The 72,089-nt window shown below is 44.2% G+C and overlaps 1 protein-coding gene across 2 annotated transcripts; it reads left to right on the forward strand.

The window, feature by feature from the left end:
* Positions 1 to 4,739: 4,739 nt before the first annotated feature.
* Positions 4,740 to 40,719, forward strand: Lonrf1 (LON peptidase N-terminal domain and ring finger 1). Of its 2 annotated transcripts, none has more exons than XM_057752611.1 (12): positions 4,740 to 5,500; positions 18,611 to 18,729; positions 20,524 to 20,646; positions 22,755 to 22,904; positions 23,397 to 23,637; positions 23,739 to 23,835; positions 25,422 to 25,536; positions 26,904 to 27,025; positions 29,470 to 29,628; positions 29,732 to 29,894; positions 37,158 to 37,310; positions 39,333 to 40,719. In XM_057752611.1, the coding sequence occupies exons 1-12, from the start codon at positions 4,819 to 4,821 to the stop codon at positions 39,489 to 39,491; spliced, it is 2,283 nt and encodes a 760-aa protein (XP_057608594.1). In that variant the 5' UTR covers positions 4,740 to 4,818; the 3' UTR covers positions 39,492 to 40,719. The 2 variants fall into 2 exon arrangements, with proteins under 2 accessions (XP_057608594.1, XP_057608595.1); XM_057752612.1 differs by having other exon boundaries at positions 23,397 to 23,634.
* The last annotated feature ends 31,370 nt before the right edge of the window (positions 40,720 to 72,089 follow it).

Raw genomic sequence — 72,089 nt, forward strand, 5'->3', positions numbered from 1 at the left:
CAACATTTAAACTCTCCATTAAAATTTTAGTCAGTCAATAAGACTTGTAGGCTAGTTAATGGAATTGTCCTTCTATCTCCAGCACTGGAGCAATAACAACAACAATAGTAATACTACCAGTTAACAATAGAAAGAGACCGAGCAAGCCCTTGGGCCACCTATAAAAGTTCTGTCACTTATGAAGGCTCTACTGTCACGTCCCAGTGACTTCCCAAACTCTCCACACCACCACACAGAAGGCTATACTCCACCTGAATTTTAAGAAGATGCTTTTGAGACACATCTGGAAGAAAGGGGAAAAATAGGTGTTCCAGTATGTTAGTGCCAAAAAATAGGTTCTTAGTGTTAACAGGGATGCAGACCAATAGATGACGTCACCCATTTGTGTGTGGGCTCGTTCAAAAGTTACCTATCAATGCCTTATGCATGCCAGAGACTCATCAGTGAAAAAAAGGGCAGAAATCCCAGATCCCAAGACACTTGTGTTCTTGGGGGCCGTGTGTGTGTGCATATGTGTCTGAGGGTGTGTGTTGTGTTCATATAATAGTAATAAGGAAGTGTGTGTGTGTGTGTGTGGGTGTGTGTTCAGATGATGATACTGAGGTGTGTGTGTGTTCAGGTGATAATGGTACTAAGGAGGCAGAGAATTACCCTGGGGACTCATGGGTAGTTAGTCCTTCGAATTTAACTAGCATATGAGGTTCATCACTGGGCTGATTTCTTTTTAAGAGCCCAACACACCCATTTGAATATAATGAAATAGAGTAGCGATTATATGCTCAGTGCTCCCGGAGTCTTTGCAAGAGTTAGGGCAAGTGGTCCTCGCAGGGATAGCAAGCATTTTAGTTTGTGTGGTAAAACGGCCCTCAGACAGTTGCCACCGCAAGTCACCGGGTTTAGACGTCTGCGCAGGATCACCTCTATTTAACCTGCTCAGGTTGTCCTCATTAGGGCTTTTGCTTAGAACATCATCGCAGCGATCATATACTGTATTTTTAGCATCTTATATAAACTTCCTTACAAATGCCTGTTACATAACAGGCCCCCCTCCCCCCCAGGCTTGTCTCCAGCCTCTCCCAGATTTATGGTGGGGACAAGCAGCTGTGTTGGGGTTAGGGGATCCCTGGCCAGTGACTGCATAACGCTCATGTCCCCGAGGCTCATCCCACCTGCTCTGAGCAGAGCTGAGGGTGCAGCAATAACGTACAGCTCTCAAAATACGGTCCCCTCTCTTCCAGCCATTCCCTTCTGTTCTGTTTGCATCAGGTGTCATGCTGCTGTGTTCCGGAGCTTGGGAAAACTGTTCCCCCTGCCGTTGCTTTCACATGAGCCTCTCCAGCAAGGCTCCAGGGGTAGAAGGCAACCCAGAGCCACTTTTAGTTTGTCCTCTGTGCAGATGGCAAATAGGCGGCCAGTGAAGCCAATGACCTCTTCCCACAACTTAGGGAACACAGTCAGCACTAAGGTGTCTGGATTCCCTTCCTTAGAGGACTTTGGTCAAGCCAGAGGTCTCTCCGTTCTGCTTACATATATAATGAATGAGATTTAGAAGAAGTTGGGTTTTGAATAGGTGCTTCACCTATAGAACCACTATGGGATATGGGCTGATTATATGAAACTTTATGACTGAGTTTTCAGTGAATTAGCTAGATTCTAACTGCTAGAATGTCATTAACCTGAACCAGGAGATGGACGTGTGTATGTGTGTGTATGAATGTATTTACGTATGTAGTTAGCGTAGGTATGTATATATGATGAACGTATATGTGTGTAAAATTGAACCCAGGACTGCCTTAGTATATATCCTACCTTTGTGTTATACGCCCCCCCCCAGCCCATGTTCTTTCAAGTTTAAACTCGACTGTCTTCCTTTTTTAACGACAATGTGAAAAACAAATGGTAAATTCATTGACTGTGCAAACAGGAGGTTCAAATGCCCTTCTGCTGAATTGTGTGCAAGAAAACCATTGTGTCAATGTTATTCTTAACATTCTAACTATATCAGGAAAAGTCTTGGGGTGCGGCAGTGGGCAGGAGGGATAAGTATGGAATGATGGTGATAAGCATTTTCCAAATTAGGAAACAGATACGCTTTTCTTCTGACTCTCTTACATAACTGGTCTATTTTAGAAGACAACACACACACAAAAAAAAACTGAAATGAAATACAAATCTCCTGACTTTACTACTTCGTTAGCAAAGAATGAGAAAAGTCAGTTGTGCTCAAGGGAAGAAAGGAACGAGCTCTCGAAGCCCTCAGACGCCTCCTGCCCAGATGCTGGCTTGCAGGGCTCCTTCCTCCTTTCTCATCACAGCCTGCTGGATGAGTCAGAGACCAAAGGCTAGGTTTTAGAAAATGAATGAAGCCACTAATTTCTCTCTCCTTCGAGTTTAAGAGGCAGTTGCCTCAAGGGGCATACCCCTTTTGGTGGTACAGAAAGATAGAAGAATGACCTATTACAAAACCAGTGGTTACTGTGTTCAGGCTTCCTGATTCACCGGGAAGCCGTGCTGCATACAAAGGCCACAGTGGAAGCACAGCCTCTTACATAAATAAGTTACATAAATGAGAGAGAACAGGTTATGTAAATGTATAAACCAGCAAACATGAATTATAACCATTCACAAATGCCACGGAGAACAGGATGTGGTTCCTCCTACGGTCCCCTCCCCCCAGCCTATCACAATTGTGCCTCTTCATGTCATGCCAGCATCAGGTGTATCTGTTGCATCCATTCGGGAAAGACGCTCCAAAGGACAGAGGGACTCTTCATCTTATTTTCCGAAGCACCCATTTTCCTTTTGAGAGAAAGGAAAACCTGATTTAAACTGTATCTGGAAAGAAATACGTGTTTATCAGTTTATCATACTTTGTCTAATCATGAATGCGCTTAACGAAATGTCTGCTGGGGCACATTTTGAAAACTACCGGGGACAAGAATGAAGCCTAAAAGTGAATTGTGTTTGTGTGTGTGTTTGCTATACTGGTTAGATTTTTAACTCTTAAGTGAATATCTAGGCATCTAACTAAAGTCATTGTTCTGCCTGGGCTGTGTGGTTCCATCCTTGGGGGCTTCCCTAGCAGGCAGGACGTCCTGGGCTCCATCCCAGAGCTACACAGATAAGGTAAACACAATTGTTCTGCAGGTTGTAACTTAGATTTAAGGCTTTGCTCATGAATGATTCCCCTGTGCTCCCACCACAGATAAGGACGAGCTCCTTGCCTGACTGCAGCTTTCTTCAGAGCAATAAGAAAGTCTTTGCATTAGGGAGAGAGCAGAAGCCTGAGACATCCTTAACCCTTCTTTCCCTGCTTCTTTCTTCCTGTCCCCGCTATCGTTTCTGAAGACAGAGTTTCTTTATTGTGGAGTAGGAAGACACTTGGAAACCTTCATTACTTGTTCTGTGTAAACTAGCGGCTATCCTTAATTGTTATCTAATTTCAGGCAGCATGATCATCAGCTTGCTTTATTTTGAAAATCGCAAGTAAAAATTGCCGAAGGGAGGCAACAGTTTATTAAACATTGTGTATGATACTAGTACAGCAAGAAGATCTTAAAATCTCTTTATAAATCTGACCGCGTGGGATTTTTGTACAAATGTTTCTCTTCCTGTTACCAAGTATCTGAAAGAGAACCAAAAGCCTCAAATCCCTTCCCTGTACCCTGTAATCAAATCTATAAATATTTCCATTGAGAGTATTAAACTCGCCGCTGTCACATTTAAAGGAACTAGAACCCATTATATAGGAGCCAAACCATCTTCTGTCGACAAAGCTGCTGACGGCTTACATTGTAGTGACCTGGTCTCTGTCATTGGGAAAGTATTTTTTTCCCCCGTTTTCTCATTAGAAAGAACTTTAAGCCACTGTGAATTAGTGTGTATATGTAGGATTTGGAACACACCTGAGGAACTTGTGGACTTTGACTTTCTAAGCGCATCTGTTGGTCGGTCTTACAGTTTAATGGGTTTGGGTGTATTGCACTTTTTAAATTTAAAGGTCGTACACCAAGGACCGGGCTTCATTTAGGACAGTTCACTTCTGTCGTTTGTATTCTTAAAGAACTTTTACCACAAGTCAGCACTAACCTAGCACCAGGAGAAACTCTGCCTGCTGGAAGGAAGCGGCCTCAGGACGTGGTGTGTATGTGTGTGTGTGTGTGTGTGTGTGTGTGTTAAGTTGGCCGATTTCAGATTTGAGTCTCAAAGTCATCACACCGTGCATTCGTTGTCGCTCTGCTTGTTCTTGCCACCTTTAACCCAGGGCACCCAGAGTCACCTAAGGCTTCTTACTACCGCCCGGAGGGGCCGAGGTCCCTACTCAGGTGCAGCAGGTTTGTGTCCACAGTACTGCGGGTGCGCAGACGCCCACCATAATAGGCCTGGGGACTGGCCGTGACTACAGGAGGTGTCAACCGGGCAGGCCGCCCGGCAAACTACGGGCTTTGTTCAGTCACGAGCCATGCCCTCCTTGTCAGAGAAGCCAATTAGATCCCCGCTGGGGATCATCTGATCTCTCGTCCCATTCCAGGAGGGGCTCAGAAAGGGCGGGACCGGTGGGCCCGCACCCGGGAACTGGGCGGCCAGCCGCGCGTCGGGAGGCCGGGCTCGGCAGCCAAGGCCCGCCCCGCTCGGCCTCGCCAGGCCCCGCCCCGCATGCCCAAACCCCGCCCCCCCGGGGGCTCCCCGGGCGCGCGCCGCCCCGCCATGTCCGCGCGCCACGCCCCCCTGCTCGCCAGCCGCGTGCGGAGCCGCGCGCCCCGGAGGTTCCCGGACCGTGGCGGCGGGCGGCGGTGGCGGAGCAGCCCTGCGCGGGCCATGTCTTCTCCGGCCGTGGCGAGGGCGTCCCCGGGCGGGAATCGGGAGGCGGCCGGAGGACCGCGGAGCCGGAACGGGCCGTGGGAAGTGGGCGGCGGCGAGCGGCTGGAGCGCGCGGGCGCGGAGCCGGGACGCTGGGAGCTGCTGCTCCGCCGGGGCGAGCTGCTGGCGCTGGGCGGCCACCTGAAGGGAGCGCTGGAGGCGTTCGCGGCCGCGCTCCGCCGCGGGGCCCCAGCCAGGCCCGAGCGCCTCGGGTCGCTAGTGGACTGCTTGGTGTTCAGCTACCGGCTCCGCCACGGGCTGCGCTGGAGCGCGACTCCCGCGGCGGGCGCGGCCGGGCTGCTCAGCTGCCTGGGCTGCCGAGGCTTCCTGAGCGAGCCGGTGACCGTGCCGTGCGGCCACAGCTACTGCCGCCGTTGCCTGCGAAGGGAACTGCGCGCCCGCTGCCGCCTGTGCCGGGACCGCCTGCCGCCCGCCGCCGCCGCCGAGGGGACCCCGCGGCCGCCGCCCCTGGCCGCCGCCATCGCCGACTTCCGAACCAGCGTCGTGCTCAACCACCTGGCGGAGAAGTGGTTCCCGGGCCAGCGCGAACGCGCGCGGGCGGCCGGCCGCCTTGGGGAGCTGCTCCATCAAGGGCGCTACCGAGAGGCCCTGGCCGCCGCCTGCGACGCCCTGCGAGCAGGTGACGCGGGGCTGCGGTGCGGGGCCGGGCGAGCGGGAATCGCGGGTGTGGGAGGGGGCGGCGCCCCGGGGTGCTTCGGTCACGGTGGGGATCGCCTGGGAGCCGCAAGTGACGCGGCGCGGGGAGGGGCGCGGACGCGAGTTTCTTTCGTGCGCGCGCGCCGAGTGGGGACCCGGGCCGCGGAGCCTGGGCGCGGGGTGGACGGGTGGGTGGGGGCCGCGGGCTTCCAGCTGCGCGGTGTCCGGGAACCCCAGCCGGGGTGGGGCAATCATCGCCCGGACGAGGCGGGGCTCGGGGGTACCGCGTTTACCTTGGTCTTACACTAAAGTCACTGGGGCTATTGGAAGCCGCGGGAGGGCAGAATTGCATAAGCTGGGTGGGGGGGCGTTGTGTAACGGGTGACGTTTGGTGGGCGTGGCAGGAGCTCGACGCGGGCACCGGCACCCAGAGGCCCAGAGGAGGCCGGGCTCGGAGTTGGTGGCCGGAGTTGGTGGCCGGCTGCCCCCGAGGTGGTCAGTTAACTCTTACCTGAACGCGCCTGCACGATCGCTTGCTCCTGGAACCGCCACCTGCCTATCTCAGATCCAGCTTCCATAGACTCTGGGTGTGCTCCCACGTACCCCTGGTGTTGGTGGAGAGGTAGCCTCCCATCAGGAGTTTGCCTTACTCACAAGTAGACCTGTGAAGGGAAGCTTTGTCAGTCTTTTGTTTATATTTTCGTCTCCAAGAAGCAGTAGCTTTGTCCTGTCTCCTGTTTAACGTTTTTCTTAAGATGTTTTTAGGCTGCGAAAAAGGGTCATGCAAACTTAGTAAAACCAAGAGTTCCCCTTTAGATATTTGAATTCGGTTATTCTCTACGGGACCGGGGTCGGGGGGTGGGGGTGGGGAGCGGTTTCGAAGACTTACCTCCTGGGTATTTTACATCAGGGGACCTTATCTAGAAAAGCACCCAGAGATAAACATCCAGAGTGGGCACCCCTTGTGGGGGTCGTGTCAGTACAGACATCTAGTAGCCCTTCCAAGGATGCTGTTAAACAGCTCCTATACTCACAGCCCCCTACATGAAAGACGATCAAGCCTAAATGTTAACAGTGTCATCGTTGGTCACCTGCTGTTGGGCATGCTTTGTGTCTGTTCCCCGATAGGAGAAATTACTTATGGGAATAGTCACCAGGAAATCAGTGACACTGGAAATAGGAACTGATTTTAGGTTTTAGGTAAGTTATAAACCTTGTAACAGAAAATATAATTTTGTGAGTCTTTTAGTCCTATGGAGCAGGTGACAGTAGCTTCAGTCATACCCCTGAAGCACAAATGGGGCACGGTTTCATTTTCTTCCAGTATCTTCATGAGGAGTAGGTGCTAATAAACTAGAATGATAAACCAAGAACAAAAGAAAGCTTTGAAAACTACAATTCTGGTGGGGATGACTAGCCAGCTGGGTGAATAAAGTCGAGTGGGGAAGCTGGTCTCACCTGTTCCAATCGCCAGTAACAGGCTGTGGTCTGACCTTAATGAGGAAGCAGAACTAGGACAGGTGACTTGTCCACAGTCACCTTGGTGGTGGGTCTGTGCAGCCTATACAAGCCACCACCCATCTATAGTTCCTCTAAAAGAAATTTTAATGTATATTTCCAGTGAAGGTTTTTTGTTATCTGTATGTAATTGAGAATGAAACTTGAAGCAGTATTTGCCTGTAGCATCTGAGGTAGTTATTTGATCTGATTTAAGTTAATTCAGGTCCTATTATGGGAGAATAGTAAGTACATTTCCTAAGTAGGGACTAACTTAACATCCTGTGCCCAGTATTGATTCTAGGGCTTAGACTAGGATGCTGTCTTTAATAGAAAAAGCTGTGAATGCCGAACTCTTGTTCCCAAATTTCACAGACTGCATGTAAGATTGCCCACAAGCTATGTAACCACACTTTTGCAGGACTAGAACTCAGGTCTCTTGCCTTTTGCTTTCTTAGCTTATTACCTTATTATTTTTTTCTTATTTGTAGGCTTGTCAAAAATCAGTAATTCTACACCGGCATATGTATCTCAATAGTACTAAGGAGAATAGTAACTTGTATCTTTTGAATTCTTTGTGTGAGATAAAGGGAAAACAGACAAAATGTATTATAGTTGGTAGATGGCAAATTTGTAGGTTTCATAATTTATGGGCATTAATAAGAGTAGGCGTATAGCTCGGGGTAGCTGCTTGCCTGGCATGTGGAATACGCTGCTGTGCATTCCTGGCCTGCAAAACAAACAGCCCACCACAGTTTGTCAGAGTTGACTTTTTTGGAGTTGGTTAGGTAGCTAAGTAAACATTTGAAGTGCATTTATAATTGTCCAACTGTAGTTATTAATGGTGCTGTCAACATTGATAATAAAAAATCCCTTGCTGTAATTTTTCATGTTTCTTAAAATGACACAAATACTATTAGGAAAAAAAAATCCAGTCTGCGGTTGGCCCACACACTACCAAACTTCTCCCCGTCGACAGAAAAAGAAAGCTTGGAAACCCTTGCCAAAATCAGAAGTCCCATTGAGATTACATAAGGTTCTGTTGCATTGAAATATATTTAGATAACATTTAATCCATTGATCTTTTGGTATTAACTCTCAGATGTTTCATAACTTTCTTCTTAGTATTCAGGGAGCTTATGTAAAAGTCTTTCCTGCACTGAATCTTTATACCCAAGTCTTTTGAACTGATCCCACTTGGAGCACTGCTGCCTTTTTATACTGGGTTTTTACACTGGCCTCCTCCCTGTCCTGTGTTCCCCACTCTCCAAATGAAAGTAACAGAGCAGTGTAATGGACGATTTGAACTGGCTTTTAAAAAAAGTGTGTGTATGTGTGTGCTCGCGCGCGCACGCTTTTATTTAGCTTGTTTAAGGAAAGGGGACTTTTTGAGCTTTTTGATGTTTTCATCCATTTACTTTATTACATGTGCACACATGGATGCCGTGGTGTGCATGTGGAAGTCAGAGGACAACTTGTGGGACTCGCCTCTCTTCTTCCATGCTGAACCTGGGACTGGCTGGCAGCAAGTGCCTTAACAAGATGAGCTGTCTCACCTGCCCAGACTTCTGTCTTTAGTATTAATTATATAGTTCCTGAGTGTCGGTAGCTTTATCTGCATAAGTGGGTCCTACAGAGAACCTTCCGAAGGACGGTGAGGCCTCTGAAGGTAAAGAAGTTTTATGGCTGGCGACCAAGTTCTGCATGCTGGAAGCAGGCTACCTGACAGAGTCCCCATACAGCCTCCACATACTGTGTGACCTGGGTGTGTGGCCTGACCTCTCTGTGCTCTGGTTTCCTTGTCTAAAGCATGAGCCGCTGTGAGAATTACCTGAGTGGAAACATGTGAAGAGCTTCAAAAAGTGCCGCAGACGAAATTCCCAGAAGGCCACAGACAGTTTGACAACATGACTGCTTTGTTATGGTTGGGTGAACCAGCTGAAACTGAAACCTAAGCCTGAGGTTTCAAGCTCAGTTCCAGTTTCTATATACATTATTACCAAGGAAAGGTTAGATCCTGATTGTAGATTGTATGTGTCAGTTAGTAGCAGCTGCGCTATCAGTTTGAGGGGAAGATACTACAGAGTTTCAGTTATAAAAAGATTGGTCAAATCAAATACATTCTGAGTATGTTTAAAGAGAATGTAAAGGGGTTTTGCAGTCTTGACAATTCAGCTAGTTTAAAATGTATTTATATCCTCACCGCACAAAGAACCTACTACAGTCAGATATGTGCATCTCATAACTCACAGAATATCTTCATTTCCATCATCGTAGCTGAACCCCACAAAATCCATGCCACTGGGAAGGCAAGCATCTAGCTAACGGGCTGGGGAACCAGAGCCCGAGTTTTAGATGACTTATAGTCAAGTAAGAACTGAACAGAAAGGAGGTGACTTGACTCTGAAAATGGAGTAGATTAAAGCATTGGCATATAAGGAATATTAACTCTTCCTGTTGTTCATTCAACAAGTGTTGACTGAGCGTCTTTGATGTGTCAGGAACATATACTATATGTTTTAGGTTCTGCAAATAAGGTAAAGAACAAAATAAAGCCCCTGTCATTATTGTTTTTTTTAATTGTAGCAAAATAATATGTATTCAAAATATTCAAAAAATTGAACTTATTAATTATTAAATTCTAATGAACTGATACTCCAGTAATTTAGTTAATGGAGGGCTTGAAAGGTCTTTACAGTGTAGTGTCACTAAAAAGCCTGATTATAGTAGCAGTCTTTTTGTTGAAGAAGATGGAAAAACCTGGTCCTATAAATATCTTTGGAGTGTCCTGTTTTAAATAGTACTTTCCATATTTTGCCTGTCTTTTATTCATGAAATAATGCAGAGTATACCAAAATGTTGTTGCCTTGGATTGATAGTTATTTGTACCGTAACTTTTTGTCAAAATTGTTTCTATTTCATTTAAAATAGCATTATTTTAGAGATTGGTTATTTTTTAAATTGTCTATGTGTGTTTGTGCACGCACACGGAGGCATGTATCTGTTATATGCATCGATGTGTACCAGTGCCTGCAGAAGAGATGTCAGGTGCTCTAGAACTGGAGCTACCGGCAATTATGAGCTGCCCGGTATGGGTGCTGGGACTCGAACCTGGATCCTCTGCAAAAGCAGCAAGTGCGCTTCTTAACTGCTGAGCCGTCTCTCCGTCCTCCTCAAGTAACGTTTCAGATAACATTGTATAACTCTATCCCATTTATTTTATTGCGAGGTATTTTCAGAATTGGAATTGAGTTGTCGCAGATTAATTCCCTCAGAGCACTCAAATATGCGAGCAGAGCATTCTTTAACTCGTCTTTTCCCCGACTCTCACGGGACAGCTGCAGGTTCAGTCTACATTACTGATCCCTAGAGACGTTTCTCATCTAGTCCAGGATTTATGTGGGTGAATGACAGGGTGGAACATCCTTTTCTAAAACACGCGTGGAGATTACTGCTTGAGTACTTGTGTGCCAGACCCATCTAGGATATTTTTCTTTCCTTCATATGTTATTTTATTCAGATTTTAAGATATGATTTGAGTTTTGGGGATTTTGTTTTGAGACAGGCTTTCTCTGTGTAACAGCCCCAGCTGTCCTCGAACTCACATTGTACACTATGCTGACCTTGAACTCCCAGAGATCCTCCTGCCTCTGCCTCCTGAGTGCTGCCCCCACCATGGCCTTCAGTGTAACTATTTTATAGAAAAGCACTTTCTAGGTGGGGAAACGCAGAATCCAACAGATAAGCTGTCTGAAGGCAATCTGACCCCTCATCTTGGGATCCACACATCAGTTGGGATCTTTCTCCTCTGACTACTCAAAGAGTGGTAGAAAAGTTTATATTTTTTGTTAATCATTGGCTATTTTGATAGTTTGATATATAAATAAGAAAGAGAAATATTAAGGCCATCAATGAGGACATGTTGTGCATACATAGAATGTAGAAACTTAATGGTGGGTGTCCTGTATCATATACGGGTGTGTCTTTAGCCTGTTTCATTGTATTTTGTGTACATGCCTAAGTGGAATAGCCTACACAGCTAGGTGATATTTAAATTCTGCTGGATCGCCATCAGAATGCAGATCTCTTTTTTATTAAAATGTCCAATTTAATGTGGCATAAGATGTTGAGGGTAGGGCATTATCTTCCCATTATATGACTTCATGAATCTTTACCTCAAAATAAATATGATTGGTAAAACTGACTCAGAGTTTTATCTGACTGTGCTTAACACTTTGTTCTCCTTGAAAAATAATCTCAACACTAGTTTAATCCACAGGTGAAAATGTATAGATAGGGATGGCCAGTGGGCCCAGCTGTGATTTATTGAAAAATTTCAGAAATCTTAGGACAAACTAGCATGCTTAGATTTTGAACTGTGTGTTTAATTAGAGTTTTAAAAATCATTGAAACCTTTTATAGACTATATACTTTGGAGGTAAATAGTTTGATCTATTTAGGGATAGATGTAACCAGTAAGTTTTCTCAAAATGCTAATAAAATGAATCACTGCTAAGCATATTTTCTGATTACCAGAATGTGCATAACCTTTCTAACTTGAATGTTTTCTCTCAAGCACTCCGAAATGATACATTCACAAGAGATTTCTGTCTGTATGATAGATAATATATTTAAAATACTTATTCCATAATACAGCTAATCTGTACAATTCACCCATCCCAAGCCATTTGAAATTGTTGAGAATTGTGGCACTTTCTATAAAACCCGCAGATGGGGCTGGGAAAATGAATCCATATGTACTGTGCTTGCTGCACAAGGATAGAGGCCTGAGTTCTGTGCCCGGCTCCCGTGGAGAAAGCTGAGCAGATTAGTTTATACCTGTAGTCCCAAGGCTGGGGAGGAAGAAGGAAACTCCTTAGTTTCCTTAGCCAGTCTAGCTGATTTGGTGAGCTCCAGGTTCAGTGAGAGATTGTTAAAACTCAGACATGTGGATGGATGGGTTGGTGGGGGCAAAGGGTGGATGGTTGGGTGGATGGATGGGTATATGAGTGGATGGTTGGTGGATGGTTGATGGATGGGTGGGTAGGTGGATGGATGGGTGGATGATGGGTGGATGGTTGATGGATGGGTGGATGGTTGATGGGTGGTTGGCTAGATGAACAGATGATGGGTGGATGGATGGATGGATGGATGGATGGATGGAGAGATTTCAGTATTGAGAGGTTATCGGTATAATCAAACTGGAACCACAGTTTTCATTTCTGTATGAAACTAGATGTGGGTTTTAAAATTTGTATAAAGAAACGTGGCAATTTGTAAAGCTATTCTTTATAGATTTTCAAAATAATTCAGACCAATTTAGTCACGGGGGCTGAAATGGCCATTTAATAACATTGCTGGTTTTGACACACACCCTGAGGTGGCAGGCACTCTCTGTCTTTACTAGTTTCTATATATGGTTTTCATCGTCATGACTCCTGTCTTCATTGAAGAAACCCTCTCTGCCTCCATATAGACTCATGCTTATTATAATACATGATCGGGTTACAGCTGACTTGCCTATCTCCTAGGAAGGGTGAGAATTCTCCCTGGCCGTGCTGCGACGGTGGTATATTTGGCAGTGCTGTGATGGAGGTATATTTGGCACCATGGGGAATTTGAAGACTGATTAACCTGAAAACCATGTGACTGAGCTGGTGGTGAGAATCCTGGCCGGTGCACAATTGGATTCCCAAATTCCTACCATGTGACTGCTTAGAATCCTTCATCCATTTCCTGGAGGAGAGAATAGCTGAGTTATGGGTGATGATGGAGACATGTGATCCTTAGCCCATCAGTGCTGCTGGAACAGCTGGATCAGGAGCTTGTCTGTCACTAGTTTCCTGGTTGCCCAGAGTACCACCTGTCCCCACTGCCGCCTCCACCCCAGCTTGCTCTCCTTTCTTGGGATGAAGGTTGCAGCAATGCACCTCAGTTTTGTTTTTTGATGGTTATTTAGAGGTGATGTGGAGTGAAATGATAGTGTGTGTGTGTTTTGAGGTAGTTTCTTTCTGTATCATGTAGGCTAACCTTGAACTCATTTAGTATAGGCTGACCTCAAGTTCCCCATCCTGCCTCAAGCTCCCCACATGCTGAAGTTAATAACATGCACTGCCCTTCCCAGCTTAATTCCTAATTTTCTTTATTTTTCAATTTCTCAGTATGCATTTTAGAACTTTTTCAGTATGGCAAAAAAAAAAAAAATCTTTAAGATGGGTTAAAGAAACAACTATAAGATTCCTGCTAATGTTGTGGGTCCCTGAAGACAGACACAACGATGTGGAACCATGGCTAGAGAACTCCTTCAGCCCATGTCATGCGTGGGCAGCTCGCTTAGTTTCTTTAGCTGTGCAGCAGAGTTTAGCTGTCTGATGACGACAGTACCAAGTGCAAGAGGAAATGAGAACTCGACCGAGGAGTTCAGATGGGTCGGGTTTTAATGTTTCCCGTAGAGCTGGATCCACAGAGTAAAAGTGATGGAGAGGGCACTTATCTCCAGATGGAGCCGCTTTCAAATGCTGTGCGCATACAGTGGAGGACCGCAAACAGTGTAGCACGCTACGTCTTCCACGCATCAGTCCTGTGCTAATTTCTCATTACTAGCAGCGTAGAGGTAAATGGCAAGATCGCTGGGTTGAGAATCTTGAGTCTGTCATTCCCAGCCTGGGCAAGCGGTATTACAAGTAGGGTCTCATGTGTGCTGGGTAAGTCCTACAGCACCAAGCTTTGCCCCCAGCCCTCTCCAATTTTACCAAGGCAGGCCTTGAATTTGAGATCCCTGTGGTTGTTTCCCTAGTAGCCGATATTACAGGCCTGAGACCCAGGTCCAGTCTCCTAAAAGTGCATTTCAGTGGTGGTGCGATGTCTCGCTAGGTGCAGTGCAAGCGTGAGGGCTTGAGTTGGAATCTCTAGTAGAAGACTCACGTAGAAATGGATGCAGCACCGTGTGTCTGTAATCCTAGCATTTCTATAGTGGGAACAAGAGAAACCCTCTCTTTAGGAAGAAGCTGAGAACTTGATGTTTGAGCTTGTCCTCTGACCTTCCCCTGGGTGCTGTGATACGTATACACCTGTTCTAATGCACACAATTTTCTTTTTAAGTTTTAAAAGCTCAGTCATAGGTAATGAAGTAAAGGATATTTGTCATTTGCCCCAGATGACAGCGAGTAGGGGCCAATCCTAATGGTATTCTGTAGCAAGGCAGACTCCAGTGGGAAGCATCGTGGGAGGAGGTTAGAGCTGAGTCATGTTGGATGGATAGGTCATTTGAAGAAGAGGGCTCCGTAAGGGATAGAATGATGAGGAAGGAAGACTGAGCAAAGGGAGGAGTCAGGACAGAATGTCATCCACAGAGCAGTCCTCGCTAGTTGGAAATTGAAATGGGGGAGGGGTGATAATAGGAAGAAAGGCCCCAAGAGGCAGGGCCCTGGGCAACACCTCTGTCTTGTGGGTGGTGAAGACAGGGTGAAGCCAGTGGCAGGAGAAAGCTGGCTTTTGTAGTAACCCTGAAGAGAGTCTAGAAGCCTAACTTAGGTCTACAGGCAGAACTGGAAGAGAGAAGAGAGACTTGGCAACGCTGAGGATAGCTTTGATTTGGGGAGTCGGCATCAGCTGTATCACTAATAGAACAGTGAGAGTACTTCTTGATGGTGAGCAAGCTGATTTGAGGATAGCTGTAGCAGGTGGACGGAAATAGGATTGTGAAGTTAGGCTGGGAATGTAAGACTGGGGGCACAGACCCTAGAGGTAGATAATGGCAAAGACTAGCTCCGCGCCTGGTCCTGGTGGCAGGAAGCAGCTAGGTTATGTCAGAGTTCAAGACCACCACACCTTTTTATTTATTTTTGGCCAGGTCTCACTATGTAGCCCTAGAATTTAGCAGGTAGACCAGGCTAGCCTCTAATTCAGGGTCTTCCAAACTCCCAAATGTTGAGGCGACAGGTGTGTGACACCACGCCAGGCTGTAAGAGCCACAGCAGTTGTCCACAGTGTGGTTAGCCTGAACTGTGCCATCCCAATGCCTCAGTGTTGAACACAGTGTATACATAGCATGCCAGGCATGTGCTCGGTGCCGTGGGCCCTGCAGTAGTGGACTAATGTGCCTCCGTGATGTCACAGGTGATAAAGCCCTTTGTTTACTCCAGTGTGTTCAAGCACAGAGAGCAGGTGCTTCATCATGGTTGACTTTCACACTTGGGTTGATGGCACAGCCAGTGAAGATTGCTATTTTTGGTTGGCTTTCTTGAAAGTTTATCTGGAGAGTGAAGATTCTGTGTGTTTGAGTATACAAAGGGCCTGAAGTGGTGTGCTTGGCTCCCTTGTAGAATTGAGTATGGGACGTAAGCAAGTGGGCTGGGTGGCTTCATGGTGGTGGCAAGCTAGGGCTGACTTCACTATATATGACTCCAACCAGAACCATGTCTGGCTGTAAAGAGGCTAGCTTATACCCCTCTACCCCACCGCCGTGTTCCAGTAGTATCTACCATTTGGACCCCATGTGCAAAAACCTTCACCAGCTTCCCCAAACTGCCAGCAGCTGGAGACCAAGTGCTCACAGGAGCAGGAGGAAGCCGCTTCACATTCCAGTCCTAGCAGGTGGATGGGAAGATCTGAGTGTGCACCATGTGCCAAGCATGTGATAACTTGCTGAAAACATGTGCAAGTAGAAGGAGCCCACCAAGGGGTCCAAAGACAGAGTAGGCTGTGCATCCGCTGTGAACCCCTCTACATAGGTCTCTGCCCACTGAGACAGCTGGAAGCCCCTGAGCTGTGATGAACACCCCACTTCCTGGATGCTGAGACTTTGCTACTCGCTCTCTGGCAGTGATGGCCACACAGTCTGTTACCCAGTTAGTGCTGCTGGTGAGCTTCCTCTTTAGGTTGTAAGGTGCCCAGAGGCAGGTGGAGTGTAACGGACGGAGCTTGAGCACTCACAGATTCAAACTGTGTGCTAGGACCTTTCTAGTTCTTGGTTGATTAATCACTGGGCTTGTTAAATTTCTGCACAATTTTGTTCAGAGATCTGTTTTAAGTTAATTGCTCTAAGAAGAAACATGGAATTTTTGTCATGTCTTTTTCAAAGTACTTTTCTCAGGTCTTTCAGAATTGCATGCCCTAAGTTTGGATCATAGTCGCCCTTTCTTCCAACTCCTCCCAGATTCCCTTCTCCTCCCTCTTTTGTGTCCTTTTTCCTTCTTCCACCCACCAAACGCCATTGTATGGCGCATGGAGTCATGGGTGTGTGACCTTACACTGGAACATGGTTGACCTACCCATTGGCAGCAGTCTTAAAGAAAATGGGCTCTTGTCTGCCAGCAGCCAGCAGTTGCCAAGCTCATCCTCTGCTGGGGAGGGACTTCATGGCCACCTCCTCTCTCCGTGCTGGCTTTGCTCTGTCTTGAAGATATGTGGGGCTTGTGCATGCTGTCACCACCACTGTGAGCTCATATGCGCAGCTACCATGTCTTATTATTTAGGAAGTATTTCTCATGAAATATTAATTCAAAGTGTTTCACTGATGTAGAATTGAGGGAACAATATCATTCCAGTTCTCAAGCCTGCTGCAGAAACTTAAAAGTGCCTAATTAGTTGTTAAAGTGGGGGCTATCTGTAGAAAACATTGACTTAAAAACTAGAGTAAACCAGGAGCAGGTTTTATTAAATGTATTTTTGGAGGCATTAAGAGACATTGTGTCCTTTTTGCAACAAATGATTTATTTTATTAACATAAGGTTTTGAAAGCTCAACATGAATAGGTTTTTTGTTTTTTTTTTTTTTGGTTTTTCGAGACAGGGTTTCTCTGTAGCTTTGGTGCCCGTCCCGGAACTAGCTCTTGTAGACCAGGCTGGCCTCGAAGTCCCAGAGATCTGCCTGCCTCTGCCTCCCGAGTGCTGGGATTAAAGGCGTGCGCCACCACCGCCCGGCCAACATGAATAGTTTTAAAAGAAGGCTCAGCTGAACCTCATCAATAATTTACTAAATTTTTGCTTAGATTTCAGCTGACAGTTTGTCTGCCTGTAGTACTTAATTACAGTGTTAGAAGAGGACAGCTAAGTGGCTGATTGGGTAAGTTTGGTTTCCGAGGCACACGCAAAGAGGACAGTGAAGGAAACGGGGGTGACTTCCAGGAGCTCTTGAAACTGGATGTGTGTATTTAGGTACGAGTCTTCTGTGGCTGGGAATGAAAGATTTGACCACAACATAATTCTTTCAGTCCATTCCCTTTAGAATCAGGACACTTACACCCTCATAAGGCAAACCTTGGTCACTTCCCCATGCCTGTGGAACTTTCGTCTGAAGTGTTTTGTTTGTTTGTTTTTATAAACAGTAATTTACAAATTAAAATTTCGGGGGTGAGGAATATAATTCTATTTTCATTTATAAAGTCTCAAAAAAGGCAAGTTTTCTAAACAGGCAAAACATGACTTGAAAATCTTTAGAGGGTCCTTTTTTGGGGGGAAAGTAGGTTTCTTTCTTTCCTTTTTGATTTTTCAAGACAAGATTTCCTTATGTAAAATCCCTGGCTATCTTGGATTCACTTTGTAGAACAGGCTGGCCTTGAACTCACAGATATCCGCGTGCCTCTGCCTTCCAAGTGCTGGGATTAAAGATGTGCCAGCTAATGGAAGTCTTCATACAAGTAATTTTTGTTCCCAAAGACATTTTCAGTATTCCTAATTATAATTCTCACCACTAAAGTAATCTTACGATAAGAGTTCTGTTCAATTTTTGACATAAGAAGTGTGTTGCAAGAATGCTATACTTGGTTTATAAACTTTAATTTTGTAGTTATTGGCTTGGGAATCACAAATCATTTCTTTTTTTTTTCTTTTTATTGAGCTCTACATATTTCTCTGCTGCCTTCCCTGCTTCTCCCTTCCCCTTCAACCCTCTCCTAAGGTCTCCATGCTTCCAATTTACTCAGGAGATCTTGTCTTTTTCTACTTCTTATGTAGATTATGTATGTCTTTCTTAGGGTCCTCATTGTTGTGTAGGTTCTCTGGGATTGTGACTTGTAGGCTGTTTTTCTTTGCTTTATGTTTAAAAACCACTTATGAGCGAGTACATGTGATAATTGTCTTTCTGGGTCTGGGTTACCTCACTCAAAATGATGTTTTCTAGCTCCATCCATTTGCCTGCAAAATTCAAGATACCGTTTTTGTTTTTGTTTTTTTCTGCTGTGTAGTACTCCATTGTATAAATGTACCACATTTTCCTTATCCATTCTTCAGTTGAGGGGCATTTAGGTTGTTTCCAGGTTCTGGCTATGACAAACAATGCTGCTATGAACATAGTTGAGCACATGTCCTTGTGGCACGATTGAGCATCCTTTGTATATATACCCAAAAGTGGTATTCCTGGGCCTTGAGGAAGATTGTTTCCTAATTTTCTGAGAAATCGCCACACTGACATCCAAAGAGGCTGTACCAGCTTGCATTCCCACCAGCAATGCAGGAGTGTTCCCTTTACCCGACATCCTCTCCAGCATAAGTTGTCATCAGCGTTTTTGATCTTGGCCATTCTTATAATAATATTTTGAGGATTAGCATAGTAATCTTTCTAAAATAACCAGATCCTTGTGAACTGTTTCTTTCAGAGCCTAGCGACCTGACTCTCAAGATCTACAGAGCAGAGTCCTATGCTGGCCTCCAGGAGTTCAAAGCGGCCATCGAGGATCTAAACGCGGTTCTCTTTCAGCTTCCCAACTGGCCCGAGGTAAAGTGACTTCACATCTGCATGGGTTTCAAAGTGCAGCTCTGAGGGACTTCAGTTAGAGCGACGAGTCTTAACACAATGTGTGGTTGGCCTCAGATGGAATACATAGCTTGGAGCTAAGTCAATGATGTGTTTGCCAAACAAGCTTAAAGGCCTGAGTTCAAGCCTCAGTACCCATATGTAAAACCAGGTGTCTTGGCACAGGTTAATAATCCAAGTGCCAGGGAGGCAGAGCCCTGGGGCTCACAAGGTGGCACCTGAAGGGTGCCATTGGTTGACCTTTGGCCTCTGTGCATACCTGCCTACACAAGACCACATATACAAAAAAGAAAATCATTTTTGAAAAGAAATATATAGCCTCCTAAAAATTTAGTTAAGTATGTTAAGCCAATTTTCTTATCAGGAAAAAAAAAAATAATTGTTAAAAAAACAAAACAAAAACAAAAAGTCCAAAACCTTTCTTTCTCAAATAAATTACAAGTGATTCATGACATAGAAAAATATTATATATATTTTTAAATAAAAATTTCAACTTGCTGTATTGTAAAATGGATTCAAGCTTGACTCCCCGAAAGAGTTTGTGATGGAAAGAGCATGGTCCTTGAAGCTGGGAGATGCTGTGAGGTAATAGGGTTGCAGTGGGGTGACTGGACAGTGAATTTATACCAGCTGGCCGTGCCTGGGTGGATTTTAGAAGGACCGAGTATAAGATGTGATTCATTTACCATTCTCCTGATTTGCTCTCCTGGTCATTGGCACAAGACAAATAGTGTTAAGACTTGAAAAGGAACAATCTCTCTGGTATTTTCATTGAAACAGTGTAATAAGAAGTATAGTTTTCATACTGGAGAGATGGCTCAGTGATTAAGAGCACTGGCAACTCTTCCAGAGGACCTGGATTTAATTCCCAACATCCATGTGGCAGCTCAGAATTTTCTGTAACTTCAGTTCTGGCTTCCATAGGCACCAGACATGTGTCTGCTACACACACATACTGTAAGCCGAATTCCATATGCATAAAATAACCCAAAATTATTTTTTGAAAAAAAGTGTGATTTTCTTCACCAATTGAAATGATAGCTAAGAATGGATATGAACAGTATTTAGCTCCTTTAAAACGCTGTTTAGTTCTCATGATCCTGTGGCTCATAAGATCACTTCCCTCTGACCACATAAGATGTTTCCAAGCTGCCTGCTGTGGAAGAACCCGCACACTGAATCTTTGCAGAATTCATGTGGTTTCTAGGATTCACCTATTGTAATAGGACTTGAATTCATATAATGGAGAAAAGTAAGACAACAAGGATTCTGATGAATCTGTGTCTATAAGTACTTTCTTAAGACAGACTTAAAGAGAAAGATACATTTCTGTAGTTTCCAGCACCCATGGAAGGCAGTTCACACCACCTGTTAACTCTAGTTTTTGGGGATTCAGATGCCCTCTTCTGGCCTCCTCGAGCACCTGTGTACACACACACACACACACACACACACACACACACACGCACACTCACGCATGCACATATAAGATGACTACGTCTTTACATCAGTAATGTCTCAAGTGAAGATGTATCTGTTCTTGAGAGACACTAACTGCTATGAACATTGGTTTATTCACTTTGAGGCCTCAGTTTCCCCACTAGCATTTCTTCGGAGTAGCACATAGGCTTTCCCATGCTTTGTCCTTCTCAGTTGCAGAATCCACATGTCTGAGAATCCTTAGTTTGTTTCCTAGGTGATTTTGGCCAAGAGTTCCATGCATAAAGTTTGGTGTGTGTGTGTGCTTTGTTGAAGGTCTACTTCAGGAAGGGGAAGGTTCTGCAGGACGCGGGGTTCCTGGGTGATGCTTTACAGCTCTTCCTGCAGTGCTTAGCCCTTGATGAAGACTTTGCACCCGCAAAGCTACAAGTAGAAAAGGTAATGCGGTATGCTTGCCAATCATCTGTCGCCTAAGCCAGGCTAACACCCACAAAGCTCCTTATAAAACAGGGAGACAAGGGATGCAGGGAGGAATTTTATCTGAGGAGCAGTGGGACAAGCATGGTTTTATCTTCAGGTACTGAGTTCTTAATGAAATCAATGAATTTCATTCACAGATATTTCAGTGTAGTAGCTTACCTTACTAATACAGATGCTTCCAAATGTAGGTTCAACATCCCTAATTTGAAATCAAACACCTGAAGCTTTGGGGATGGAATGCCGTGCCTTGTGTGAAAAAGTTGGCATGTGACTGATTAGTCACAGTCCAAACACAAAGCACAAGAGACCTGAAAACATGACACAGTTACCGCCAACGCGTACAAGGTGCTGATGGACAAGTTTTGTATTTAGACTTGTGTCCCATCCCCAAGCTATCTCTCCGTAAATACTCCAGAATTGTCTGGTCAGAACCAAGCTGATAGTCCCTGTTGGGAGGTGTTTCCATTCTCCCCCACTCAGGAATCTCAGGACCTGCCTGTGCCTTTCACTCAGGCCTTTTTCCTCCCATGGTTGACGGTCGTGTTGCCCCGTCAGCTTGTTCTGCCTTGTTTATCTCAGCGCTCCGCACATTCTGCATAGACTGTCCTGTAAAGGTTGACATGGCTGTTATTTTAGTAGACAGTGGGGACTGGAAGGAGTGAAGAGTGAGAGACAAGAGTTCCGTGATCAAATGACTTCAGAGGGAAGACCGGATCAAACCAAGTTAGACAGACGATGTCATCAGAAAAAAGGCAAAAAAAAAAAAAAAAAAAGAGCTCTAGTTGAACTGACACAGCATATGAGAAGAGAGGGTCTTTGGAAAATTCTTTGAGAAAATCCTCTGATTTAGAGTCTAGCCATGTGACCTCAGTGCTCACAAAACATGCCACATCACTGTCCTTTGTGGTGTTAAGAGTGTGGCCTTTCGTAAGGATCCCCTGGGTCTATGTCAACTACAAGGTACCCTGAGCCCCATCTCACAGAATCAGCACCCCCGGAACTGGGGAAATAAATTTAACAGGCTGGTTTGGAGAGCTTTGTGCGCCCTGAACTAGGAACTGGGGAAATAGTTTAACAGGCCAGTTTGGAGAGCTTTGTGTGCCCTGAACTAGGAGAATTTTGAGATTTTTTTTTTTCGATCCTCTCCTTCCTTAAGAATCCAGCAGCGAGGTGTGCACATACCTTCTAGCCCAGCATCTTAGCAAACCTTGTCCTCTGACCCCGTGTCTGTTGCCATTAGCTCTTCGTGAGACTACAGACACTTAGGGAGCTTGAACCTTGCACCTTCCATGCTGGTGGGCATCCTCCTCGTTGACAATGATAGTCTATAAACCGTGGAGTACTGTGCATACAAAGTAGGTAATGTCCAGTTCAGTGAGAGTTTAGGAGCGAACAAGGAGTATGACCCCTGTCCAGGCTTTTCCCAGCATCCCAGAGCCGTCAGTCCCCACCTCATGCTCCCAAGGAAACTGCCATTGGGATTTCTGTCCCCGCAGGAGAACTCTGTTTATTCTAGAATTTTGTGTGAGGCATGCGATATATACTCTGGGTTTCCATTTGCTTACATACTCTATTTTTTGTTTTTGACCCACGTGTCCCATTACATGAACACACCACAGTTTGTGGTTTTCAGTTGGTAGCGGTCTTCATTTGCTTTGTTTCCGTGGTACTCTTTTGGAGGTGGTGGCGGTCGCAGTGTTTGTTTTACTGTTGTTTCAAAGCATTTCATTGCAAATACCTGGGAGAGGAGTTGCTGAGTTCTAGGGTAGAGATGTGTTTAGTGTTTTCTTTTTTTCTAATTAGAGGAACTATAAATGTGTATGTGTATAGATTTTTTTTTAATGTTTTAGTTTTTCAGGATTAGGGCTCACACTGAGAGTGTGAGAGTGTCACGTGCTGAGACATACCTTGGTTTGAGAAACTTTAAAATGTTTATTTTTCCCCCGATTACTAAAAATAATGCCTGCTGCTGCAAACACCTTCCAGAATTTGAATAGGTAATTATGTTGTCTTTCTTCACCAGACAGTATATGTCTTCTGTTATACTTTTATATTATTTCTTACAGATTTTGTGTGACTTGTTGTCGCCTGACAACTTAAAGGAAGACCTGAAGGAGTCTTCCTGGAGTTCCCTACCGTGTAGTAAAAACAAACCTTTTGGTTTTCCTTCAGTAGTGGAAGAGCCTCACTCTCCTGGTGAGCTCAGCCTGAAGCAGGTAAGGGGTGGACAAGGTAACCGTCTGCTCTGTACCCCCAGCCTCCTTACAGCTAAGATCCCGCTTTCTCATGGTCAAGCATTAAGACCTGCTTAAGTGTGTGTTGCCTATCTAGTTATAGTTACAGGATCTTGTCTGCAGCTGTTGACTTATACTAAAGCTTGGTATGTAAAATGTTTTGTCTTTGACGACCATTTTAGGTCACTTAACTGTCAGAGAGTGGACAGTGTTTTAGAAGATGCAGGCGGCTGTAAATATTTTATTCTCGTCTTGGAGCATCTGTCTCCGTTAGCACCACTGCCTTCCACCTCACTGTGACATCAGCAGCTTGATGTCTAAGGCCGTGTAAACACTGACAGAAGTCATTCCCCTGCCCAGTATTAGAGCTAAAAAGTTTTATTAAATGAGTTAAGATCTCGCTTCCATGTTTCTTCTGGGCAAGAAGAATAAAGGGCGAAGAAGAGAGTTACCTTTGTTTATTGTGTTCTGTAGGCGGAAGAACTGCCAGAGGATGCCCCAGAGCCTGTCAAAGGGAGTTTAAATCGTGCTCGGTCAGCACAAGCCATCAATACCGCAGCAGTGCCTGCCAGAGAAGATGGTTTAAAGCGCGTGTCCTCGGAACCTTTACTGTCCGCTCAGGGAAGAGGTGTCCTGCTGAAAAGGAAGTTGTCTCTCTTAGAGCAGGATATGCTTATTAATGAAGATGGGAGGAACAAGCTGAAGAAGCAAGGTGGTAAGGCTTCCTCTCTGCCCTCCTCCCCGTAAGGTACTGATTCAGGATGGCCGTTGAACCTTTTCCCTAAGTAGTAAAACCCTGTCTGTTTCTTTGAATAGAATCTCCCAGTGAAGACTGTGTGTTTTCGTTAACTTATGGTGACATCCCAGAAGAATTAATAGATGTCTCAGATTTTGAATGTTCTCTCTGTATGAGGTAAGTGTATCACATTTTTTTAAGATGACTGTATTGATAGAAATATCATATAGCTAAAAGTAATGTTGGGTAAGATAAAGTCGTGATACTGGTTAAAGATCAGAAGGTAGAATTTTACTCCTAGGTTTAGCTTTTTACACCTTTGAGGAAAGAGATCTCTGAATCTCAGATTTCCAAGTGTGGACAGTGAGGCAGTGTTTGCACAGCCTATACCTCAGTGTAGGGTGAACCTGGTTGGTCAACTAGGAAAAGAATGTGGGAAATTGTAATGTACTGAGATTTGAGTAAGAATACAAATTATATATTTTATGTAGTGTCCTTCTCATAGTAACCATCAAGTCCTCTTAAAATAGCATGGAATAAGATTTCCATTATATAAATATTTATGATTCTGACCATTAGAATCATTTGAAAGGACTTCTCTCATTTCCATGAATTATGATAGACTCGCGGGTTCACAGCCCTTCCAAGCCTGGGACTGGCCATACTAAGCTGAGCATAAGCATCTGTAAGCTCCTCTGCAGGTCTTTTCATTCTGAAGCTCAGTTTCCTTATCCAAGGATGACACCAGATGATTTCTAAAGTATATACAAATCTGGGAAAGCCAGAGGGTTATCTTTTATGAAATAATTATAGAATAAATACAGTTTTTCTGTACTGAGAGTCATATCTGATATTACATTCTGGTCCTTCCTCAGTCATTTTTATTATGTTTTCCTTTTGTGAAGCAGGATCTCACTGTGTAGCCTTGCTGGCTTTGAACTCATGATTGCTCTACCTCATCTTCTAGAGTGCTAGGTTAAAATATTGGGATTAGGCTCAGAGGTTAAGTAAGAGCACTGCTCTTTCAGAGGTCCTGAGTTCAATTCCCAGTACCCACATGGTGACTCACAACCATCTTTAATGAGATTTGGGCCTTTTTCAGGCAAACAGGCATACAGGTCGGAGGGAGAACACTGTATATTAAATAAATAAATAAATCCTTAAAAAAAAAAGATTGGGCTTAAATACCTGCTCCTCCATGCCAAGCTAAGTCCTTCTTTCCCTAAATTTTGAAGTTACTATGCAAAATGAGTTCATCATGACATCTTCATACTTGTGTCTGTACAGTTTGCTCAGAATGTCCTTTTTTTAGTTTATTTTATGAAGCAAGATTTTTATCAAACTATGAAGGATCATTTTTAATGAGTCTGTATAAAAATCTGATGACCATCAATGGCATACTTTATTATTTTATTTTTTTGAACTATCTTTGACATCTGCATTTACTTTGAGTTTGCTTTCAAGGCTCAGTTTGGATTGGCCACACTCAAGTGTTCGGTGGCCACTGGTGTCCATCTAGTGGTCGCTGCAATAGTCAGCACAGTTCTAGGCCTCTGGAGCATGCTTCTGTTGATGACGATTTGTCAGAAGTTAAGGAGAGCACAGTATACTTAGCATTGCCCTCTTCCTCCTCCCCTGCCCCCTAGCTTGGCCTCCCATCTCCTCTAAGTAGAGATGTGTGTTGTGGTCCATTATTAACAGATGCTTTTCCAATGTGAAGGCTTATGGCGTGAAAGCTAACTTGTACTTTTTTTCGATTTCAGGTTGTTTTTTGAGCCAGTAACAACCCCTTGTGGACATTCATTCTGTAAGAATTGTCTTGAGCGCTGTTTAGACCACACGCCATATTGTCCCCTCTGCAAAGAGAGCTTAAAAGAGGTTCGTGTGCGTTTGTATCTGTTTATTGGCCTTAATTTGGTTTCTGTTCAGCCACGAAAAGTGATTTTATTTTCAAAGTGACACGTGCATTATACATTCTGTCTGACCAAGTACACACTGCTTATTACCCATTGTACTAACTGGTTTTGGGTGTCTGTTTGGCACAAGCTAGAGTCATCAGAGAGGAAGGAGCCTCAGTTGAGGAAATGCCTCAACTGAAATGACATCCAGCTATAAGGCCTTTTCTCATTTAGTGATCAATGGGGAAGGCCCCAGCCCATGTTGGGTCATTCCATCCCTGGGCTGCTGGTCCTGGGTTCTGTAAGAGAGTAGACTGTGCAAGCCATAGGGAGCAAGCCAGTAAGCAGATCCTCTTCATGGCTTCTGCATCAGCTCCTGTCTCCAGGATCTTGCCCTGTTTGAGTTCCTGTCCTGACTTCCTTCAGTATGAACAGCAATGTGGAAGTTTAAGCCAAATAAATCCTTGCCTCCCCTACTTGGTTTATGGTCATGGTGTTTGGTCACAGCAATGGAAACCCTGGCTAGGATATCCATGTTGTTTAGGAAAAGAGAAATTGAGAGTTGGGAAGAGACTAAAGGATAAGCCCGTTCAGTTGCCTGGTCAGGGGAAGGTTCAGTTTTAATGATGACATTATTAGGGGAAATTCTGCTGGCCTGCATCTCACCCAGACTGGGGGCCTGTTCCAGAGCCCTTATCACCTTTAGCAACTGACCTGTACAGCCTTCTGCGTGTAGAAATGGTCCAGCTTTCCTATCCAGTTTGGTGGCCGCTGGCCACATATGGCTACTTAACTGGTGGTTCGGGTGGCTGAGGGTTGAGTGGTAGTGATTAGTTGATTAGTAGCTTCTAATCCCAGCACTTGTGTAGCTGAGGCAGGAGAACCTCAAGTTCGAGGCCAGCCTGTATTACACAGTGAGACCTTATCTCACAGAAGCAAGCAAGCAGCACTGCCAACAACAACAGCGATGCAGAGACTTCATCTTTGAAAGCAGACAAAACAGGAATTGTTTTGAGTTTCTGAAATAAGACAAGTGCATTGTTTTCTTCATCCACATCTTCCTTTTACTTAGAAATTGGCGTGTGTTGTGGGAGATGGCAGGGACCAGGCTGGCTGCTGCCAATAAAACTCCTAGCAGGGCAGTTTCTACACAGGAGCTTGGTTCCAGCTGTGTCTCCAGTCTAACGCACTGGAGCAGAGGCCCAGGTAGGGCTCCCCTCACTGATTAAATGCAGTCAGAGTCGAGTGTGTCAGTTCACACCAGAGGCTTTGATCTCCGTTAAACTCTTACCTGCTTTATACGGTAGACAAGCATCTGCTGGAGTGTGAAGTAATTCTGTCTTTCAGTATCTAGCGGACAGGAGGTACTGTGTCACACAGCTGTTGGAAGAGTTAATAGTGAAGTATCTTCCGGACGAGCTGTCTGAGAGGAAGAAAATCTATGATGAAGAAACGGCCGAGCTCTCACAGTAAGTGTCTTACTAAATTAGCTGAGATTATGAAAACAGCGAGAGCGCCCTTCCTGAGTGAGCACAGTCAGTCTTGCGCAGAGGTGTATCATAACCAACTATTGATCAGGGTTCCTGCCCTGAGTAGATGGGATGGAGGAAGTGCGATCAGGAGAGGCCAGGTGTTGTGCGGAGTCACTGATGCAGCTCTGGACTGAAGCAATGTTGGAGGTAATGGAGGGATTTCCTGCCCTGACAGCAGGCAGTGGAGTAGGGTAGAGGTGAACTAGGTAAGGCAGATGGGAACTGGTTTCCCTCATTCCAGAGCAGGAGGAACATCTGCCCACGTTAGCAGGCATGTTAACAGGCTAGAGCCGTGGTTCTCACCCTTTCTAATGCTGTGACCCTTTAATACAGTTCCTTGTGTGGTGGCAGCCCCCAGTTATACAATTGCTTTTGTTGATAGTTCTTAACTGTAACTTTGCTACTGTTATGATAATGTACTATCCGTGTTTTCCAGTGGTCTTAGGTGACCCCTCAAAGGGATCATAACCCACAGGCTGAGAACCACTGGGCTAGAGACTTGGAATGGGATGGGAATGAAACATGACGGGAAGGCCTTAGGGAGCAAACCCTCAGTAGAGATAGCAGCAGGCAGAGCATGCAGGTTGGCAGGAAGACGAGGAAACATCCAGAGGCGACTCTGGGGTGCTTGCGGCTGTCCCCACTGCCATGGACCGATGTGAGCTGGGTACGTTTGCCCACTCTGCTGCCATGCATTCTTTCTTGTTCTTTTTCCCCCTTACCCTGAACATATTTGCAGTTTTGATTTTGGATCTTTGATTTTCTTTGCTGAATTTTTAATTTCTTAACTGTTTCCGTCACTTCTGTCGACTGAACACTGAAGAACACTGCTAGTTTTGTGTGTTGTTATTCCCAAGGAACTGTTTGCTTCTATTGGTTTTCAAAACACAAGTAGAACATGCTGGATTTCTCAGTCTTAAAGCAGAAGGAATTATGCGTGTGCCCATGGAAGGCTTCCCAGGCTAGTGGCTCTCAGCATAAAAGCTCCTAGCTCTCTTTTACAGCCCATCAGTGGTTTGTCCTCCCACGAAGCTGATGCTTTATTGTGTAGTTTTATGATAGAGGATATTGAGATGAAAACTCTGCCTCCTTTTGATACTCAGCGAGAAGCCTAGATTAGAGCACGGAGGTAATGCTCCAGATCTAGAGAGAGTAGTGCAGCCAGCCCGCCCTTAGGAGAGAGTCAGCAAGTGGCAGAAGCAGCAAGTGTAAAACAGAGCGGTGGCCAGAAGCTGGGGACATCCGTGCTTGCTAGCAGGGCTGTTTTTTTAACTGGGCTTTCCTGTTGAGCATCGCGTGTCCTCAGGGCATTAGTGGTCACGTGGCAGCAGTTTGTAAAGGGAGTGGAAGGAAGCAGAGCTGTAGCCGTGGAATGTGCCCTCCATGACCTTACCAGAGCAGACTCTTCCTCCAGCAGACAGGCACCATGACCTTACCAGAGCAGACACTTCCTCCAGCAGACAGGCACCATGACCTTACCAGAGCAGAGACCTTACCAGAGGAGAGACTTCCTCCAGCAGACAGGCACCATGCTGGCCGCATTATCCCTTCCTCCTCTCCACAGTGCCCGCATACTGTGAGTCAGTGCAGCCCTGGGCCTCCTGGTGGGCAGCCTGGCCCTCCATCTTCAGCCATACTCTACAGTCTCCTCCTCCGGCTGCCAGCTTCCAGCCACTCCCCACAGTGCTGCTGTGAATATCCCTTTCTGCATCTAAAGGGTTTCTAAAAGGACAATCCTTGATCCAAAGAAAAATGAACATTTCCTACCTAAAAAAATCCTGTGAGGTTTCTGCTGTGGAGCCAGGTGTTTAGATGTGCATCTCTTTTTCCGCTGCCCCCACAAGGCCAGGCTTTCTCATCCTTGCCACCTGGGCATTGCCCTTTGCCCTCTTACTGTTCACAGTCTGGGAGAAGAAAGGTGACGTCATCTAAGTTACCTGACAGAACGTTATTTTATCTAGTTATCTCTGTTGATAGCTTGAAAACACCATGCTTAAGAATTTTTGTCCATTTTATGAGCCTATTTTCTTCTCAGTGTTCTGTGATAAGAGCTGTAGCTCTGTCCTGTGTTGGAAGTATTTTCAAACAAGTTCTCAATGAACAGTGTTAGTTATGATAAATTTCCTTTTGATTCTTAAAATAGTTAGTTCTGTATGGTCCCCACTATTTTAGGATTCAGGCTTATGAATAAGAGGAACAGAGATGCGGCAGTGTGAACTTGAGGAAGGGGAGCTACCTCCTGTTCTAGCCAGGAAGGGAGAGCACATGCTTAAAATAGATCTTGCTGTTGTTTTTGCATCCATTTTTTTTTTACTGTTGTAAGCCTGATATATTTTTGCCATTTGATTTGGCCTATAGCAATGAAACTTCTTTTCTTTCAGCTTGACCAAGAATGTCCCAATATTTGTTTGCACTATGGCCTATCCCACTGTGCCTTGCCCCCTCCATGTATTTGAGCCCAGATACAGGCTCATGATTCGAAGAAGTATACAGACTGGAACCAAGCAGTTCGGGATGTGTGTCAGTGATACACAAAACAGGTAGGCAGACTCTTTGTGACCTTTGACGTCTTTGTTTACACTGGATCTTTGTGTCTGGGTGAGACTTAAACCCACATTTGCTCAAACACTGGTTTTCTTTTAGTTTTGCAGATTACGGTTGTATGTTACAAATTCGAAATGTGCATTTCTTACCTGATGGAAGGTCTGTGGTCGACACGGTTGGAGGAAAGCGGTTCAGAGTCTTAAAGAGAGGAATGAAAGATGGATACTGCACTGCAGACATTGAGTATCTGGAAGATGTTAAGGTATTGAAAATGTTCTTTCTCGGGTGTGTTCTGGGCTCCCGCATCCTAGAGCTTGGTACCTACATATAGGGGAGGTTTTCTAGGCACGGAACCAGTTCTAGTCATCATTGCCGCTTTTAAGGATTAGATCCAGTTGCCTTTCCTTACCTCGATCTTGAGTCATCTGCTCATTCAGAAGAACATGGGGATGAGAATCTGCAGCCTCATCATGTCCCAGGCATCCCAGGCAGTACTGTGTTCACAGGAACCACTTAACAGTAGCAATTGACTAAATTGAACTTCTAGGTCATCGAAGTTTTAAGTTTGTCTTTACCTTATTTTATTTAATTCATTAATAATTAAAATTATTATCATTCATAGATTAAAATTTAATGTGAAAGTAAACACAAAACATGGTTGCGCTGTGTGTTGGGATTTTTCCTGTGTCAGAAACAATCTTAATTATAAAAATAAATACAACTGGATGCTACTTTAAAATGGTAGGATGTCCGAGATCTGACATTGCCAGTGTGTGTGCTGATAGCTTTCCTAAGGAAGGTTGTAGTGACCGACATCTTTCTACCAGGTCGATGTGGCCTCTCGATGTTGTCAGGACCTAGTTAACCAAACTGCAGTTGAATCAAGTTGAAGTGATTTCTATGGGAAAGGCAGGATAAGACATAGGTCTTACGTTGTCACTATTCATTGACCTGTTTTGGCCTTCATTTCAGTCGACATTTCTTGACTGTTGGGCTTAGGCACCTCACAGAGTTCTCACAGTTAGCAGCCAGAGAGAGGAAGTGAGAGCGCTTCGTTTGCCAGGGATCTAGGACGTGTAACAAAAGTGATTGACAGCTGACTGACTCCAAGTGCTGTGTCTTGTCCTTGCACCATGCTGACTGCCTCTCTGGTGATAGGCTTGACTGGCCTGGTGTTGTCCGTTCTCTCTTAGAAAGATGTCATGCGGGAGGAGGCAGAGGCAGGCAGGTCTCTGAGTCTGAGGCCGGCCTGGTCTACAGAGTGAGTTTCAGGACAAATGGTGTCGCGGCCCCCCTCGTCCAGCAAGGATGACGCGACCACCGGAGCTCTTCTCACTGCAGTTTATTCCAGGACTTTATTCACAGCTTCCTCTCTCTCTGTCTCTCTCTCTCTCTCTCTCTGTCTCTCTGTCTCTCTCTCTCTCTCTCTCTCTGGGCAAACCTCTCCCAGCCCTTAAGTAGGTCTGGGCTGCCAACCCCAGATTGCCAGGTGGGCATTGCCCATAGGTCCACGCATACGCAAGCAGCTGACAATCATTGCGTGATAATAGCATAAGTCAGGCTTTAGCCATAGGAGTTGATTATCACAGAGAGCACTCGCTTTCGGGATCGCGGAGGGCGGGAGCCAGCACCATCAGGTGCGACTCCACGCAGCTCTCTACATTGCCATCAGGTGTGGCTTCACGCAGCTCGCTACAGTTCCCCCTTTTTGTTTTGTAAAGCTACAGGCAAGAGTAGAGGTCTGATCTCTGTTAAAAATGGAACATGTGCTAGTGTCCGTCCAGGTGTCATCCACCCAGCGAACACTAGACCTGTCCGGTGTCTTTTTACAGAGGTGGGAGCTGGACACCAACCCACATGCAATCAGACTTGCTCTTCTTGAGGTTGATGTATGCTTACCTCAAGTGCAGTGCGCAAGCCTCGCATCCTGTGCTCGCTTCTATCTCTTTTAAGATAGATAGCCAAACTTGGGGAGACTGTCTGCTTCAATGGCCGTGAAGGCCTGAATGATCATAACTGCATTGCGATGCTGTGAAACCTTCATGTGACAAATGCACCACAGGCATACCAGGGAGGCAAGCACCATTAAGCCTGCTAGGGCTCCTACTCCCACCCATTCCTTCAGATGATTAATACCTATGATGATCCAGGTCATGGCGAACTGGCATCAGCTTGGGAAAGGCTGACAGAATCCCCCACTGCAGCTCCGCCATCACTTTCTTCGTTGAGCGGGTGAGGAACAGGTACAGGATCCTTTTCTGCCTCTGTCTGCACTTGCACCTTCCTCACCAGGCGTTCTGGCACCCAAATAGGGTCCAAATGATCCTGTGGGAAAACACAAACAGCGCCTCGTGCCCATGCCAGCACGGGATCGGGTCCATGCCAGACCCCTGTTAAAGCATCCTTCCAGGTCACCATTCCTTTTGAAGGACTGGACGGACATGAATGCCTGTCTGCGGCAGACTGAATGGCTAGTCTTAGGGGTTTGCTCATGGCCTATTCCCCCTTTTTGTTTTTGAAGTATCACAATAATAAGCCAGGAGGCAGGCAAAGAGGATAGTAATGGCAACCCGCGTTGTACCGGTCCCATGACTTGCATTTGATTGTTAACAGCTCGCAAATCATGTAATAGGCGCCACTTTCCCGATTTTTTCCTGATTACAAAGGTAGGTGTGTTCCAGGGGGAAATGGATGGTTTAATATGGCCTAGAGTTAACTGTTCCATTATTAAATCATTGGCAGCCATGAGCTTCTCAGAGGAAAGAGGCCACTGAGGAACCCACACTGACTCCTCTGTTTTCCAAGTAATGGGAATTCCTTCCCCAGCGGCCCCTAAGAAAAACCCATCCCTTGTCTGGGTTTTCTTAGTTCTACCATTATCGGATCTTTCTGTTCTTGTCCAGAATTCAGACAACATTATTTTTCATAATGGTTTGAGCTTTTTCTGAATATTCGTTACTTAATTTAAATCCCATAGATTTCATGAGATCTCTTCCCCATAATGATACTGGAAGTTCAAGAACGTAAGGTTGAATTACTCCGGAATGACCCTCTGTATCTTGCCAATTTAACAAATTTGCACTAACATTAGGAGCACCTGCATATCCTAATCCTTGTAAGGTGTGTGATGAGGTCTGTATAGGCCATCCTCGTGGCCAATCTTTACTAGCTATGATACTTTTATCTGCCCCTGTATCCAAAAGGCCTGTGATCTTGACTCCATTAACAGTTAGTTGTAAAGTAGGCCTTTGGTCCAAACCCAAGGATAGAAATGTTAAGTCTGTACCTGAGGAACCAAATCCCTTATCTCCTCTTTCAATGTCTTTAGCTGGATGTTTATCATGTAGACTAGGCAAAATAACAATTTGAGCTATCCTATCACCTGGAGAAATTGCGGTAATGCCTTTAGGCGACTCAACCATGATTTTAACAATGCCCGTATAGTCTGGATCAATTATCCCTGGGTGAACTTGTAAGCTTCTTAAGGTGGTAGATGATCTCCCTATCAATAGACCCACCGTGCCAGGCTGAAGGGGGCCCTGAAAGTCAGAGTCTTTGGACCCCCATTTGAGGTGTCAATACAAGTCTGGTAGTGGCACGGAGGTCCAACCCTGCTGAACCTGTAGTAGCTCGCCGCGGTCCTTGTGATGTCTGAAGGTTGGCTACTGCTCGTGACTCCCTTCTCTGCTCTGATCTTCCACTGCCCCATATATTTGGAGGCCCTGAGGCCGGGGGCCCCGCTGTCCATTTTTTGGCACAGTAACATTTACTAAGGGTTGTCCATTAATATCTTTTACTGACCTACACCCAATCGCCCAATGCCTTCCTTTTCTACATCTGGGGCATAGTCCTGGAATTGGGCATTGACTATTTCCAGCTTCCTGGGCATGTCCCTGCTGAGTGCTTCTTCCTTGAGGGCAGTTACGCCTTATATGGCCTGCCTTGCCACAATGAAAGCAAGTTCCCGTATTGTTCCCGTTTTTACTTAGCCAGAGTACAGCAGCAGCTAGCCCAGAATTGGTTAACGGACCTCCTAGCTCTCTACATGCTCTCATCCAATATTCCAACCCTCTGTTCCTGTAAGGAGTGATAGCTGCCCTGCATTCTTTAGTACATTGTTCATATGCTAACTGCTTGACTAATGGCATAGCTGTGTCAAGATCACCAAATATCTTTCCTGCCGCTTCCACCAGTCTAGCCACAAAATCAGAAAAAGGCTCTGTAGGTCCTTGGATAATCTTTGTCAAATTACCTCTTACTTCCCCTCTATTGGGTAAAGACTTCCAGGCTCGAGTAGCAAGATTGTTAATTTGCTCATACACCTGAGGTGGATATCCATTTTGCTGATTGGCAAATCTACCTTGTCCGAGTAGCATATCCGTATCCCATTCTGCTTGGGCTCCTCCAGCTGCCAAATTTATCGCAGCCTGGCCATTGGCAAATTCAATTAAAGAAGCTTTCCAATGCAAATATTGACCCGGGGATAAGCAAGCCTTTGCAAGATTCATCCAATCAGCTGGAGTCATAGCATACCTATGCAAAGCCTCCACCTGAGCCACCGTAAAGGAGGCTGAAACGCCATAGGTCCGGACAGACTCTGCCAACGTTTTAATAACTTTGAAATCTAAGGGCTCATGATATCTGTTGCCTTGCTGATCTTGAAACACTGGGAAAGCAGTCATCATTCTATCTCCTTTCTGGGTTATCATTTCTGCTCTGACTTCCTTCCATACTCCAGGACTGAAAGAAGTCCCTCCTTCTGCTCCCATGACCTCAGGATACTGAGGGGGGGCTGAAGGAGTTACACTCCTTCTTGTACTTTCAAGTTGTTTTTTCTTCTGTTCCTCCCTTTCTTTCTTCTTGATCTTACAGATAGATTCTAGGGGGACTACATAAAAGCCCTCCTCTTCCTCCTCCTCCTCATCATCAGACTCTGAATGAGTGGAAATATCCGACTCCTCTAGTTCTGACAGATTAGTATGTAAACCTGTTTTTCCTTTTCCTGGGTCCTTTTTCCTCGTTCCTTTACCTGACCCAGCATCAAACATAACCTTTTTAGAGGCTGCTCTCTCAGATCTCTCCTCCTGTTGAAGCTCTAAAGCAGCCTGGCTATGTTCTATTGCTTCATTATACCTTTGATCTTTCAAACAACGCCACACTAGCCTCCAAACTGTTTTGACACCTTTAAGAGCTAAAAAAATTGGATGTGAAGATGAAGCGCCCATCTTGAACAAATGTTAGATTGTACTTTTTCACTTTTAACCCGTCCGCTTCTTGTCGCGGCTCTACTTTTATCCTGCTCTCCCTGTTTCTACCGGTGAGAGCAGAAAACCCGCTTTTCGCGGTCCTCTTACCTGATACCGGTGCACCCCCTGACTACAGCAAGTTCTGGGCTCCACGGAGAGAGGTTTGGAGGTTCCCCGTACGGGCCACCAACTGTCGCGGCCCCCCTCGTCCAGCAAGGATGACGCGACCACCGGAGCTCTTCTCACTGCAGTTTATTCCAGGACTTTATTCACAGCAATCTTTTCCCTTCTCTTTCTCTCTCTCTCTCTGGGCAAACCTCTCCCAGCCCTTAAGTAGGTCTGGGCTGCCAACCCCAGATTGCCAGGTGGGCATTGCCCATAGGTCCACGCATATGCAAGCAGCTGACAATCATTGCATGATAATAGCATAAGTCAGGCTTTAGCCATAGGAGTTGATTATCACAGAGAGCACTCGCTTTCGGGATCACGGAGGGCGGGAGCCAGCACCATCAGGTGCGACTCCACGCAGCTCTCTACATTGCCATCAGGTGTGGCTTCATGCAGCTCACTACAAAATGGGGCTACATACACCCCGTCTCAAACAAACAAAAATAGATGTTATGGGGGATACTTTGCTCTGTCAGTTAGGGAAAAATATTGAATGAATTGAAAATATAATCCTTGTCTTAGTATGCTTGGCTGATGGAATTGTTTGCAAAAGGCAGTGTTCTTTGTAAAACTTTTGAGACTATTTTAATTTTAGGTTAATTTGTATAATGATATATCACATTTTATGAAAAAGTCCCTTGCGTGTATAACTGAATACATATAGCTGAAAGCTCGTATCTAGGAGAGTAACGTATTGGAAGTATGTTTAGAAACTGCTGCCACGTTTTGAAGACAGCTCGTCTTTGGCCATAACAATGTCTAGGGATTCTTTTTACCCTTTCATGCTTTTGTTTTTGTCTGTTCTCTTCTGGAAGATCTCAATTTTATTATTTACCTTTTCTGTAATGTCTAATGAAATCTCTATTTAATTGTTGTAGCAATGTCCTTAACCTTTGAAAAGCTTGCTCTTGAAATTTCTGTTTGCCTCTTGGCTGGTTTTGTTTTTGTCTGACATACAGCTCTCCACCATTTTAACATTTTAAGCGCAGCTCGTGGATATATCGTGTCATGCAAATCATGACTGATTTTAATGCTGAGTTTCAAGTTTTAGTTTAGTTTCTTCCGAAGTCAAATGAGTGGCCTTTTATGTCTTATGTATTTCAAAACCTCCCTGAGTCACTTTGTTGTCTTGTGTTAGTCATCCTTTGAGACATGAAAAGTCTGAGTCATTCTGCTTTTTAAAAAATATTACATTCATTCATTCATTCATTCATACATTCATTCGGTGTGGGGACAGGGGCACTCATGTGCCATGGTGCTCATGTGAGGTTCAGAGGACGACTTTTAGAAGTCCGTTTCCTTTTCACCTGTGGGTCCCCAGCCAGGTTGTCAGTTTCTGTAGCATGCCCGTTTACCCAGCAGACTGTCTTGCAGGCACCTGCTTGCTGTTTGTTCGGATGAATTAATGTGCCATAACAGAGCCCATCCAGGCACACAGCCAGTGGGACAGGAGCGCGGTAGAGCCTATAAAAATGCATGAATTCCGTGACTGTCCACCTGTGTTCTGTGAGTCTCATGGCTGGAAGATGCCTTTCATCTCACAGTCACCATCTGGGCTCCAAAGGGTTCATGGAGGAGTTCATGGAGGGGCTACAGCTTTTATGGCGGAAGCTGAAAATTGGATACTCTGTTCTCTGCCTTTTGGTTTGCCAATTTTGGAGCAAGTATTTTTGCTGCTTTTTGTTTCTGTGTTTTGACCCAGTTCTCTGGTAAAATATGTGTTTATGGCTGCCCTCCTAATACTGCTTTCTGTCATGTGGTTTGTACCCTAGGCGACCCATTTTTCTTATTGAAGTAACTATTTTATTCCAAATCTGTGCAGCCCTTCAAACCAGAACTCATTGTCCACCATACTTGGTTCTTCTCAGGCTGCCTGTCAGGCTGCTGCCTGCTCTCAGTGGAGAACAGGCCATGTTCTTCCCGGTGACTCCCAATAGGACTCTGTAGGGTGGAAACACCAGCTGTTATTGCATGAGGCTGTCATGCTGACTGTCCAGTGCTGGTGTGGACATTCCTCCGTTCAGCGGCGCTTTTTTGTGTTCTGTGTGGTTGTGGTTGATGATAAGGGCTGGGAAATTGGACCCAGAGATCTTACCAGCCATTCTTTCTAGATTGAGAATGGAGATGAAATCCAGAGTCTGAGAGAGCTTCATGACTTGGTGTACTCGCAAGCCTGTAGCTGGTTTCAGAATTTAAGAGACAGATTTCGAAGCCAAATCCTTCAACACTTTGGATCAATGCCTGAGAGGGAGGAAAACCTCCAGGTAAGATGTTGCTACCAACGGTCTTACTTTTTCATAAACCCAATAACTTTACACATTTCCTTGTGTTATTTTCTTTGATCCCATCTTTTGAATTACAAGTACATTCTCTAGAACACTGATACCTACTACATGCAAGGATGCCTCAAGGAAAGAGGGCCTCAGGGGGAGGAAGGGCTTGTGTGAGGATTTCCAGAGGGGTGAGGGCTTTCAGATGGAACACCGGCCGCCATTAAACTGTGGCTGTGAGGCCACTATACTTCCGAGCCATCAACTGCCACTTAGACCATTGAGAAATGTATGGTTTTTCCATCTTTTAGAAACTCTGCTCACCTCTCCTTTTATCCCTATGTCCTATGCACCGCTTCAAGTCCCTCTTGTCTGTCTGTGTTTGACATTTCTTTTATCATAACTATAGTTCTTGGGGTCCACTCAAGTACTGGGGTTGATGTAAAGCTGAACCTAACTAATAATGTGATTCAGATACCCTCCCTGCATGGAGCTCTGTAGGAGCAATTGCAGACACCATGAGTTTCCTGCCTTGGGGAATCCAGTCACAGACCCACGAGGAACCAGGGTTAGGCACAGCATTTTGAATTGAATCAGCATATTTATGGTTAGAAGATAATATTGCCATAGTAGAATAGATGTAAACATCCGAAGATCAAACAATAATAGATCCCCTCGTGAGGCACCATCTCTCCTTCCATCCTTCAAAGGTTGATCTGAGCCTGTCAAATCCCAGTGATTCTCTTTTCATCTGAGGACAGGACCCATGCTGTGTTTAGTGTTATGCCATGTCTTTGCCCATTTTGGTGTTGAATCTGGCTAAATAGTATAGAAATGGCTTTCATAAGACAAAGTAGAAAAGTACATTTAAAATCTTTAGAAAGTAACTTTTTTAAAGACCCGGCGGTATTTCTTCATTGCCCTCACTTTGTCCTGTAGTTCAGTCACTACCACTGGTTTCCATTAGCTACCTTAGGAGTCGGGGAAACAAGGCCACCACTGAGTGGGGTTCAGGAACGAGCGTGCTGTATGATGGAGACTGGAGGAGAGGAGGTCAGTGGGAACCACTCCAGAGGTCACACAGCATGTCACAGTGATGCGTCTGGAATGGCAGAACACCAGGCTTCACACAAACTTGTGAGGAAAGTGCTACAGTTTGAGGACCCCAGGGAGTGCCCATTGTCCGTCAGCATCAGCCGAGTGGGTGGTTTTCTAGAATCCTCTGGAATGCCGCCCCTACACACATACTTTGGGAGAGTTTCTAGAGAATAATGACCTCTCTTTCCAGTTTTGGCATGTGCTAAGAGTGCCATTGGCCTGGTTGAGTCTAACCTGGAGATATGTGGAGGATAGGGTTCTGGGAAATGTTGTCTGGGACACAGAAGGACATAGACATGAAGCGAAGTTGAGAGCCGATGAATGGAGCCATCCCATCCGCACTGTCACGGCTCCTTTGTTGTTCTGAAAGTTGGTGTCTCGTGCTTTGTGAACACCAGCACAGTGAGCAATAGGGAGGCTCTCAAATCCTCTTGCTTAAATTTGTTGTCTTGGTGGCTGCTCCTGAAATGTACAGGAACTGCCTTGCCAGAGACATGTTAATCTTTCAAATTGGGAAAGCCAAGTTTTTTTTCTAATTTTTGAATAAAAATTTCAAGTATCAATTAACTTCCCGCAGTGCTTTAAATACCAAGGTTTGGCCCCGTGAGGCATTTGGCAGGACTGGAGACGTTTTGACTGTTGGATGGAGAGCTGCTATTGATTTCTAGTGGGTAGAAGTCACAGGTACCTGCCGAAGGACTGCAGTCAGGACTGGATTAAAATCCTAACTCCATAGCATGGGAGCTGAGAGATCATGGGTGATTACATCACAGTTCCCAGCTTCAGTTCCTCAGTGTCTGTAGGCTTAATAATCCCCTGCCTTATATGATGAAGAGACTTGGTAGCACCTAGCGTGGTTACTTTGCAGTGTTTACTATTATATTTTCTTAACACTCTGAACTGTTTGGTTGGTTTTAGGCGACCCCCAATGGGCCTGCGTGGTGTTGGTGGCTGCTGGCAGTCCTTCCTGTAGACCCTCGGTATCAGCTCTCCGTATTGTCAATGAAGTCTCTGGAAGAGCGGCTAACAAAGATACAGCATATCCTGACTTACTTCTCTAGAGACCAATCTAAGTAACGAACTGCTTGGATCTTCCTTAGCTTGCTCTTAGCCCCAAGGCTGAGAGCGGTTGGATCTCATTTTAAAGTCACCCTAATCTGGCTCCGTCGATGGCCAGATTGTCCGCTGCCTTTGCACACCCAGTGCTGGTGTAGGAATTAAGGAAACTCTTCTTTTCTTCAACCTCCTGAATCTCGTGGATCTGCAAATGAATACCTTCCACTGGGTCCTAGACCACTAAGAACTTGCACAGAAAACACACACTGAATGTGTGTTAAACCTCTACGTTGTGATGAAGTTGCACTATGTACCCTACTCTAATTGAACTAAGTACTCCGCGTGTGGATGCTGTGTGCGCGCGTGTATGTGCCTGTGTGAATGCAAGCGTGTGTGCATATGTGTGTTTGTATGGGTAGTGTGTGTGCTTTTACTCTGGCTTTAAATTTTAAAAGACAAACAAAAAGCCATAGAGAGTGAACTTGCTGAGGTCCTCTATTGCCCACGTTTACAACGGTAGTCCCAGGAGTCTTCGCAGATCGAATTTGCCTCAGATTTCTTTGTCCTGATGCTTCTATTTGCACAAGTATATAAACAATGGTACAGAGTATCATTTTTTGTTGTTGGAAATCCTGCTCTTGCTGAACTGTCTTGGCCATTGACTCCGACACAGTTTCTTATTTATGTAAATACTTGCATCCCCGCGGCCGGCAGGCAGGGATGTAGTCTAGAGCCAGTCTCCAGGAACAGCTGCAGACCTGACATGGTACTGTGCATCCATTCATAAAACACTTAAAACTGTGAAAATATGGTTTACATTACAATGTACATAAAGGTAGATGGAGAACTCGGTTCACCCAGTTAGCCTGTACATTCTAGGGGGCTTTTCACATTACTGCCCGTCTCTGTCATTTAGAGTTTGACATGATAACTTGTATTTAAGGAATTAGGTAGCGTATAAATCCGTCGAGGATCTGGGGGAGGAGGAGCTTAATGTAGAACTAAGCTTGTAAGGTTTGTTTTGTTTTTACTCTGGTCTTGGTGCCAATGTTAGTTCTGCCTTATTCATATCACAGTTAGAGTACCGTGCTGTGACATGGTTATATCCATGCTGCCCTACCCTTTGGTAATTATTTGTTGCAGATTTGTGACTGTCTCTATTATCTTTCTTTTATGTAAGTAATTTGTACAAGTTTCTTAAAAATTTTGCTTTTGCTTATTTAATTTTGAATAAAAGCTAAATTCATAATACTTTTTCCCTTAAATTGTAAAGTGATGTAAAAAATCAATACAGGGACCAAGCTATATATATAGTAGAACATGTTTGGTTTTCTGTTTTGTGGCATGAGGCTTAAGTTGTAGTTTTGGGTTTTTTTTGTTTTTTTGTTTTTTTTTTTTGTTTTGGTGAGGGTGGGGGTAGTATTTTTTGAGACAGAGTGTCTCTACGTAGCTCTGGCTGTCTTGGAGTTCACTGTGTAGACCACATTGGCCTTGAACTCACAAAGATCCAATTGCCTCTGTCTCCTGAGTGTTGGGATTAAAGGCATCTGCCACCACCTCCAGCAAGTTGTGGTTTTAAAACACTTTATAAACAAAGAATGTGATGTCTTGAGGCTTCAGGTCCAACAGCCTTTGTCTAAAGTATTGTTTTTTAACCTTAAAAAAAAAATAGTCCCTATAGGATACAGATAATTCTTTTTAAATATGCAAAAAAATGTCACTAATGACTTTAAAATTTTAAAGATAAAATTCTGGCTACATTCTTCCCCATCAAGACTCCTCTTTGTTGTACACGCTTGGCCATTTTTGTCCCCAGGTCCTTAAGATTTCCCCGATACTGCTTCGGTTTTGTTTGAAGATGAGATTTCACCGTGACCCAGGCAGATTTCAGACCTGCCGCTCTCCTGGCCCAGACTCCAGCTGCTGAAATTACAGGTTCACATCCCCATGCCTGTAAACCACACCTTTGGCTGCACCCGTGGAGGAAAGACTCAGAAGACCCCACTCAGACCCACAGTTAACCTGGACACAAACATCCCCAGCATCTGTTGGTACAGGTCTATAACTCAGCTGCTCTGGAGGCTGAAGCAGGAAGATTTTGAGTTTAGGCCAGTGTGGGCAACTTAGCCTCTGTTGGAAAATTAGCATGAGCCAGGCCCTGGCTTTGATCCCTGGCACCATTAACAAAGAAGAACATTCACAGAAAGCAGCCAATGAGTGGCTAATAAGTTACCCAGTGTTCCCTTATTAATAGTTCTTTTATCATTACTAGTACTTTATCAATAGTTTTGGATTGTTAAACTTTCTTGTAATTAAAAATACTGCTAAGTGCCTACTACAATGGGAATGTGTGTAAATGGTTTACCTCTATGTTTCTCAAAACACCAGACAGTGAAAGTAGTCCCCTGTTGTTGAATCCACATGTTTAATATATGTACATGTGTGCTACACACGAAAGTGGGCTTTGAATGGTTTCTATATATTTATGCATACATACACCAATGGAAGTGGCCTTGTCTATCATTTATTCTGATTTTGTGGCAGATGCTCTATGGCAGTTTATAGACTTTAAGTCTAACTTTGTTTTTTTTTTTATCATATATTCTATATATCTTACCAAAAAGGAAAGCAAAGAGTCGTTTGTCTGCTTTATCACTTTAAGTGCTTATGTAACATCATAGGTATAATACTTTTAGCTAAAGTGTCTAGGTTGCTGCTTTTTACTCCTGACTGTGGTTTAATTCTTCTAGGTCTGACTCAGATGCTTCAGGCCAGGGGACTGTGAATGCCACAGCATTTTCCTTGTATTTTGCTCCCGAGACTTGTGGGAGTAACGAGGATTTGTTCACAAACCCCACTGGGGGCTCTCCAACTGCTCCAGCAGTTCAGACAGCTTTAGGGGTCAAAGACTGACCTCCGAACAGAGCTGAAATACGTGCTTACACACTGATTGCGGGGACAGTCACCTGCAATCTCATCACTCAAGATCACAAGTTCAAAGATGACCCAGGCTACATAGGAGACTCTGTTTTAGAAAGGAAAAAAAAAAGGTTCCAGCCGAGGAAGGAGATTATGGATGAGCAAATCGCTGCCTTCTCCCCAGATTTAAATAATAATGCAAAGGAAAGCCATGAAGGCTGCATATGATACAGAGCTTCAAGAACTGGCATGTGCTTTTGAGAATATCTAGGTCTAAGTGAAAGCTGGTGTGTTTGGCCAGAGGAAATCATGGCTTTGAAGAAGTGGAGAACTAACTGTAGGCCAAGTGCACATAGTTCAGGGACCCCTCCACACACACACACACATTCTCACAGATGATCTTGGCAAACATACTTAGGGAGGGTAGGTATGAATTTGAACTTGTCCCCCACCCCGGCTGTGCTGCAGACAGAAACAGCAGTTGTTCTCAGGCCGAAGTATTAAATGTTGGGCCAGACAAGATTCGCCATACCTTGCATAGCTACTGATCTCCTGTGGGATCAAGAACCTTGATTCAGAGATAGTTACTAGACTACCTCACATTGGGCAGTACATTCCCAAATGTCCCATGGTCAGCATAGCTGGACTACCTCCACTGGACCAGTAACCCCAGATGGTTTATCTCCAGCAACAATGATGAAGGACAGGCCAATCCTCGACGTTTAAAGATAATGAAGACAGCAATGTGCTGTGATCAGGGATCGCAATCCTCCCAAAGATGGGAGAACCAAGAAAGTTTCTCAATCTCTGCCACCATTAGGGACTTCAGTAACATTCAACCAATGAATTAATCAAAGTGAAGTCTGTCATTGAGCCAAATAGAAGCCCGAGTGCAGATAATGAATCCAGTGGAGGATGCAGCGAAAGCCTTTCCCGTTATAGATGTAGAATTCAAGAGAATGAGAATAGGAGTGTGAAGGACAACTGACATGAATAATCATTAGAGGAAATTTAATGCCTGGCTGGCTAGGAGAAATTTCTTACTAGCAGAAGGAAAGAGAGAAGTAACTTTCCATGAGTCTTGTTGAGACTACTGCAACATTCTATATGTGTTCTTAGGGACCAGATCTAGCCACATAATCAACTGAAGGCTGCACATACAGATAAACAGAAGACAAACAATAGTGATACGTCACCTAGCATCGACCAGTGATAAATGACAGGCCCAAGGACACAAATTTAAGAATGTGAGTTTTCTGCATAAGCCAATGTTACTGTGACAGTCTTGAAAAAATTATTAGGGTTGGTAAGACAGTTCAGCAAAGGCACTAGCCACCAAGTCGGCTGACCTGGCTCAATCCCCAGAGCTCATGAGGCAGGAGGAGAGAACTGACTGCTACATACACGCTTTGGCACATGCACACTCACACACACAATTATAAATAAGTAAACATTTAAAAATTGTGTTTCATCGCAGCAATAGTAACCCTAAGACAGTGGGCATCACAACTGCCCTCAGAAAAATCCTGTAAGGAAGGTGTTCGAATACAGGTGAGGAGCCAGAGTGTTGAGTATAGTGATTATCTAACTGCCTGAGGAATGTAGGGCTGCCACATGGTCAGAGAGGCTTTGAATCCAGGCAGCCTCGATCTGCCTTGCTGCCACATCAAGTAATCAGATCGGAATGAATGTTCCAAAGTGGTTGGTGGCATAGGCTTTACATGTGAAGGGTGCATTCTACAGTTATGGAATTAGGATATGTTTGTGAACTCTATTGGGAAAGGTTCAAGTCAGATTCGGCCCTGTATTTTGGGAAGCAGGGTAAATTGATACTCTTTTTAGACACCGATAGTTCAGAAATGTATCAAGATCATTAAAATGTCCATACTCTGGAGCCAATAGAATTTGGGTGGAGTTGGAGTAATTTAAAAGTAAATAAGCCCCATGCATGATAGGTGGAATATTTTTCAGTGGCTCTAGAACAGCAAAGACAGAAATAACCAACACTTAATTTAAACAGCAAAGAGAAACTTTAGTATTCAGTCAGAGGACTAATGAATGAAAATGTGTGATTCAGTTTTGTTGTTATACCATGGTTACCCTGCAGCACATAACACAGAGATTAGAATATGGGATGCAAACCGAAATGTAAGGATGTATTCTTGTGTAATTTGGCTTCTCTGTGGGAAGCCTAGCCTTATGAAGGTAACTGGGAGCTAAGATGGAGACTGTCATGTCTGAGCGTGCATTGTGATCACTGATAAGTTCACTGTCTTTGAGGTACGTCAGAACTAGATGGCTAAGAACTGAATGCCCATATGCCTGTAACAGTGACTTTGGTATCATGGCTCAGTAATAGGATATATGAAGAGATGTCCGTCTGAAAGCATTATAACAATGAGGATGCCAAACTGTGGAGACCAGGACATTCTTACAGTTAAAATGTAGACGATGGACAGATTATTAAAAATGAAACGAACTGACTTTGTAGTATGGTATTTTTACGACCTAATTGTCATCAGACCTATAGACTTTTCATAAGATTATAAAGATTTTTTTGTAGCCCTAGCTGTCTTGGAACTCACTCCGTAGACCAGGCTGGCCTTGAACTCAGAGATCTACCTGCCTCTACCTCCCAAGTGCTGTAGCTCTTAAGTGGCTGTATGTCAGAGGATGTCACTTCCTGTGACAGGAAAGGTAGTGAGAATCAAGTTCCACTCCCAGATCCCCCCCCCCTTTTTTTTCAGATTCCCCCTTTTCAAAATAAGAGTTGAAGACAAACACAATGTAAATCTGCAAAAGGACCAGCAGTATCTGAAACAAGAGGCAACCTTGGCTGCTGTAGGCAAGTCTGCCAGATGGTACTCTGGAGATGGTTCCTTTGAACATTAAACAGCTGTGTACTATAGGGCGGGAATACAGAGAAAGCAGACTTGGAGAAAGTGGTACATAAAATCTGGGATTTAAGAGGGGGAATTTTGGCTTTGGTCTGCAGCACTTTACTCTTAGGAATCACTGGGGAAGTCCAAGATTTACCCTCACAGGTAAATGACGGCAGGACAGAAGAGCATGCTGGGAAGGTTTCAATAGTTACTATGAAGCAACACCCTCATCTTTGGTTTTCCTGACATCCAAGAGGCTGGCGCTGCTCTGGGCTTAGCCTGCAGCAGATAACTTAAGTCCTCGCAGGTGAATGAGCTCTATCTAGAGTTTGACAAGAAGAAGTGGAGAGATTTGAGTTGCAATTTGAGTTTTGCTTTTTGTTTACATATCTCGGAAACAACTCTTGCTGTCTTAGGAATCTGTAGTCAGGATGAAAGTAGTGCTCTTTCACACTGCCCCCTTAGAGCATCGTGTTGAGATGATTTTGTCCACATGAGAGGCTATATGTAGGATAGGCCCTGTTTGTGTGAAGATCTATAACCAAATTTTTCATACTGTGCGTATGTGAAAGGGTAGTTAATTGAAATGTTTGTATCCCTCACTACTGAGTTGCTGTATGCCCATAATTTATATAACTACTAATAAGCTTTCTGAAAGTAGATACCTCAGTTTTACATTTCTGGCCTCTGGAAGTAGCCTGGCATGATACAGGGAGACCGTAATGGTAGCTGTTCTGTTTCTTGTTAAAACTGAGCCAGGTGGTGATGGAACACGACTTTAATCCCAGCACTAGGGCAGAGGCAGGTGGGTCTCTGAGTTCAAGGCCAGCCTGGTCTACAGAATGAGTTCCAGCACAGCCAGGGCTACACAGAGAAGTCCTATCTCAATAAACAACAACAGTCATCACCACCACCATCATCATCATCATCATCATCACCACCATCATCATCATCACCACCATCATCATCACCATCATCATCACCATCATCATCATCACCATCATCATCATCATCACCATCATCACCACCATCATCATCACCACCACCATCATCATCATCATCACTACCATCATCATCATCACCATCATCACCACCATCATCATCACCACCATCATCATCACTATCATCTATGCAATTGAAAGATTTTGGGCAAGGTTTGAAATGATGAGAGAAACAAGGGTTTCTGAGATCTCGGTTCTTAAGAGAAAGCGGGACCCTTTGTGTCACGTAGGGGCATTTCATGATTAGCAAGGCATTAGTGAGTGGTGGCTGACAGTATAACTAAGTAGGTGGAAACCATAGTTTGCAGTATTCATTTTGTTTCCTGTGCCTCACACCCCAAGAATAGTGTGGAAGCAGCAGCCTCCCCAGACCTGTAATGAACTTTATTTTGATGTGAATAGTTACTACATTTGAGCCCCCCCTCCAAACCCTGGATAGGGTGGGGGAGAATCAGCACAAGTAATATGTGTAGAGGTCAAAAATCAACTTCCATAAGTCTGTTCTCTTCCTCCGCCATGTGTAACTCCGAGGTTAAACTCAGGTCTCAAGACTTGACAAATGCCTTTACCTGCTCGCCCATCATACCACCGTCACAGTTTTGTGGTTTGTCTTTGTCTTTTGAAGGAAAGAAGAGTTTGTTTGCTTTGGCTCACAGCTCAGATGAACACAGTCTCTCGTGGTGGGGTAGGCCTAGCAGCAGAGTCTGGTCTGTATCACCAAGCAGAAAACAGAGGCATACCAAAGACTTATTTTATTTATATTAAGTGTTAAGGACTGAACCTAGGACTTTATTGGCTAAATATACTCTCTACTACTGAAATCTGTCTTTTCCCCCAAAGACCTGAATGTTAGAAACCTAACAACTTTGTGGTGGGAGAAGGCAAACATTTATAAAATGATAAGAGTTGATTCCCCCACCACGGTGTAAATTCAGAGTCAGTGTTTGATGTTTTGTTAAGATAAAACGACAAGAATGTTTGGTTAACACCTGAGTTTGGGTCCCGAGGCTCAGATCCTCTGTAGTTATGTTCAGGAGCCAAGGGAAGGGGAACAAAGGAGCTGGGTCGGAGTGGTAGGGGGTGGGGTGGTGGGCACCTCAAGAGAGTATTAGGCAGTAGGAACCAGAAGGTCTCCTGGCTGGCAGAGCAACAGAGGATCAACGGGGTCAAGGATTCTAGCATAAGCTGAGATCTCAAACCTGGGAAAGAAAACCAAAACAGTGCTGGCTTGCAGAAGATAGCGGATGTGTGATTCTAGCAATTTTCTAGCCTAAGATTGTTTTTCAAAGCTAAAAATATTTTTGTGATAGATAAGATCCACTCTGGAACTTGTCATCACATGGAAGAGGCAGGAGGTCAGGAGGGAAGGTTGCTTGGGAGATTTTGCTTGTTTCCTCCTCAGGGAACCAGAGATAATGAAGAACGCTAGGACACAAATCCCTCCCAGAGGCCTTAGGGATCCACCACTCTGTACCTTCCATTGTGATTAGACAAGGGAGTTACTTGGTTTCTGTCCTAAAAATAAACACAAATAATTGGGGGGAAAAATCAAGGTCTCCTATGCTTCTTCTCATGCTGGAAGTTCTTACTTGTGCTTTCAGGAATCCATTCAGGGTTCTATGGGTGCTAAGGAGGAAGCTGGAAGCACGTAATCCTCTCCCTGTCATTGGCTATGCATGGCTGCTTACACATTCACACTTCCCAAATTCTGTGCTGGGAACTCAGAGAAGAAAGCAAAGGTGGAAATCGGGAATTCAAAGTGTTAACATCCTACAGTCTGGGAAGAGGATGTTTGAAAAAATTCTTCCCGCTTACACAGTTGTTCCCAGAACTCTCACATCTGTGACCCCACTGAATTGAATGACAAGGTCTTCCAAATCTCCCAGCCAGTTGTCTCATGAAGATGGGGGTACAAAATTTATCTTCTGGGAAGCCCAGTTGAGTGCTCCACAAATTGTATCTACTGAAAACACGTGGAGTCAAGTCCTCAGACATAAAGACTCCCCTGGATTGAAGACATCCCCATTGGCCTAGAAAGTTTGAAGCTTTTCTGTTTCCTGATGGCTTAATTACATTTCTTGTTATCGTAATAAAACACCTGAAGGGCAAACCCTGTGTTCTTTAATAATACTTTATCTGTACTGGCGACATGGACTGACTGGGACAAACTCTATTTCATGAGTAGACACATTATCAAAATCTACAGTGTGTATCTAGAATTCTGATCAGCTCTAAATTATCACTACTTACACCTCCATGTGTACACTCAAGCCAGAAGAAACGCAACCCAGAAGGAAATATTCCTTCTTTTAGAGCTCCGTTGCCTAGGAGATAAACATTTATAATATGTAAATAAAATATACACACTTCCTGTTACAAAGAAATATATCATGGTACTGGAGAGATGGCTCAGTGGTTAGGAACATCAGCAGCTCTTCCAGAGGTCCTGAGTTCAATTCCCAGCAACTACATGGTGGCTCACAACCTTTTGTAATGGGATCTGATGCCCTCTTCTGACATGCAGGTGTACAAGCAGATAGAACACCATATACATAAAATTTTTTAAAATGCCAAAAAATAATAGACTTTCAAGTATTAGACATATGCCCATAACATTCTTGAAGGAGAATGGAGTTGAAATTTATTCTGCTAGGTACATGGAAGTGATTCTATGTCATTTTATTCTAAACTGTGTCTAAAATATGCTGAAAAGTGTGTTTTGTCATTCAAATTTATAATAAAAAAATGTATCCTCAACCTAAAAGTAGACAAGGAAGAGCATAGTCTTAGTTTTGCTTTAGAGAAGTCGCAAGCAAATGTGTTGGCACAGGAGACTATTTCAACTGTTTCCTCAGCCCTGAGTTATTCTGGAAGTTCCTCCCACATCCTCTGTCCTCTCCTTTTTCCAGGATGATCTTTCCTCCTGCTGATCTCATCCTCTCTCCTTGCTTCTCTCTACTCGCTCGCCCTAGTCAAGGGCAGGAGCAAGTCCGACTCCTCGGCTCTGACCTCAACCTGCCGCATTTCCCACCTATCCTAAAACAGACTAAGGGTCTTTATTCACCCTGGTTCTGTGGCCTGAAAGCCGTGTTCCTTTGCCCTAAGTTGTAAAATTCTGGTTATCCTCTAATGCTGAGCTAAAAACACCTGTTCCCTATTACACAAACGTCTCTGCCCTCAAGCAACAGGAAATCCTCTCACCCACTTTCCTCTGCAGCTCTTAACTACCTGGTCTGATTATAGAGTTCATCCCACTTCCTAGTGGGCATGTCCTTCAAGCCCCTGAGCTCTGCCACCTGCTTGTGGTGACGTCAGCAGAGGGTGGCCCCTGTGGAATGTGGGACTTACTGGGAAGAAGTTAGGGCAGGGAGGCCTGCTCTTGAGGGAGATATCACGACCCAGCCTCTTCCTTCTGCACTTTTTGTTTCCCAGGCACCATAAGTGAGCCATTTCCCTTACTCATGCCCTTCTGCAACGGCATGTCGCCTGGCCACCCAGCAACAGGACCGGGTGCTCATGAACTGAAAACTATGAGCCAAACAAACTTTTCCTCCTTGTAAGGTGATTTGTCTCAAGTAGTTTTATCCCCGTGATGAGAGGCGAGCCCCAACAGGTATGATAATTACCTCGACATATATTTGCATGATTCCTTCAAATTTCAAGGTGGGTATTCTCATCTCCTTGGAATTTCACTAGGCAGAAGTCGAAACTTGATAACAAAACCACAAACGGAGCCTTCGTCTATTATAATTACACCAGAAAAAAAAATCTATGATCTGTTCATATTCTAAATGTCTTCTTCACTCTTCAAGATTATTAAGGAGAGCTGAACGAATGTGTCCCTGTCTTAATTCACTTGGCCTCGATATAAGGCAGAGCTCCATGAATCAGTTACTCCAGGAAGCTAAGTCAGACTCTCCCAAGGGAAGACAGGAAAGCTGGAAGGAGGGAGGAGAATGGGAAGGAGGAGGGAGGACATATACACCTAGGAACAAATAGAGTGTGAAGATAAATAAGAAACAGCAACCAACAGGCGTATCGTTGGCAAGCAGTGGAATTGTTAAAGCACTCCAAAGGAAGAAAACAAGATGGCATAACAAAGGGCGTTTTGTTTGTCTTTTAAAGGCTTTAAGAAATCCTGTGCAAGACAGGAGAGTGAAAGGAAAGTGTGCCTTTGGTCTCAAGAACACTTCCACGTCAGTGGGGTGAGAACACAGCCATGCATTACTCTTAGTCTCTCGCCATCAACCCCGGCTGCCACCAAGAACAAGAGCTCCACGGGAAATCAGAAGTGGTGCTCCGAATGTGGAAAATTAAAACCCTGATAGTCTATTAATTTAGGAAATGCGATCACTTTGGAAAATTCTAGAAGTTCCTTAATCAGGTTAAACAGGATTCTCATGGGACCCAGGAGTCACAACCCTCCAGAGAGTTAGCCATCTCTGCATAAATATGTTTTCATAGACCTGAAAATTAGGCGAATATTGTTTGTTTGGGAGTCACCAAGATGCCTCAGCAGGCAAAGATACTTGCAGCACAAGACTGATAACCGAGTTTACTACCTGGAGCCCACAATAGAAGGCTGTGCCCTGGCCTCCACAAGCATGCCATGGTACGTGCATGCCCCCTCCTGTTTTAAACGCACATAAACACTAATAATAATAAGATAATAATAATATTTAAATGCATGTCTAACTTTGTAAAAACCTGGCAATTAGTTATCTAAAGTCGCAATACCATTTATACTCCCTTTAGCAATGTAGTGCTGGGCTCTTTCCATCAACTGCTCCAAGTGCTTGCCAACACTTGTTTTGTCTGTTTTATTTTAGCTGTTCTAAAGTGTTCTCAACATGGTTGTTGGATTGCCATCTACAGCTCCTTGCTGTCTATTTACCGTGGGCATCTTTTATGCTTATCCATTTTCAAAAATACTTGCTCAAATCTTGCTCCTTGATGTCATTTGTTTTCTTACTAAACTCTGAGAATTCTTTAAATATCCCAGAGAGAACTCCTTTGTAAAGCATACATATTTAAAATTTTGGTGAAGTTCTATTTTCCTGTCTGTCATCTGTCTGTCTGTCTGTCTTTGTCTCCCTCTCTTTATATAAACTCTGCTTTTCATATCACATCTAAAAAGACTTTACTTTCTCCTGGGTTGTGAGGACTTTTCTGCTTTCTTCTAGAAGTTTGGTAGTTTTGACTTTTACCTTGAAGTTAGTGGTCAATTTTAAGTTGATGTTTGTGTGTGAGGGTGTTTTAGGGTTTCTTTTGCTGGGAAGAGACACCATGTCCACAGCAACTCTTATAAAGGAAAGCATTTAATTGGGACTGGCTTGCATTTAGTCCATAATCATCATGGCAGGAAACAAGGCAGTATGCAGGCAGACATGGTGCTGGAGAAGGAGCTGAGAGTTCTATGTTTGGATCCACAGGCAACAGGAAGTGACTGAGACATACTTTCTCCAGCAAAGCCACACCTACTCCAACAAGGCCACACCTCCTAATAGTGCCACTCCCTGTGAGCCTATGGGGGACATTTTCTTTTTTTCTTTCAAATCACCACAGGCAGGGAAGTGTGTGTGTGTGTGTGTGTGTGTGTGTGTGTGTGTGAGTGAGTGTTTCATATGCGGCTGTCTTCTCCAGTTTTTACAGCTAAGAATACAATACCATAGTATAGGTAAAGCCTATTTTTTGTTGTTATTGTTGTTTTTGTGTATATATGGTGTGTGTACGTGTGTGTGTGTGTGTGTGTGTGTATCTATGTGTATCTATGCGCATGCCCCATGGGGTCCACGTGGGGATTCTGACTCAGTTCCTCAGGGTTGCAAGGCAAGGACTCTCCCCCATTGAGCCATTTCCCCAGTCCCTGGGTAAGCTTATCTTGGCTCAACACTCTGGTCCATGGTTGAGGGCCTACATTCAAGATGGCATGAGACATGCATGGCAAGAGGTGGGGAACATATATGAGATGGAGCCAGACTGGCTTCCACAGCAGAGCCACTCTCTCGATAATCCATTGTGCTACCATTCTATCCATCACATGACCAGACTCACCTATGAATGAAGGCAGAACCCTAATTACCTCTTCAATCCCTCCCCCGGTCCCATTTCTGCAGGATAAGAATTCAATTTCAACACAATTTTTTGGGGGAACAAGCTATATTCATCCCATAGCCATTGATACTCAGTTTTCCATATACCATTGTGGGGGGATTGGCCAAGCATACTATGTGTAAGTTGCATATGTTCAATTCTTCCTTTTGGGGTGTGGTTCTATAGGTTTTTACAAACATGTACAGTCATAGAGTCAGCTTCAATACCAAGATGCTGATGATAATTATCATCCCCAAGTCCCTCTTGAAATGTTTTCCCCATCTTCCCTGTACCTGGAAATATTGATCTGTTTTCTGTCCTGTGTGTTTCCCTTATGCACGGTGTTGTAAGCAGCAGCTTCTGCACCAATGCTGAATGTGGTTCCCCATTTAGCATGAGGCCCTTGAGCTCCAGCCAAGGCTCTGTACGTATCCGTAAATCATTTGCTTGCGTTTCTGAGTAATATCCTGTTGTATAAAAATACCATGTTTGTTCATTCATTCCCAGGTTGAAGGGCATTTGGGCTATTTTTAGTGTTTAGCTTTGCTGACTAAAGCCGCTTGCTGTAGGCTGAGCTGCTTGTCACCCAAAATTTCTATGGTGCAGTCTTAACCCTGAGCATCTGAGAGTCAGCTCTATACAGAAATGGGATCTGTGCAGTTGTGGTTACGTTAAAACATCTTCAGAGTTCCCTCTGAAGAAAGTGTCTTTAATCCAGCATGATTGGTGCCACCCCATGGAGAAGAGAGACCACTGAAAGGCAAGAGCAGACAAAGACCAGCAAGCCCTGTGACCATAGAGGCAGAAGGGCAGAGTCTATAAGCCTAAGAATGTTAGGGCGGAAGATTCCTAAAAGGATCAGTCCCGGGGGCGGGGTGGTGGTTATTTCCTAAATAGAGAATAAGAGACGTGAGAGGGCTGGAGGGGTGGGGGGGGAGGGTGTCGCGTCCACCTCGTCCAGCAAGGAAGACGCAACACCGGAGTTCTTCTTGCAGCAGCAGTATTATTCAGGACTTTATTCACAGCTTCCTTCTCTTTCCCTTTCTCTCTCTTTCTGGTCAAACCTCTCCCAGCCCTTAAATAGGCCTGGGCCGCCAGATTGCCAGGTGGGCACTGCCCATAGGTCCACGCATATTCAAGCAGCTGACGATCATTGCATGATAATAGCATAAGTCAGGCCTTAGCCATAAGGAGTTGATTATTATAGAGAGCACTCGTTTTCGGGATCGCGGAGGGCGGGAGCCAGCATCATCAGGTGCGACTCCACGCAGCTCTCTACACATTGCCATCAGGTGTGACTCCACGTAGCTCTCTACAAGAGGGGCGAATCATTTCTGAGAGAGAGAGAGAGAGAGAGAGAGAGAGAGAGAGAGAGGGAGGGAGGGAGGGAGGGAGGGAGGGAGGGAGGGAGGGAGGGAGGGAGGGGGGAGAAGAGGGGGGAGCCAGAGAGTGAGAGAGGAAGGGAAAGAGTCGGGGTGGTGGGGAGAGAGAGAGAAGGACTTTGGACTTGTAGTCTCAACCTATGAAGGGATAATTCTGTTCTTTGTGGTGTTTTCTTGTGAAGGCCCTAGAAAACCCGATTATAATTTCAGACTGGTGACAAAGACATCAACACAGCCGTGAGGAGGAATGCAGTGAGACCATGCATTGTAGCTGATGGTAGGGACCCGGCGCTGGGGGATTTTCAGGTGCAGAAAAGGTTGAGAAAAGCGAGGAGTCCCGGATGAGCGGCACCGCAGACTCTGAGCCATCATGACTTTGGCTCCAGAGATGTTTCCACAAGTTCACTGAGAGGAGTTGTGAACCGTGACACAAGCTTGGGCAGCCTGTGCTCCTGCCCCACGTTAGAGTATCCGAAGGGCTTCCGTAACCACGGCCCACAGGAGTCGGTCTACCGATGCCTGGAGAGGCACCGACTGCGTGGCTTTCTCACTATGGGCAACCTCCTCATTGTGTCAAGATAGAAAGATGAACAGGTGGAAGATGCAAGAATAAACAGAGAGAAAGTTAAAAAAGATGAACAGATTTTACAGGAGAATGGAATTTGGGGAGGCCAACATGTACCCGTATCTTTATTAGGGTGATGCAATCTGGTCATTAAGATATTTGGATTCTTACGCAACCTTTGCAAGCGACTTTTGGCAATATCTCAAGGTTGGCATTTGGCAACAGGGAGAAAACTTAGATCCTTTAGATAAGCTAACAGCATTTTAAAATTCAGGTCTTTGGTCCTTAAAGTTACTTGTTAGAGTCTGCCCTGTGTCCGGCCCTCATACAGCTGCTTGGGTATTAATGCCACTTCATCGAAACTTAGATTAGTAGGAAAATAGATATATCGCGTAAACATTACCAAAATTCTATGAGAGCTGGGACACAGTGGGAGCTAGGAGCCAAGAGGCAGAACAAAGGCTTCATAAATGATAAATTATGCAAACATAAGTCCAGGAGGGTTCTGCATCTGCGTTACAGCACTCAGAACGATTATGTCCAGATCCGCTCATTCGCTTCGAATTTCACTTTTCTTAATAGCTGACTAATATTCCATTATGTAAATATACCACATCTTATTATGGACATCTGGGCTGCTTCCCTTTGCTGGCTACTGCAAACAGAGCAACCATGAATATGGATGAGCAAGTTTCTCCATAGTAGAACACACAGTCCTTTGGGAAGATGCCCTCAAGCGCTATAGCTAGATCATATAGTAGATCTATTTCTAGCTCCTGGAGGAAGCTGCACACTGTTGTTCCATGAGCCTTAGGGACATCTTGCCATTCTGGCCACTGTTGCAGTTCATGGATGGCACAACAGTGCAGGCAAGAGGCTTTCGGGTCAGACCCAGCTCAGAGCCCCCAAGTCCTGCAGCTGAAGTGGACACCATTGCACAATTTCCTTACAGGAATTACGTGTCCATGATCTTAAACATAAATTTAGAGTTCAAACGTGGGATGTTTAGACAGAAATCAGACGTCATGTTTTCCTGCAAAGAAAGGGGAATTTGTGGAGTTTCTTTTTGTGATCACATAAAGTTTTGTCAAGAAATACCTATTCTTATCTTCTCTGTTGAGTTAAGTTGGAGATTCATTTAACTCCCAAGTTTCTAAAAAATTCTCTTAGAACTAATGCTGCTCAGAATTGGTTTCCCTTGTAGAGACACGAGCACCACCTAGTGGCGGTGATGATCAACTGCAGAGTACAATACTGAACTGAAAACCTTATTCAAGCCTGTGTAGCTTGGACGGAGATAAAGATGTGAAAGACACAGGTGGATTCAGGGTATGGTGGCTCACACATTTAATACCAGCACTTGGGATACAGAGGCAGGCAGATTTCTGAGAGTTCAAGGCCTGCCTTGACTCCATGGTGACTTTTCAGCTGGGGAGAGCTACATGGTGAGAGCCTGTCTCAAAAACAAACAAAAACAAGATTTACTTTTCTATGCCTAGATTTGGGTTTTCTTTCTTGCCTCCAACTGCTAGCAAAAAAAAGGGGGATTTAAATTCAATGACAAACTGTAGACAGATTTTTCTTTGGGCGGCCAGCTTGCAAATATGACACGGAGACTTATTATTAATTATGAAAGCTCAGCCTTAGCTCAGGCTTGTTCCTAACTAGCTCTTACAACTTAAATTAACCCATATCTTTTAATCTATGTTCTTGTACGTGGCTCAGTTACCTTTACTCTGTATTGCCCAACCTGCTTCCTCTCCATCTGGCTGGCAACTCTGCCTTTCTCCTTCCCAGAGCTCACTCTGTCCAGAAGTCCCTGCTATGCCTCCTACCTGACTATTGGCCACTCAGCTTTTTATTAAACCAATCACAGCGGCACATCTTCACAGAGTGTAGAGGAAAGTTCCACATCAACAAACACCAAAAAGCTGGGTCCTAGAGATGTGAGGGAGGGTGGGCCATGCTGCTCTCAGGGCCCGGATGCACTGAGATTAAATGGTTATTTTTGTTACATTGTTTCTTTTAACATAGCTTCAAATAACAATGTTTCCTTTAAAACCCAATACAGATTAGCAAAAAGCACAAAGCACATAGCCTTCCCATTCATCCCCACTGTTCCTGTGATCCAGTGCCATTAGTGGTAAACAGCTCTCCACTTGGACATGTCTTTAGATCGATGTGGCGTGCTGGAAGATTAGTCATGCTAAATTGATAGAAAATTGGAAAAACACAAACGCAGTAGGAAGTGCCAGTCATATGCCCCACTTTCTCATTTGTATAAAATGTCTCAATTGATAAAGCCAAAAATGCTCCTACACACTTTTAAAGATCCCAAATGCATAGTAATTGATGATAACATGATAAAAACCAAACAGTCAACTGCATGCTGGGTATGACCCACGCCCACCCTTACGGGATCCTGGATGAAGAAGTCACTTGTCTAAAAGAACCTTTCATGGGTCCCACCCTTACGGGATCCTGGATGAAGAAGTCACTTGTCTAAAAGAACCTTTCATGGGTCTCTGGTCTTAAAAGACTTATGCCTGTCTGTCAAGTAGGCAAATGCCAACAATTCTTTCTTTTTGCTAAGGCAATACTGTTGACTAGGGACTAATTTCAGGCTGACCAAGGTTATACCTTCAGTGGTCTATAGTCAGATTTTCACTCACTTGTACCTCTTAACAAGTGTTACCTTTATTACTTCATGATAATCTGTTCGTTTAAATTTAAGTCATCCTCCCGCAAGCTTCTCCAATGCCTTTAGTTTTGCAAAGCACACCGGGACTGCTCTGGTTGGCGCAATCTGGGAGTTATCCGTTCCAGAGCTGTTGTAAAACTCCAGTTGCTTCCCTGAGCTCCTTCACGCAATCAACATCTGGTACAGTTGACCCTCCCTTTCCACAGACCCAGCCAAAGAGGGATTACAGGGCCCGCCCACTGCATTTAGTGCTTCTAGTCATTTAAAGACTTAGGGCATATGGCAAGGTGTGCAAATAAATGACATTTTTCTAGCAGATGCTTGAGTCATATTATGTGTGTATGTGTAAGCAGTAGCCAATTGCTTAGAGAACCACGAAGAAGGAAGAAACAGAAAACCAAACTGGCCCCTCCTCAGCCTTAACAACAGTAACGTAAATTACAGAAAGAATAGGAGATGTAAGTGAGAAAGAAAAAAATATGAGGTTATTCTTCAACCTACTAGGTTGTAAAGCAACCAAGAGGGTCATTCACATTCAGTATTGCCTGAGGTGTGCACACATGTTCCCTAAGTTCTGCTGTTGTGTGTCACGAGGAGGGGGGCGTTTTTAAAAAAAGTTTTAATTTAACTGTTTCATGTTTGGTGATATAGAAATCTTGCTCTACGGTAAATTCCTTAGAAATATTCAGGCACCGACAAAGAGAAGGATTTCACGGTATGAACTGCAACATGGCGGTGTCACACAAACACACAAATATCAGGAGAGCCCCAAATCAGCTGCCCGTGGAAGAGTGGGTATGAAGGGTACTATTGAGCTCTAGGCACGGCGTCTAAAATAAACGGAGCCTGGTTGACTCTGCTAACTGGGAGGCGCTTCAAGGACGTCCCTGGGAAGGGATGGACCCAAGGCTTCACTGGAAGGCCAGGTAATCATCATAGCACACAGGAAATACTCCCAGGCAAGTCAGGAAATGAAATTGTTTTCCTCCCCTTTTCCTTTGCTGAAAAATTCTGTCAGACCATCAGTCAGTTTTCTCACTTAGGTTTGTTCTTGGCTTCCAGTTTTCATCTGTTTCATATAATTTCTTTTCTTTTGAGCATTCATAGAATTTCCTCAACTTCAGCCTTTGAAACATAATAAATTGTTACTTCAGTTAGTTACTGTAGGAGCCAGCCATGATAAGCTAAATAGAAACAGACCACCCCAAGGAAGTTCTTGACTTCCAACCATTATCACCTGCCAGAGTAGGACTCAGCCATCAATAAGTTTAAAGAAGGCCAGAGTCTCAGTTGTTTACCCTGAAGCAACACCTGGTTTCAGGAAGGACCACAAACTGCCATTACCTGAGCACCATCTAAGAACAAACCATCCAAAGGAAATGCCTAACATTCCAACTGCTGGGGATAGGATCACCTGCCAGCACAGTCACCACAACACCCCTAGACAAATGTCAGTCAATCAGGGGTCCGGAACCTCAGAAACCCCTCACCCCCACCTTCACTACTTTAAAAACCGAACTCTTACTGAGCTCAGGGCTCTCTACTTATTTCAGTACACTGGACATGTGGAGAGACCGAGTTTGCAAACTTGCATAAAATAAAGGCTCTTTGCTTTTACATACAGGACTCAGTCTCCTTGTTGGCTTTTGGGGGACTTCGCAAATCTGGGCATAACAGTTACCATTTTTATATGAATTTCAGCTACTTTTTAATATAAATTTTATAAATTTCAAAGAACTCTCTTTTTTTCTAATTTGTTTGGTTTTGTATAACATTCTCTTTCGGTAACAAACAGTAAAGGTCATTTTTCTTCCTCCTCCCCAGTATTCTGTTTCTTCTGTCTCCATTTTCCATGTGTTAGTTTGGGTTTTCATCTTTCATATTGGTGATGAATGTCCTGGAATGAGAACCATTGGTTCCTGACTTCTCCTTCCCGGGGAAGTGAAACAGAAAGCACAGAGAGAAATTGCTTTCTGGCTTCCTCCCAGGCTCAGTTAGCCACCTTTCTTAAACAACCCTGGCCTATCTGCCTAAGGATGGCACCACCCACAGTGGGCTGAGCCCGTATATCAATTAGCAATTAAAAAATGCCCACAGACATCCTCACAGACCAATCTGATAGAAGCGATTCCTCAACGGGGGTCTCTCCTAAAGGTGTGCCAAACTGGCAATCAAGACTGGCCACCAACCCCTGCCATCTTTTTCTCCTGTGGAGAGTGTACAAGCAGAGAATGCGAAGGAGGTGGAGATTTAGCGTTCCCTGTGTGGATTACTCTGTGTCCTGCTGGCCTGTGAAGGCCAACTGGCTGTGGGATCAGATGCTCCCAGCGTACCCACCCCTGACTCTCAACTTTTCTTTCATTATCTCTGTTAGTGAATTTTCCTAGATGGAAGAGAAAAGTGTGCATTATCATTTTATTGTAGTTAAAACCTAAAATGTATCTCTGTCACTTGTTTTTGGTTGTTTGTTTTTATTTTATGAGACAGGGACTTTGGGATCTGAGGGAACCTAAACCTCACTCTGTGGCCCAGACTGATCTCATACTTAGAGCAATCCTCCTGCTTCAGCCTCTGTGCTTAAAGAACTGAGTCACCACATCTAGCCTTTATCACTCTTAAGAAAATAGGACTGTTAACTGTTAAATGAAGAAAATCACTCCGTGCTGGTCTACATCTGTTATGCCACCAGGTGGTGGCATAGCCCATCAGTGCCAAAAGAGATGGGCCTGTGTTTAAAATGACTAAACTACTTTGCTCTCCCTTGGACAAAAACATGATCTTAGAGATGGCTGGTCTGTTTCAGAGAACACTGTTTTTCTTATTACATTAGGAAGAGGACACTTTTTGCATGTCTTTGGAGTCTCAAGCACGAAGGATAATCCTTCCTAATACAGTCATGCCTCTTGCTTAAAGGTCAAGACTCATTCTGAAAATGAATGGTTAGGAGATTTTAACACATCATCGAGCATGCTCACATAAACATAAATTGGGTTGTCTGCCTGCATCTAGTCTCTAGAGCAGACCTCAATACCCTGGGGCCAAGGTGAACAGAGCAACATGAAATTATCTCAAGCCCAGAGGATGTGATGCAGTCAAGAGAGACTGTTGTCAGGGTGACACAGCATCCTCCTTTGCACTAAACCTGTTTCAGTGAGTAGACGGGATACACGGAAATAGAAATACAGTGAACGTATAAACCTGTCACATAACCGTCTGTCATTGTCAAGTGTTCTGCTCTGGAGATTTGTATTACTTGAGTCGTAGTAGTTGAGGCTTCCACTAGCATCCCTACAGACATGTGAGGAGCACACTGTGCTTCTTGACACCTATCAACATCAGTGTGTGATATTGACTCATCAACTCCATAATGATCTTCTGCAACCGCACTGTAGACATAGTTTGCAACTGGCTGAAATGTCACTAAGTAGTGGTGCGTGAATGTTGTAGATATGATTGGATTTGATTATGGTTTAGACAAAGAGAATTTCCATAAAAGGCTCATGTGTTGAAGATTTGACCCCCAAGCTGGTAGCACTTTTTGAGAAGTTTGGGAAACTTTAGGGTGTAGGACCCTGTTGGAGGAAATAGGTCACTGGGGACGTGTCTTCGTAAGCTACATCTCATCTCAGCCTCCTTCCTCCCTCTCTGCGACCTCCACTGTCGCTTCTCTCCCTCTTTCTCTAGATTCCTGGCTACCACGAGATGACAAGCCTTCTCAGCCACAAGTGTCCTCTACCATAATGCTCTGCTGACTTTCACGGTGCTAAGGAAGCACAGACTGAGCCTTCTGAAACCATGAACGAAAACAGAATGTTCCTTAAGTTACTTACACAAAGCATTAAGTCAAACAGATGAAACGCCCACATAAAATAAGTTCCCTAGTCTATAGGATGATAACGTAAGTATATTTCATGGTTTGTAACATGTCTCTTGTAGGGACATAGAGTGGATGCATAAAACATTGTTAAGATTGACAGCATTCCTGGAACAAACGTTAAGCTTTCAAGGTGACCGCTACAATTGTCAATTTAATTTGGGGTGCGATTAGTTTAGCAATCATTTCTTCCCTCAAATCCTGCGAAGCGCCATAAAAGAATCTAATGAGATATGGCTATAAAGAAGGGCGTGAGAAGAGTCAGGCAGAGCAGCAGCAACACAGGATGGCGTGTGTGCATGCTCTGAGGTGGGAATTAGTGCAGATGTCTGGGAATCTAAAGGAAGCCCCAGAAACACAGTTCAAGAATCTGAGAGCATGATCTAAGGAAGAGGTGGGAAAGGAACCCCTTGGGAGAAAAAATTCCATTTAGTGAGCAATTTGATTGCTCTTGCAGACACGGTGGTAAATGTATTTACAATCCTTAACACATTCTTTTTACCAGTCATAACATAGACTTTACCTCCCCTACCCCACCCCAGGTTTCCTATATCACAGAGCCACAATGGAAAGAATTGACATCATACAGAATTTGATACCTATCCTCTATACCCCATAGGCTCTTCCTGGCCCTTCTGTAAAGCCCTTAAGAAAGCTGCTGTCCACGAAACTGTAGGCACCACTGTGCTGAATTACAAAAGGAAAGCTATACAGTTCCTCTCCTTCCAGAGACCACATGTGTAAAATGACATCATTGTCTCCTAGACGCACTCCTGGTAGTGCTAAGCATGAGAATAATAAGACTGGGCAACTCCCATGAAGCTTGGCTCTCCTCCTATAAAGGAGAAGTTGCCGGGGTGGGGGTGGGAGTGCTCCTCAGACTATGACGGCAGCTCAGTGATGCAGGGGAATGTCATTTGCCTCCCATAGCAATCCCACAGCATTTGGTTAACAGGAGAGCGACACGGTTTTTAAACTCCCAAGTTAGTCTCAACCTTCCTCCTTCTTGGGGAAAGGACATTCTCCTTCAAGGCTTTCACTATGGTTTGAATGTGAAATGTCCCAAGTGTTTCAACAGTCCATCCTCGCCAATGACACTGGGGCGGCTGTAGGACCCATGGAGCACAAGGCATAGCCAGAAGAAACAGGTTGCTGCCAGCAGGCATTGGGCATTGTAACCTGGCCCCATTTCTGCCCTAGCCTCTATTTCCAATGCTACTCTGGAGAGGAGCTCCCTCCTGGGAGGTGCTCCCATCATGATGGCCTCCCTACCATGATGGTGTATGTATCCCTACACCAGTAATACATGAATTTCTTCCTGTCCTGGGTTATTCTGTCACCAGCAAGGATTAAATGGGTAGTGTAACCTTCTCAGAGTTTCTATTGGACACACGGTGGAGAGGGCTTTTATGTTATAATTACAATCTGAGGCCACCCTGGGAAAATGATTCTTTCTGAAGCCACTAATCTGCAGGCCTTCAATGAAAGGCTTGAATTGGACGTTTTCTGATTTTTTTCACTCTGGTTGTAAATTCAATGTTTTGATGGGCAAGCAGGGTGAGGTATAAAATACTTGAAGACTGAGTTTGGTAAAGTATTGCAGGAGTTTGAGCTTTTCTAGTTTACTAGTCACTTGAGGGACAATTCCTAAACTTTTTGTCCCGTCTCTTCATTTCTAAGAAACAATAGTACATAATTTAACTCCTTCCAGTTGAGACACACAAGACAATAGATTTACTTAAAAATTGTAAATTGTATAAAGATCATTGTGAGTTCTATTGCAGGTACTGTGAAATGCCAGAAGGGTGTTAGGAATTAAGCCTGAGTCCTCTGGAAGAGTGATGTGGGATTCCCTCTGTATGCTGTGAATATCATTGGTTAATAAAGGAACTGCTTTGGGCCATAGCAAGGGAACAGAGCTAGGCGGGGAAAACCAAACTGAATATGGGGAGAAAGGAGGCAGAATCAGAGAGAAGCCATGTAGCCCTGCCAGAGACATGCCGGAACTTTAGCCAGTAAGCCACAGTCGCATTTCCATACACAGATTAAAAGAAATGGGTTAAATTTATATGTAAGTGTTAGTCAATAAGAAGCTAGAGCTAATGGGCCAAGCAGTAATATAATTAAAACAGTTTCTGTGAGATTATTTCAGGGATAAGCAGCTGGGAACCAAGAAGCGGCTCTTCCTTCAACAGAAGAGTAGTCGCTGCTCTTAATCATGAACCATCTCTGACCGTTCTCATAGCTTCCTGAGTCATAGACCAAACGGAAAAGCTTACCCTTTTGTGTGTGAAGTTATCCCTCGTGACATATAGTCACCTCTCTGCAGCAAAATACCTTCTTTAAAATTGTCACCAGAAGTTATATGCTAAAGGAAATCAGGAGGGCTGCCAAATAGAGCCTCGACTAACAAGACATTCCCAGTCAAACACACAGTTCCAAAATCTGAGGAACCCTAAAAATATTTCAGAATGAAAAGGATGAAAAATCAAAAATCTTTTTAAAAACCCTCACATTGACATTTCTGTGTGCATGTCCTTTATATACGTCAAGTTGTCCCTTTGCGGCCACCCCCTTCCCTGCACTGCCTGAGGAGAGCACTTCCTCTAAAATGCCCTTGTCACAGTTCAACCACAGCGTCCAACTGAAAGTCTCTGCTAATGACAGCAAGGATTCTCTGGCAGAATTTCAAAAGCGGCAGGCAACAATTTAATTAGCTCTGAGTCAATAACTCTCCATGAACCCCAGCTGGTCAGTAAACCATAAGCCTTGTAGCAATTATCTGCAATAGATCATCATGAGGAGTTATGGTGCTGAATTCTTGGCAATACCCAGCACAGGACAGTCACAGGGTTTAGTTTTGTTTTAGAGTGACCAGTGATGAAGAACGACATTAAAAAGACTCAAGGATTCTGCTGGAGCTCTCGATTTAGGAAGAACTCACAGAAATACATAGCATGCAGGCAAATCCCAAATAGTCAACTGGAGAGAACGAAGAATTATAATAATAATGATGATGATGATGATTTCATAGGCACTTTGTAAAGTTTGGGGATTTTGATATCTCTAAAATGACAACATGGGGAGTTCAGACAGCAACAGTGTTGATCCTAGCCATGATCCACACCTGTTTTTCCTATATGTTTTATATAGATTCACCATATAATTCCTTCACTTGATTCATTCCTTATGTTAAGCAGCCCTTGGAATGTGTCCCTCCTCCCAAACTCACCAATTGATTCTAAAACTTACTGTGGGTGATTTTTCAGCTTTGATAGTAGTGTTCAGATTTGAAAAGCTATGAGTTTTGATCAGAGAATATAATAGTATAATAATAATGTAATAAGCTGAGCATTGGAACTTGGTTCCCAGATCCACCTCCTTCAAGACACACCCACTTTGTTGTGGAACATTAGCTGAAGATGTGTTATATTCATTGATGCAATGAAATACCTGTTTAATGATGCAAAGATGTGCTTTTATGTTGCATTTGTTTAACTCTGTAAAGCTGTGTTACTGTGCCTGTCTAAAACTCATGGTTGGTCAGAGCTGAAAGGCCAATAGCTAGGCAGGAGAAAGGATAGGCGAGGCTGGAAGGCAGAGAATAGATAGAGGGAGAGATCCGGGAAGAGAAGATAGAGGAGAGAGAAAAGGAGGAGAGGAGGACACCAGGGACCAGCCACCCAGCCACCCAGCCACCCAGCCACCCAGCCACCCAGTCACCCAGGCACCCAGGCACTCAGGCACCCAGTCACACGGCCACCCAGGCACCCAGCCACCCAGGCACCCAGTCACCCAGCCACCCAACCACACAGCCACCCAGCCACCCAGCCACCCAGCCACACAGCCACACAGCCACCCAGCCACCCAGGCACCCAGCCACCCAGCCACCCAGCCACACAGCCACACAGCCAGCCACCAAGTAAGAAGGAAAGAAAGGTATATAGAATAGAAAAGGTAAAAGCCCAAAGGCAAAAGGTAGATGGGATAATTTAAATTAAGAAAAGCTGGCTAGAAACAAGGCAAACTCAGGCCAGGCATTGATAAGTAAGAACAAGTCTCCGTGTATTTATTTGGCAGCTGGGTGGTGAGACCTCAAAAAGTAGTGAGTAAAAAGAAAGTCAGCTGCACCATTAGGAACCACACAATGTCAGTCCTACAGAATTACTCATTATTTTAGGGTTTCTCTTTGACTACACATAGCAAGTCAGGTTCAAGACTTCGTCCTACAAAGATTAATAAGTCACACTTATAAGAGGTTGGTGAGGTGTTTTTCTTACACTATTGTAGGATACTCTTGTAAGTACCAGCTGCCTATGATCCCTGCACCTGGAGTTGGAAGGAGAAAGGGAAGGAGCTCGGTGCCACCATTTGTCTACATAGTGAGTTTGAGGTCAGCTTGGGTGATTTGGGACCATGTTACCAATAAATAAATAATGTGTGTACACAATAAACAAACCATACCATATATTGCAAGTACAACTTTATACTGGATACAAATTTACAAACTAAATAGAACTATATACAAATATATATTATATACTGTAAATATGAACTTACTTTTTCATATTAAAATAAATTTGGGACATCTTTCCTTAAAACTAGGTACTCATAAACTTATTGGTATACAAATTACACACATTTAAATTGTAGTATTCCATCAATATAATTTTACCTATCAATAGTTAATTTTATTTTTGCTACATTGTATGTGAAGATAGATTAGAGAGAGAGAGCGAGAGAGAGCTATGTAACACCATTCCCAGAGAGACATGCAGAAATGTCTATATACCTATATAATTTCTATCCTCTATACAGAAATAAATTAGTGACAGATCAAAGTAATCATATCACTAGTCCAACTGCATAAACTAATATGTTTATTGGGGTTACTTACAGGCACACAGATGAGGGGCTACTTAAAAGAGCACTGATGACTCAAAAACAATTGTGTCACCAAAAGCCCACCCCAGCATGGCAACTGAAGCCCTCAAACACTCTGAAAGGCAACTCTGCAGGTCAGAAAGTCTCTCCTCTACAGTCCTTACCCCTTATATAACCTCAGGAGGGAGAGGTCCTGCAAATCCCAGTGCCGGGATTAAAAGTGTGCACCACCACCTCCCAGTTTAATAACATTGCTGATAAAAATGGAAACAAAACGAATGAAACATTACTTCCAAAATTTGGGCCACAAAACAATACCCTTTCTTTTTTTCTCCATCCTTCTCCCCTATTCCCTCTCTGCTCCCATCACCCCTTTTCCCTCCCCTTTTCTCCTCCTTCATCTCTCCTATTCTCTGACTATTTTAGGAGCTTTCTCCAAAAAGCAAGGAAAAATGCCAAGGCAGTCAGGATGTCTTCCTGTTAATTCCACTAAGAAAGCAAAGTCTGACGGCCTGTGAGGAACTGCTTCCTCCCAACAACCAGCAGAGTGTTTGGGAGTGGACCCTCACTGCGAGGATTGCTCAGATTAGCTAAATACCTAGGTTACAATCTGGGAGAAATGCCAAAACAGTGGGCCTGACAAAGTCATACCCAAACTCTTGGCCGGTGTAAACTGTAAAATAAGAAATGGGTGTTATTTTAAGGTAATATAATGTAATAACTAATATATAGTATAAAATTGGGCCATATAATTCCATACCTTACTTTCAGGCCTTTGTACTATTGATTTTGTGGTTTGAGCTTAATTATGTGGATATTTATATTGACAAAGCCACTGGCTTCCCGAAGGGAAAAATTACCAGCCCTTTAGTTCCTAGCCTTGCAAATCTCAGAATGTCACTTCTGTTCACAACTGCATCCTCCGAAGTTATTAACCAGAGAATTCTAATGACTAAAAGGCACTTGTGAGTTGAGATTTTTTTTCCAATGCTTCATCATGCAATAGAAGAGCAAAGGGTTTTTCTGAAAGCTTTAATGTCAGATAAGCTCTTTCCCTGCTTGCTAAGACCAGCTCTATTCAGCTAGCTTTCCAAATCAGATCAGGCTCAGTTGCAATAGGAAGTCTATACTGCATGAATCCCCTCCCTAACCTAAGTATGGTAAAGGTTTGTTTATATGGCTGGTTTGCTTCTACAGGTCAGTCATGGCCACCTAGATGGTCCAGAAAGCAGGAAAGCAGGACCAGCCTTTATCTTCCACTGTTCTCTCTCTCTCTCTCTCTCTCTCTCTCTCTCTCTCTCTCTCTCTCTCTCCTCTTTCTTTCTCGTGTGTGTAGATCAGAGGGCAGTTTCTGGGAGATGTTTTGTGCAATGGAGTAATAAGTATCTCTTTGAATGCTTTTGTGTATAGCTATCCAGTTTGCTGAAGGTTTATTGTTGGGGGAGGCTGCTTGTTCATTTCCCAGCCACCCAGACTCCCAAAATAACTACTCAGAAACTATATTATTGCAATATTGTTTGGTCAATAGTTTAAGTGTATTGCCATCTAGCTCTCATGTCCCAAACTAACCCATCTCCATTAATCTGTGCATCACCACTGGCAAAGTTTCAGCGGGCTCTGGCGGCAGCATCTGTCCCAGGTGGCAGCTACATGGCTTCTTCCTTGACCCTGCCTAGAGAGTACTCTTCCTGATCCATTTCCCCAGTGCTAGGTGAGAAAAATCAAAAGTGAAATTTCCCAAGGGAATTGGTAGGCTCTGCTTGGTCAAGCAGTCAATATCTAAAGCAAGTCTTCAGGTCATAGTTGGCACTTTGTGCTTACAGCCGCTAAGAAGAAATAGACACACTTTGAAAGATAAAGCAGATTTGTCTCATTGGCTCAGCCTAATTCCCAGAGTAATCACTTGTAACCTGATCATTTTCTTTCCACATTATTTTAAAAGGGTGTATATGGTAAGAATATTTTTATTTTTTGTGTGTTCCATTTCCACCACGCCATGGGCTGGTAAGAACTGTCTTTTACACATGGGCTATTTTTTACACATTGTCTTGTTGTAATGTGTTGCTCCTATGAGCCAGTGACTGGTGGCTTCTTGTCATTGTCATTGCTGGCTACTTAGATGTAGCGCTTTAGACAGCTTTACTGTTCTGGCATTTACGGAAGACAACAGAGTAAATGATACCCAGAAAGTACCTTGCACTAAGTACAAAGCACACAAAGCACACAGTCGACAAACAGCTAAGCCCTTGTCAATCCACATTCCACGTGGAACATTGCTGTAGAACTTTTACTGCCATCCGTGGGGAGAAAAGCTACTAAGTTTCTGTTCTGGGAAATAGCTAGGCTCCATAATAGCTTGTAAACAATGAGTTTTGGAAGCACAAGAGCGTCTGGATATAACGACCCAGCTTGGGAGAGCAGTCAGTTTTAGGAGACACTGTGGGGAGATGAGTCACTGTTTTCATGAGCAGCAATTGTCTGCGTTTGGTCATGCTTATGGCTGATTTGGAAGTAATTGTGTTTTTGTAAAAATAACATTTCAGGAGTTGAATGAGTCTCGGGAACTTGGTTTAACACAGTGAGACAATCTCAGACAGATGGCAATCCATTTTCTTAGAGGAAGGATGATGTTCACCCTGTTTGTAGCAAATAATTCCTGCATGAACTTTCATCCTGATGATATCTTTGCTCGTCATTATCCATGCTCTCTGCTACCAGAAGTGAGTCTGAAATTGCTCTAGAAAGTTCTGTCCTTAACAGCATACTTTTCTGATTTGGTAATTCCTCCCTGTGAGCTCATCTCTCTTGGGAGGCTATGTCCTTCCTCTTCCCTCTGCCCCCACTGGGGCTCCAGCATCTTCCTGTCCTACTTGTGTTATGTTGATGTATTTGTTACATCTCCTCTTACAAAGCTGCAAGGCAGAAGTGGGATGGTGTATCGCTTCTACCCATCTCCTACCCGAGGGCCTTACCATACACATTTAATCAATAAACTGGAGAGAACTGAAGAACCAGTCTGCCTCCATCTTAAGCTTAAAAGCTATCTTATAGTAAAGACAAGCTAGGTTTATTCATGTTTGTGATTAAACCTCTGTTTCCCAAGAATTGGGCCATGCCCCACCTGTAACCTTAACTACAGATGGTTCTGCATTGCCTGTTCCAGGAATGGCAATAATGGCAGGAATGGCTTTATTTCAGAAGGTTAATAACCATCCTGCAACCCTACTTTTGTTTCAAAAGCTTTGTTGTGGCTACCTTGTTATGACTACTCGTTGTCATGATCACCTTGCAATCATATCCTTGTTTCAGGAGGTTGTTATGACTAAATTGTTACGTTTATATTCTGCTCCTGTAACTCCACCTATTTTGCTCACCAAATTCCCCATCTGGAAACCCCCTACTCTTTAGCTATAAAAGCCTTGCCTTGCCTTCTTCACACTCAAGGCTGACCCCTCAAACCCCACCTTAGGGGGAGGAAGTCCATGTACAGGAATTAAAAAGCTTGCTTTAATAAATTTGGCCATGATGGTTTGGGTCTGTAGTCTTTCTCCTTCCATCTTTGAGGTTAACACAGTAAGTGTAGTAGCTTGTTTTCCAAGCTTTCAATCCCATCACAGCCTCCTCTGTTCCCTGGCTCTCGTTCTGTCTCTAGCGAAGCAATTTCACAGCTTTTCAATAAGTAGTAAATTTGCTTATTCTGATGGCGACAGTAATTCCTACATTTTACTTATTTATTCTTATGTGTATGACTGCTTTGCCTGCATGCATAGGTCTATGCACCATATTTGCACAATGTCTACAGAGGTCAGAAGAAGGTATCCTGTCACTTGTGCCTGGAATCCTGCATGGGAGCTTCTATGTGGGTGCTAGGAATTGAACCTAAGTCCTCTGCAAGACCAGCCTGTTTTCTTCATCACTGAACCATCTCTCCAGCCCTGACAGCTATTTCTAGTTTAATTGCTATTGAGAATAAACAGTGGCTGTTCCTTTTTTTAAAAAAATGCTTTTATAAAATGCATATGTAAAGCTTTATTCATAAATAACATCCTATTTGTTTTTTCCTGATAATCTCATTACATAGTCAAGTTTGGAAGGCAGCTCGTTGGGTTCTCCCTTTTCCTTCTCTTTCCCTTTTTCTCTTCCTCTCACTCTTTCTCCCTCTCCACCCTTCTTTGTTCCTCCTTCTCTCGACCCTGCTTGGTTTGTGGTGTGTGTGTGTGTGTGTGTGTGTAGCAGGGTCCTTTCATTTATTATCTCAAATTCCTTGTCTTTAGATGAGAACTTTGGCTTGAATGTTCTATAAGCTTTCCCACAGTCTAAGTGACCGCTTCTACGGAGATTAGACTTGTGAAGACGCGGAACTTGCCTTTATTTTGGGGGGGGGGTTTCTCAGATAGCAGCATTGAGGATGTTTTCACAGCACCAAGAAGCTCCTCCTTCTTGCTCCCTTGACAGTGTTTCCACAGCCAGAAATGAGCTGGTTTCCAGCACATGTCACAGAGATGTTGACACAGGGACATTGCTTCTTGAAGCTCCATTTTCTCTTCCTTGTTTGATAGCTCTGTTTGCTGATAGCCAATGCCTTCTCCAATCTTAAATTCCTTTGAGCCCCTTTCTGCAGTCATCTGGTTTTCCTTTCATCTGAACAAATTGTATTTCTACTGTTTCTAGGTAAGAGCTTAAGAATTGAATATTTCCTGCCAATTCCACAAAACAAACAAACAAATTGCAATCTATGTGATCCTCCAAGTCACTGGTGAAGATGCAATAATAAGATGCCAGTGGAAGGGAAATAAAACCCCCTGACACCCCTTCCACATGGTCCTCTCCTGCAAAATGGCTCACCTTTCATCTGTCCCACAATGCCTCTTAGGACACAGATGGGAAGAGTGGGGGGATGTGCATTTGGGAGTCCTGTTGCCCAGAAAGGCAAGAAAAGTGGACTATGAATTTGCTAGTGTTTTCTTTCTTCTCCCAAGCCTGCCTGCAGAGAATTCTGTGTGTAACTGCATCCACAGGAACATGCATTTGAGCAAATGATGCTAGGACTAAAACTCGTGGTCTCGCCCATGCCGAGGAAGTGCTGTGCAGCTGAACTACAGTCCCAGACACACTGTCTTTACTGAAGAAAGCGCATGTCCAACACAATTTGTCTCAATACAAAGCAATTGTTATACTTTATGAAGTCTGTATGCAGACTTTTAGGGCACCCTTAAAATACTTTTTCCAAGGGAACTAAATTTCAAGTGACAACATTTTCAAACCAGTCTAAAAAGTCTTACGTAACCTAATAATTCTTTGTTGTTGTTTTGAGACAGGGTTTTTCTTTGTAGCTCTGACTGTCCTAGATCTGGACCAGTCTGGCCTCTAACTCACAGAGATCCACCTGCCTCTGCCTCCTGTGTGCTGAAATTAAATTTGTGCCACCAGGCCCAGCCCTTGACAATTCCTTTGTAGCTCTCTTAACAAAAGAATTAAGTTAAGCTCGTGTACATGTGTGTGTGTGTGTGTGTGTAGTTATATGTGCATATGTGAGTGTATCTTGATGATGAAGATGTAATGCAATGTTTGTCTGTCTTTGTCTTTTCCATGTGTGGGAACTTCTATCAGTATGTTGAAACAAATGAAATTTCTCTTTGGGGTCCTCCTACTTCCTGTCTATACTCTGATGTTACAGCATGATCTCACTAGCCACCCAGGAAAAGCCAGCCTTTTCAACGCCTGGCCTTAGACTCTCATTCCCCTGCCCCACAGAATTCTCCACTAAGGACTACCCGTTCCTCATAAATATTCCCTTTGTCTCAATCAGTACACTCATCACATGCAACTTAATAAATGGATGGAGGGCATTTGCCACTTTGGGGGAAGATAGAAGCTAAGTCATTGCTTAATTGCAACCAGAATGTATAGAAGAATGGTAGACGCTAGAGAGCGCATGATGCAGGATCAGTCCTGTCTGGGACCTAGGAGGAGATCCATACTAAGCAAATGACATTTATGATGACTCATGAAGTATGAGCAAGTCTCTGTGACATGGAGAGATTCCTTTGCATGCATGTGTATTTGACTGTGAGTTCCTGCTTGCTTGCTGCAGTCCTGGGTCTACAGAAGGTCCATCCTGGTGTCAGACATGCATCTTAACAAGGGCTGACTGTCCTGGGTTGGGAGCCATCAGGATAACCAGAACCCTCTGCATTCACATCCATAAACCTGTGTATGATCTTGGGACTAAGAGGTAGCTTAATGACATTGCCCAGGGGTGATATTTTGAGTGGGACACTAAAAAACAGGTTTTAAGAACCTGAGAGTTGGTGCAGA

Source organism: Chionomys nivalis, chromosome 20 (genome assembly GCF_950005125.1).
Source record: "Chionomys nivalis chromosome 20, mChiNiv1.1, whole genome shotgun sequence".
Classification (NCBI taxonomy): Eukaryota; Metazoa; Chordata; class Mammalia; order Rodentia; family Cricetidae; genus Chionomys; species Chionomys nivalis.

Coding starts and splice junctions, on each gene's coding strand:
- Lonrf1 (XM_057752611.1), top strand. CDS start 4,819: ATGTCTTCTCCGGCCGTGGCGAGGGCGTCCCCGGGCGGGAATCGGGAG. Junction 23,638..23,738: donor CAAGCTGAAGAAGCAAGGTG/GTAAGGCTTCCT, acceptor TTCTTTGAATAG/AATCTCCCAGTGAAGACTGT. Junction 37,311..39,332: donor AGAGGGAGGAAAACCTCCAG/GTAAGATGTTGC, acceptor GGTTGGTTTTAG/GCGACCCCCAATGGGCCTGC.